General features: G+C 44.0%; 4 protein-coding genes across 4 annotated transcripts; 3 read left to right on the forward strand and 1 right to left on the reverse strand.

The window, feature by feature from the left end:
• The first annotated feature begins 8,713 nt into the window (after positions 1–8,713).
• Positions 8,714–9,793, forward strand: LOC123147231 (RING-H2 finger protein ATL8-like). Its single transcript, XM_044566478.1, has one exon. The coding sequence runs from the start codon at positions 9,079–9,081 to the stop codon at positions 9,559–9,561; it is 483 nt and encodes a 160-aa protein (XP_044422413.1). The 5' UTR covers positions 8,714–9,078; the 3' UTR covers positions 9,562–9,793.
• A 2,022-nt stretch (positions 9,794–11,815) lies between these two features.
• LOC123147232 (RING-H2 finger protein ATL8) lies at positions 11,816–12,816 on the forward strand. The gene has a single exon (XM_044566479.1). It carries the CDS (start codon positions 11,869–11,871, stop codon positions 12,463–12,465), a length of 597 nt encoding a protein of 198 aa, XP_044422414.1. The 5' UTR covers positions 11,816–11,868; the 3' UTR covers positions 12,466–12,816.
• Positions 12,817–14,890: 2,074 nt separating this feature from the next.
• On the forward strand, positions 14,891–25,505 carry LOC123147233 (probable E3 ubiquitin-protein ligase ATL44). The gene is made up of 2 exons (XM_044566480.1): positions 14,891–15,187; positions 25,191–25,505. Exons 1-2 carry the CDS (start codon positions 14,891–14,893, stop codon positions 25,503–25,505), a joined length of 612 nt encoding a protein of 203 aa, XP_044422415.1.
• A 29,287-nt stretch (positions 25,506–54,792) lies between these two features.
• On the reverse strand, positions 54,793–57,761 carry LOC123153929 (uncharacterized). The gene is made up of 6 exons (XM_044572802.1): positions 57,669–57,761; positions 57,310–57,594; positions 56,319–56,825; positions 55,991–56,213; positions 55,504–55,919; positions 54,793–54,909 (listed from the first exon to the last, which is right to left on the reverse strand). Exons 1-6 carry the CDS (start codon positions 57,759–57,761, stop codon positions 54,793–54,795), a joined length of 1,641 nt encoding a protein of 546 aa, XP_044428737.1.
• Between the last annotated feature and the right edge of the window lie 14,328 nt (positions 57,762–72,089).

Consider the following 72,089-nt stretch of genomic DNA (forward strand, 5'->3'; position numbering starts at 1 on the left):
GTGTCCTCCATAAGTTTCGGAGTGGCACTTGCGTAGGATCTGTTCCTGTTCATGCTCAGGTACACAACGTCTAATAACACCATCTACTCCTTCTTTATAAAAATGTCGGTCATCCCAAAAGTAATGTCTCAAATCATAGAAGAACTTTTTCTTTTGTTGGTATGTGAAGCTAGGTGGTATGAATTTAGCAACAATGTAATTAGCATAATCAGCATACCAAGGAGTACTACGAGAAGTACTTATGACATTTAATTGTTCATCAGGAAAGCTATCATCAATAGGTAGTGGGTCGTCAAGAACATTCTCTAACCTAGATAAGTTGTCTGCAACAGGGTTCTCAGCTCCTCTTCTATAAACAATATGCAAATCAAATTCTTGTAGCAAGAAAACCCATCTAATAAGTCTAGGTTTAGCATCTTTCTTCTCCATAAGATATTTAATAGCAGCATGATCAGTGTGGATAGTTACTTTAGAATCAACAATATAAGGTCTGAACTTATCACAAGCAAATACAACTGCTAAAAGTTCTTTTCCAGTAGTAGTATAATTTCTTTGAGCATTGTCTAGAGTCTTACTAGCATAATGGATAACATTTAATTTCTTATCAACTCTTTTCCCTAGAACAACACCTACAACATAATCGCTAGCATCACACATAATTTCAAAGGGTAAATTCCAATCAGGTGGCTGAACAATAGGTGCAGAGACTAATGCTTTCATAAGTATTTCAAATGCATCTACACAATCATCATCAAAGACAAATGGTATATCTTTTTGTAATAAATTAGTCAGAGGCCGAGAAATTTTGTAGAAGTCCTTAATGAACCTCCTATAAAATCCGGCGTGACCAAGGAAACTTCTTATACCTTTGATGTCCTTGGGACACGGCATCTTTTCAATAGCATCAACCTTGGCTTTATCAACTTCAATACCTCTTTCAGAAACTTTATGCCCCAAGATAATACCTTCATTACCCATAAAGTGGCACTTTTCCCAATTCAAGACAAGATTAGTTTCTTCACATCTCTGCAAAACTCGATCAAGATTGCTCAAGCAATCATCAAAAGAAGACCCATAGACGGAAAAGTCATCCATGAAAACCTCACAAATCTTTTCACAAAAGTCAGAGAATATAGCCATCATGCATCTTTGAAAGGTAGCAGGTGCATTACATAAACCAAAAGCCATACGTCTATAAGCAAAAGTACCAAAAGGGCATGTAAAAGTAGTCTTTGATTGATCTTTAGCCGACACAAGTATTTGAGAGAAACCAGAATAACCATCTAGAAAGCAGTAATGTGTATGTTTGCATAATCTTTCTAGCATTTGATCGATAAAACGTAAGGGGTAATGATCTTTCTTAGTAGCCTTATTTAATTTGCGGAAATCAATTACCATCCTATAACCTGTAATAATTCTCTGTGGAATCAATTCATCTTTATCATTAGGAGCAACAGTAATACCTCCCTTCTTAGGGACACAATGAACATGACTTACCCACTGACTATCAGCAACGGGATACATTATACCTGCCTCTAGAATCTTTAGTATTTCTTTTCTTACCACTTCTTTCATTTTAGGATTCAGACGTCGTTGAGGATCACAAACTGGTTTGGCATCTGCTTCCAAATTTATTTTATGTTGACATAGAGTGGGACTAATGCCCTTAAGATCATCAAGAGTATATCCAAAATAGCAGCACGATGCTTCTTCAGAGTTTTCAATAATCTTTCTTATTCATGCTCTGAAAGGTTAGCACTAATAATAACAGGATATATCTCTTTTTCATCAAGATAAGCATATTTAAGGTTATCTGGCAACGGTTTAAGCTCAAACACGGGATCACCCTTAGGTGGAGGGGGATCCCCTAGGATTTCAACAGGCAAATTGTGTTTCAGAATAGGTTCCTGTTTAAAGTATACTTCATCTATTTCCCTTCTTTCATTCATAAACATATCATTCTCATGGTCTAGCAAATATTGTTCTAAAGGATCACTAGGAGGTACGACAATAGAAGCAAGACCAATAATTTCATCCTTACTAGGCAATTCTTCTTCATGGTGCTGTTTACTAAATTTAGAGAAATTAAACTCATGAGTCATATCATCTAAGCCGACAATAACAACATCACTTGTGCAATCTATGGTAGCATTAACAATATTCAAGAAGGGTCTACCAACTATAATGGGACAAAAGCTATCTTGTGGGGAACCAAGAACAAGAAAATTAGCAGGATATTTAGTTTTCCCACACAAGACTTCAACATATTTAACAATTCCCATTGGTGAAATAGTATCTCTATTAGCAAGTTCAATATTGACATAAATTCCTTCTAACTCAACAGGTGCAATGTCATGCATAATTTCTTTGTATAAGTCAATAGGTATTGCAATAGCACTAGCACCCATATCACATAAGCCATGATAACAATGATCTCCTATTTTAACAGAAATAACAGGCATGCCTACCACAGGTCTAGGTTTATCTATATCACGGGGTTTAGCAATTCCAGCAGTTTCATTACAGAAGTAAATAACATGCCCATCTGTATTATTAGACAAGAGATCTTTAACAATAGCAATATTAGGTTCAACTTTAACTTGCTCAGGAGGTGTATATGTTTTAATATTGCTTTTACGAACCACAGTTGAAGCTTTAGCATGATCCTTTATCCTAACAGGGAAAGGTGGTTTCTCAACATAACAAGTAGGAACAATAGGATCATTATAAGTGACAGTCTTTTCTTCAACTTTAATAGGTGTAGCTACTTTTACTTCTATGGGAGGATGATATTTAAACCACTTCTCCTTAGGGAGATCAACATAAGTAGCAAAAGATTCACAGAAAGAAGCTACTACCTCAGAATCAAGTCCATATTTAGTGCTAAACTTACGGAAAATATCGGTATCCATAAGAGATTTAACACAATCAAACTTAGGTGTCATACCTCACTCCTTACCTTCATCAAGATCCCAATCCTCAGAGTTGCGTTTAATTCTATCCAATAAACCCCATCTAAATCCAATAGTCTTCATCATAAAAGAGCTAGCACAAGAAGTATCGAGCATGGTGCGATTATTTTCAGAGAGCCGAGCATAATTTTTTTGAAGAATTGTTTCTCTTGGACGCTCATGATTGGGTCATGAATATAACATTGATTTAAGCCTCCCCCAAGCTTGAGCGATGCTTTCGCCTTCGCGAGGCCAAAAATTATATATATAATTGCGGTCACGATGAACAAGATGCATAGGGTAATACTTTTGATGAAATTCCAATTTCAATCTTCTATAGTTCCATGATCTCGTATCATCACATAGCCTATACCATGTCAATGCTTCTCCCTTCAAAGATAAAGGGAAGACCTTCTTCTTAGCAACATCATCGGGTATACCTGCAAGCTTAAATAATCCGCAAACTTCATCAACATATATTAGGTGTTCATCAGGATGCTTTGTTCCATCTCGTATAAAAGGATTAGCTAGCAGTTTTTCTATCATACCCGAAGGATACTCATAAGGAGTTTCATTTTCAATAGGTTCAGTAGGTTGAGGAGCAACTCTTTGCTCTACTATTCGGGGTGAAGATACCCCGAACAAGCCCCTCAGAAGATTACTTTCCATAGTAACAAGTGACAGTAAATTTCAACACACTATATAAATTTTTCCTTACCAAATTCCACCTACCAAAGGCGCTTCACTCCCCGGCAACGGCGCCAGAAAAGAGTCTTGATGACCCACAAGTATAGGGGATCTATCGTAGTCCTTTGGATAAGTAAGAGTGTCGACCCCAACGAGGAGCAGAAGGAAATGATAAGCGGTTTTCAGCAAGGTATTCTCTGCAAGTACTGAAATAAGTGGTAACAGATAGTTTTGTGATAAGATCATTTGTAACGAGCAACAAGTAACAAAAGTAAATAAAGTGCAGCAAGGTGGCCCAATCCTTTTTGTAGCAAAGGACAAGCCTGGACAAACTCTTATATAAGGAAAAGCGCTCCTGAGGACAAATGGGAATATCGTCAAGCAAGTTTTCATCATGTTCATATGATTCGCATTCGGTACTTTGATAATTTGACATGTGGGTGGACCAGTGCTTGGGTGTTGTTCTTACTTGAACAAGCATCCCACTTATGATTAACCTCTATTGCAAGCATCCGCAACTACAACAAAAGTATTAAGGTAAACCTAACCATAGCATGAAACATATGGATCCAAATCAGCCCCTTACGAAGCAATGCATAAACTAGGGTTTAAGCTTCTGTCACTCTAGCAACCCATCATCTACTTATTACTTCCCAATGCCTTCCTCTAGGCCCAAATAATGGTGAAGTGTTATGTAGTCGATGTTCACATAACACCACTAGAGGCTAGACAACATACATCTCATCAAAATATCGAACGAATACCAAATTCACATGACTACTAATAGCAAGACTTCTCCCTTGTCCTCAGGAACAAACGTAACTACTCACAAAGCATATTCATGTTCATAATCAGAGGAATAATAATATTCATAAAGGATCTAAACATATGATCTTCCACCAATTAAACCAACTAGCATCAACTACAAGGAGTAATTAACACTACTAGCACCAATCCCGGACTTGGAGACAAGAATTGGATACAAGAGATGAACTAGGGTTTTGAGATGAGATGGTGCTGATGAAGATGTTGATGGAGATTGCCCTCTCCCGATGAGAGGAGCTTTGGTGATGACGATGGCGATGATTTCCCCCTCCAGGAGAGAAGTTTCCCCGGCAGAACAGCTCTGCCGGAGCCCTAGATTGGTTCCGCCAAGGTTCCGCCTCGTGGCAGCGGAGTTTCATCCCGAAAGGTTGCTTCTGGGTTTTTTCTCGATGAAAGACTTCATATAGCAGAAGATGGTCGTCGGAGATCCACCAGGGGGGCCACGAGGTAGGGGCGCACCCTAGGGGGGCGCCCCCCACCCTCGTGGACAGGGTGTGGGCCCCTTGGTCTTCATCTTTGGCGAGGATTTTTCATTATTTATTATAAGGTATTCCGTGGAGTTTTAGGACTTTTGGAGTTGTTCAGAATATGTCTCTAATATTTGCTCCTTTTCCAGCCCAGAATTCCAGCTGCCGGCATTCGCCCTCCTTATGTAAACCTTATAAAATAAGAGAGAATAGCCATAAGTATTGTGACATAATGTGAAATAACAGCCCATAATGCAATAAATATCGATATAAAAGCATGATGCAAAATGGAAGTATCACATGGCCAGATTAACAATCTTGTGATCATTCTGATTTTTGACACCAAATTGTGTCCATGGATTAGGTGTCTGCAGTCTGTTCGAACCAAAATAATCCCATGTGAGGTACGTGTATGTCTGATCACATGTAGCCACACTAGTGAAAGTTGGTGCATGAGAGGTACTCATAGTGAGAGTAGCATGCAGGCCGGCGGCTAGAGCAGAGGAATGGACTCAGTTTGTTGACTAACTAATCAAGCACGCATGGAGAGACAACCTAACCGATAATAGGGGATCAATCATATATAACACGACGAGATGCCGCACAATAGATAGATAGAGAGATAGAAGCTTTCTTTAAACTGCACTATATATACATTGTCAAGTTGATCGACTGATTAATTAAGACAAGCTACTAGTATCATCAATGGCCATTTGAGTCAAAAAGGTCTTTATTGCAACTTTCATATGTTCCTCTCCCTCCATCTTCTTCTCTTTCTCATCTAACGCCGAAAATGGTGACCAGCCAAAAAAATTTAACAATGAGGATTAGACAATGCTCTAGATAGGTAGATAGGCAATCCTTGATGTCGCACTAACTCTGGTTAGATCATGTATATCTGAGTGATAAATATTTAGATTACCTCAACACGCATAATAAGATCTATAGTAGGCTATACCTAAGTGGGTACATGCACTTTGTATCGTTTTACTCTTGGAGGTGGAGACATGCTTTAAATCTCACCTAGAAAATGAGATTTAAAGCATGTCTCCAATTTGGAAATATGTGTATCGATAGCTCTTTTGCATTTCACTTCCACTTTGGATAGAAGCACACCTAGAAAATGAGATTTAAAGCATTTCTCCAATTAGTCCCTACTAACGCGGTCACTTAGCCTTGATCCGGATGCGTTTTCATTCAAAGTCTTCCAACAAATGTAATCTTTTTTAGTACATTTCAATAATAATGAAATTGCCTGCGCTCATAATATTTCTTCGTGCAGTCAAAGAGCTAAAAAAATCTTTATCAAATTCGCATACCCAAGATTGGTGAAACATCCATCTTTGTCATGGTTATTTGCATTTACTTCCTTGACACAAATATCAAGGAAAATTTAAGGCCCATACTATCTCACTATGATTTCACTTCCCCCCTTTTTCAATCTATATAGCATAAACCAATTAATGAAAAAAAGAGAATTTTGTTCATATCATAAAAGCAAGCTCACTGCCAATACAAAAAAGACAAGAGCTAGTAGTATCATGCATAATCTAGCATGAGTGAAAAGAACTTGGAAACTCTCATATGCATGTTCCTCTACATTAGCTATTTATTGCCGTCTAGCGCTGGAAATAGGGAGCGGAAAAGTTCAAATTAAAAGCGGTCGGCCAATCAGGGGTAACTTTACTCACCAATCCAGGTGGTCAAACTATGCATATGTGTACCACAAAGGAATTATGCAAATTAGTTAACTTTTCTTCCTTGTGAGAGCTGGGAACAACTAATCAAGTTTTCTCTTTAGATATAAGATCACTCCCATCCTATGAAGCAAGGGGTTGGTGTTGAAAGATGGTACTTTCTAACACTTTATCTTTTCCCTTTTCTTTACCATGTAATCTAAGTCCACCATATATAGTACTTGACAGTGAGTCATTGCACTAACTATGAATGGATGGGTGGATCAGGAATGTATATCTTAATTAGTGATAAACTATTAAGATTACCTCAACGCGCATGATATATCTGGATCACCGGCCGGTAGGCGATAGCTAGATGTGTGCACACACTTTGTATCATTTTCCCTGTGCGTTGTCTTGCTCAAGTGGATGAAACCATCTAGCTTCACAGCTCTCTGTATCTCACTTTAACTTTTGACAAAAGCATGATTTAAAAGCGCGCCTCGCCCTCTAATCTTCTACATACATGCGCCTGGTCACTGGATACCTAGCACTATCTGCCACTTGGCTTCTTCCTCCTCCTGCAGTAGCGTCAGTTAAAGCGTGTCTCTTATCTTGAAACTCGTTTAGCTACAAGACCCATGCCACCCACTCCTCTCGTACAATTACTATCAATTGGTAGAGTATACCAAACCAACATAGGCCTTCTGACTTCTGGCTTCTTGTTGAAGCATAACCAACTTCGGTTTTGTCGGGAAGCTAGTGAGGTTAGGCCTCACTGGTTCTATCTAGACATATCTAGTATGGTTGTCCAACCCTCCCCACTTCGAGTAAATCCTTGGTTTGTTGTTGATAGCATCTTCTGGCTCCCACCGGCAACTTCTTGGAGCCTCCATCAACAGTGTTATCCTGGCTTCGAGGCTGTTCCCCAGCTTTTCTCATGATGCGCCGCCGGTGAGAGTGGAAAGATGACGACACCAATACAACCAAAGATATATGTTTTATTTTCTATTTTTGTAATGATGGTTTAATAAGAACTGGACAATTTTAATAATATATGCCCTTGCCTACTGAAAAAGGGGATTTGTAGAGCATTGTGCTAAGTTCCATGCCAACCCCCTCTCAATCCAACCATAATCCATACTAAATCAAACAAATCCTTGAAGTTTCATGCATGTAGGAGTGTACTAGTACCCTTCACCGCTGGAAAAAAGAAAAAGAGAATAATAGTTAATTAAAAATGATCAAAACATGATTTTTGTCAAAAGGGGCCTAGAATCTACCTATTTCCCCGCTTCACTTCCAAAAATAAAAGTACACAGAGCATCTCCAATCGGACTTGCCTAATCTGACCCCTTACATGTCTATAGAGACAACCAGACAGTGTTTGGCATGTACACATTGAACCTTTATTTGTCTGTTGATGCAGTTGTGTACCTCAAATTGTCCATTCACAAACATATAAATGGCGGGGATGGAGAAACCAGAAGGAGAGAGAAAAAAAGAGAAAAAAAGAAGAGATACTTGGTCTGAATTTAACATGGTGAGCTGTCCGAACACCCTCATTTTCTCCTTACATATGAGTGGACATCCCAAACATATGAAGACGATTTGGGAGATTGGTTGGATAGTATATTTCTTCTCTCGTAGCCCGACACTACCGTGGTTGTCCATCCGGACATATGGAAAATATTTAATGTCCCTAGTTGGAGATGCTCTTAGCACCACAATTTTGTTGTTTTTTTTAGCATAGCACGATCTAAAAGTGCTAAAGTGTGTGTCATCCTTTCACACATACTATGGTTCAGTGGCTGGTCTATAGTTAGACTTTTAGTTACTATTTTCACCACTGATCACTACCACTCAGTCCAACAGTGGTGTCCCTAGATACTTGATTGGCATGGACAAATATCCTTCCATGGACCAAACCCAACAGATAATAGTACAAACCAAGCTGCCACGGTTGCATGGACAAATATCCTCGAGTGGCATGCATGGACCCAGTTACCTGTCCAGGAGCCCATTGGTCCTTGCGCCACCACCCCACTGACCCTATAAAAAACCATGCGTTCGCAGTCCACGCTCAGAACTAAGACCAACACATCTGCTCCAGTCAAAAGTAGCTCTTAGCCACCAGAGCATTTCGGGAGACAACAAGACCATGCGCATTCCGGCAAGAGTCCTGCACCGCGTGGCCGCCCTCGCCCCCTCCAGCATCGGAGGGACGTCGTCCTCCACCCCACTGACCCTAAAAAACCATGCGTTCGCAGTCCACGCTCAGAACTAAGACCAACACATCTGCTCCAGTCAAAACTAGCTCTTAACCACCAGAGCATTCCGGGCGACAACAAGACCATGCGTGTTCCGGCAGGAGTCCTGCACCGCGCGACCGCCCTCGCCCCCTCCGGCACCGGAGGGACGTCATCGTCGTCGCCCGCTTGACCACAACAACCGCCGGAGCAGGCAGCGCTGATGACGGTGGACTCAGACATGGCGGTCATCCTGGCGTCAATGATGTGCGCGCTCGTTTGCGTCCTCAGACTCGCTCTTGCTTCCCGGTGCGCATGCCGACGCCGACGCTCCAGCTCCAGTTCGTCCTCCAACCCACCCCCGAAGGGCCTCAAGAAGAAGGCAATTTATGCGCTCCCCACCATCTCCTTCGCCACAACCGCTTCACCGCAACCGGCAGCAACGGAGTGTGCGATATGCCTAGCCGAGTTCGCGGAGGGGGAGAGCATGCACGTTCTCCCACGTTGCGGCCACGCCTTCCATGTTCTCTGCATCGACGCTTGGCTCCGGACCTACGCCAGCTTCCCCTCTTGCCGCGCCTCCATCGTTGCTGGTCCAGCCCCTGCACCTACGCTAGTGGTCGTAGTGGCAGGGAACAATAGGTGCGGGAGGTGCGGCGAGCTGGCCGCGCCGGCTGGTGGTGGAGATAGCACGTTCTTGCCTTAATCTGTTTATCTTATTCCTCTTTTGTTCTCTGTATGAGTGAAAAGAACTTGGAAACTCGCATATGCATGTTCCTCTACATTAGCTCTTTATTGCCGTCTAGCGCTGGAAATAGGGAGCGGAAAAGTTCAAATGAAAAGCGGCCGGCCAATCAGGGGTAACTTTACTCACCAATCCAGGTGGTCAAATTATGCATATGTGTACCACAAAGGAATTATGCAAATTAGTTAACTTTTCTTCCTTGTGGGAGTTGGGAACAACTAATCAAGTTTTCTCTTTAGATATAAGATCCCTCCCATCCTATGAAGCAAGGGGTTGGTGTTGAAAGACGGTACTTTCTAACGCTTTATCTTTTCCCTTTTATTTACCATGTAATCTAAGTCCACGACATATAGTCTTTGACAGTGAGTCATTGCACTAACTATGAATGGATGGGTGGATCAGGCATGTATATCTTAATTAGTGATAAACTATTAAGATTACCTCAACGCGCATGATATATCTGGATCTCCGGCCGGTAGGCGATAGCTAGATGTGTGCACACACTTTGTATCATTTTCCCCATGCGTTGTCTTGCTCAAGTGGATGAAACCATCGAGCTTCACAGCTCTCTGTATCTCACTTTAACTTTTGACAAAAGCATGATTTAAAAGCGGGCCTCACCCTCTAATCTTCTACATACATGCGCCTGGTCACTGGATACCTAGCACTATCTGCCACTTGGCTTCTTCCTCCTCCTGCAGTAGCGTCAGTTAAAGCGTGTCTCTTATCTTGAAACTCGTTTAGCTACAAGACCCATGCCACCCACTCCTCTCGTACAATTACTATCACTTGGTAGAGTATACCAAACCAACATATGCCTTCTGACTTTTGGCTTCTTGTTGAAGCACAACCAACTTCGGTTTTGCCGGGAAGCTAGTGAGGTTAGGCCTCACTGGTTCTATCTAGATATATCTAGTATGGTTGTCCAACCCTCCCCACTTCGAGCAAATCCTCGGTTTGTTGTTGATAGCATCTTCTGGCACCCACCGGCAACTTCTTGGAGCCTCCATCAACAGTGTTATCCTGGCTTCGAGGCTATTCCCCAGCTTTTCTCATGATGCGCCGCCGGTGAGAGTGGAAAGAAGACGACGCCAATACAACCAAAGATATATGTTTTATTTTCTATTTTTGTAAGGATGGTTTAATAAGAACTGGACAATTTTGATAATATATGCCCTTGCCTACGGAAAAAGGGGATTTGCAGAGCATTGTGCTAAGTTGCATGCCAACCCCCTCTCAATCCACACACAATCCATACTAAACCAAACAAATCCTTGAAGTTTCATGCATGTAGGCGTGTACTAGCACCCTTCACCGTTGGAAAAATGAAAAAGAGAATAATAGTTAATTGAAAATGATCAAAACATGACTTTTGTCAAAAAGGGGCCTCGAATCTACCTATTTTCCCGCTTCACTTCCAAATAAGAAAAGTACACAGAGCATCTCCAATCAGACTTGCCTAATCTGACCCCTTACATGTCTATAGAGACAACCAGACAGTGTTTGGCATGTACACATTGAACCTTTATTTGTCTATTGATGCAGTTGTGTACCTCAAATTGTCCATTCACAAACATATAAATGGTGGGGATGGAGAAACAAGAAGGAGAGAAAAAAAGAGAAAAAAAGAGAAACTTGGTCTTAATTTAACATGGTGAGCTGTCCGAACACCCTCATTTACTCCTTACATATGAGTGGACATCCCAAACATATGAAGACGATTTGGAAGATTGGTTGGATAGCATATTTCTTCTCTCGTATCCCGACACTACCGCGGTTGTCTGTCCGGACATATGGAAAGTATTTAATGTCTCTGGTTGGAGATGCTCTTAGCACCACAATTTTATTGTTTTTTAGCATAGCACCATCTAAAAGTGCTAAAGCGTGTGTCATCTTTTCACACATACTGTGGTTCAGTGGCTGGTCTATAATTAGACTTTTAGTTACTATTTTCACCACTGATCACTACCACTCAGTACAATAGTGGTGTTCCTAGATACTTGATTGGCATGGACAAATATCCTTCCATGGACCAAACCAAACGGATAATAGTACAGACCAAGCTGCCAGGGTTGCATGGACAAATATCCTCGAGTGACATGCATGGACCCGGTTACCTGTCCAGGAGCCTACTGGTCCTTGCGCCACCACCCCACTGACCCTATAAAAAAAACCACGCGTTCGCAGTCCACGGTCAGAACTCAGACCAACACATTCTAGTCAAAACTAGCTCTTAGCCACCAGAGCATTCCGGGCGACAACAAGACCATGCGTGTTCCGTCAAGAGTCCTGCAACACGCGGCCGACCTCGCCCCCTCCGGCACCGGAGGGACGTCGTCGTCGTTGCCTGCTTCACCACAGCAACCGCCGGAGCAGGCAGCGCCGATGACGGTGGACTCAGACATGGCGGTCATCCTGGCGTCAATGATGTGCGCGCTCGTTTGCGTCCTTAGACTCGCTCTTGCTTCCCGGTGCGCATGCCGACGCCGATGCTCCAGCTCTAGTTCGTCCTCCAACCCACACCCGGAGGGCCTCAAGAAGGCAATTGACGTGCTCCCCACCGTCTCCTTTGCCACAGCAGCTTCACCGCAACCGGCAGCAACGAAGTGTGCGATATGCCTAGCCGAGTTCACGGTGGGGGAGAGCATGCGCGTTCTCCCGCGTTGCGGCCACGCCTTCCACGTTCTCTGCATCGATACTTGGCTCCGGACCTGCACCAGCTGCCCCTTTTGCCGCGCCTCCATCGTTGCTGCTCCAGCCCCTGCACCTACGCTAGTGGTTGTAGTGGCAGGGAACAATAGGTGCGGGAGGTGCGGCGAGCTGACCGCGCCGGCTGGTGGTGGAGATAGCACGTTCTTGCCTTAATTAGTTTATCTTATTCCTCTTCTGTTTTCTGTATGAGTGAAAAGAACTTGGAAACTCGCATATGCATGTTCCTCTACATTAGCTCTTTATTGCCGTCTAGCGCTGGAAATAGTGAGCGGAAAAGTTCAAATTAAAAGCGGCCTGCCAATCAGGGGTAACTTTACTCACCAATCCAGGTGGTCAAACTATGCATATGTGTACCACAAAGGCATTATGCAAATTAGTTAACTTTTCTTCCTTGTGGGAGCTGGGAACAACTAATCAAGTTTTCTCTTTAGATATAAGATCCCTCCCATCCTATGAAGAAAGGGGTTGGTGTTGAAAGACGGTACTTTCTAACGCTTTATCTTTTCCCTTTTCTTTACCATGTAATCTAAGTCCACGACATATAGTCCTTGACAGTGAGTCATTGCACTAACTATGAATGGATGGGTGGATCAAGCATGTATATCTTAATTAGTGATAAACTATTAAGATTACCTCAATGCGCATGATATATCTGGATCTCCGGCCGGTAGGCGATAGCTAGATGTGTGCACACACTTTGTATCATTTTCCCCGTGCGTTGTCTTGCTCAAGTGGATGAAACCATCGAGCTTCACAGCTCTCTGTATCTCACTTTAACTTTTGACAAAAGCATGATTTAAAAGTACGCCTCGCCCTCTAATCTTCTACATACAAGCGCCTAGTCACTGGATACCTAGCACTATCTGCCACTTGGCTTCTTCCTCCTCCTGCAGTAGCGTCAGTTAAAGCGTGTCTCTTATCTTGAAACTCGTTTAGCTACAAGACCCATGCCACCCACTCCTCTCGTACAATTACTATCACTTAGTAGAGTATATCAAACCAACATAGGCCTTCTGACTTCTGGCTTCTTGTTGAAGCACAACCAACTTCGGTTTTGTCAGGAAGCTAGTGAGGTTAGGCCTCACTGGTTCTATCTAGACATATCTAGTATGGTTGTCCAACCCTCCCCACTTCGAGCAAATACTCGGTTTGTTGTTGATAGCATCTTCTGGCTCCCACCAGCAACATCTTGGAGTCTCCATCAACAGTGTTATCCTGGCTTCGAGGCTGTTCCCCAGCTTTTCTCATGATGCGCCGCCGGTGAGAGTGGAAAGAAGACGAGCCAATACAACCATATATATATATATATATATATATATATATATATATATATATATATGTGTGTGTGTGTGTGTGTGTGTGTGTGTGTGTGTGTGTGTGTGTGTGTGTGTGTGTGTGTGTGTGTGTGTGTGTCTGTGTTTTATTTTCTATTTTTGTAAGGATGGTCTAATAAGAACTGGACAATTTAATAATATATGCTCTTGCCTACTGAAAAAGGGCATTTGTAGAGCATTGTGCTAAGTTCCCTGCCAACCCCCTCTCAGTCGACACATAATCCATACTAAATCGAACAAATCCTTGAAGTTTCATGCATGTAGGCGTGTACTAGCACCCTTCACCGCTGGAAAAAAGAAAAAGAGAATAATAGTTAATTGAAAATGATCAAAACATGATTTTTGTCAAAAGGGGCCTCGAATCTACCTATTTTCCCGCTTCACTTCCAAATAAGAAAAGTACACAGAGCATCTCCATCGGACTTGCCTAATCTGACCCCTTACATGTCTATAGAGACAAACAGACAGTGTTTGGCATGTACACATTGAACCTTTATTTGTCTATTGATGCAGTTGTGTACCTCAAATTGTCCATTCACAAACATATAACTGGTGGGGATGGAGAAACCAGAAGGACCGAAAAAAAGAGGAAAAAAAGAAGAGAAACTTGGTCTGAATTTAACATGGTGAGCTGTCCGAACACCCTCATTTACTCCTTACATATGAGTGGACATCCCAAACATATGAAGACGATTTGGAAGATTGGTTGGATAGCATATTTCTTCTCTCGTATCCCGACACTACCGCGGTTGTCCGTCCGGACATATGGAAAGTATTTAATGTCCCTGGTTGGAGATGCTCTTAGCACCACAATTTTATTGTTTTTTTAGCATAGCACGATCTAAAAGTGCTAAAGCGTGTCTCATCTTTTCACACATACTGTGGTTCAGTGGCTGGTCTATAATTAGACTTTTAGTTACTATTTTCACCACTGATCACTACCACTCAGTACAACAGTGGTGTCCCTAGATACTTGATTGGCATGGACAAATATCCTTCCATGGAGCAAACCAAATGGATAATAGTACAAACCAAGCTGCCAGGGTTGCATGGACAAATATCCTCGAGTGGCATGCATGGACCCGGTTGCCTGTCCAGGAGCCCACTGGTCCTTGCGCCACCACCCCACTGACCCTATAAAAAAACCATGCGTTCGCAGTCCACGGTCAGAACTCAGACCAACACATATGCTCCAGTCAAAACTAGCTCTTAGCCACCAGAGCATTCCGGGCGACAACAAGACCATGCGCGTTCCGGCAAGAGTCCTGCAACGTGCGGCCACCCTCGCCACCTCCGGCACCGGAGGGACGTCGTCGTCGTCGCCTACTTCACCACAGCAACCGCCGGAGCAGGCAGCGCCGATGACGGTGGACTCAGACATGGCGGTCATCCTGGCGTCAATGATGTGCACGCTCGTTTGCGTCCTCGGACTCGCTCTTGCTTCCCGGTGCGCATGCCGACACCGATGCTCCAGCTCCAGTTCGTTCTCTAACCCAGCCCCGGAGGGCCTCAAGAAGAAGGCAACTGATGACAGCTTTCAGGTCGTGATCTACACACACGCGATCTGTGGATGCCTCGATCTGAGCCCAGGAGGAACTCGAGGACGAACAGAAAACACACACGAACACGGGAGACAGTTTTGCGACGCCTTAATTCCAGCGTCTTTTCTGTTTCTCTTCTTTTATTCAACAGGGAAAACAAACTGAGCGACTTCTACGCCACGACCCAACATGCTCGCACCATCCCACGGCTTCGGATCGTGGACTCGCTCGTGCTACGAAAACGCTAGACACGACTTGGCCGCAACGTGGACTAAGCACGCTTCTGGCCATACAGAAACATGTACGTACAAAACACGTACAAATAAACTCCTAGGTGTCTATAACTGAAACACAAAGAAGAAAGACGTACAGTCTTAGGAAGCTAGGAAAGAGGACAAGGTTAACAACAACAATCACCTCCTTAAACTTGTCACTTGCCTTTCATTGCCCTCATGCCAATCCTCTCCCTCATCTCCAGAAATTTTATTCTTCCAAACGGCTTTGTGAGTATGTCAGCCAACTGATCGCCACTACGGACATGCTCCACGGACACGGATCCTGACTCCACCATGTCGCGGATGAAATGATATTTAATATCAATATGCTTACTCCTGTCATGGTAGACCGGGTTTTTGCAGAGAGCTATAGCTGACTGGTTATCAATTTTCAGCAATACTTGATCAACCTCCTGCCCGAGCACATCAGCTAATAGCCTCGCCAACCATATTCCTTGACAAGCTGCATATGCGCCCGCCATATATTCAGCTTCACATGATGAGACAGCGACGACTTTCTGTTTCTGTGAGAACCAAGTGATCAGACAAGGGCCAAGATAGAACATAACTCCACTTGTGCTTTTTCGATCATCAACATCCCCAGCCATATCACTGTCACTATAGCCATACAGGCGCAATGCTGTTCCTTCCTTCCTCTCATAACAGCACCCATAATCCAGTGACCCCTTCACATATTTAAGGATGTGCTTGACAGCAGCCAAGTGTTCACTGGTTGGTTTCTCCATGAACCTACTGACAATACCGACAGGGAAAGCAATGTCCGGTCGTGTATGAACTAAGTACCTGAGACTTCCAACAATGCTACGGTATTCAGTAGCATCTACTGGTGGAGCTGTACTGGTTTTCCTCAATTTTAGTTTGGGTTCCATCGGCACATGTGCTGGGTTACAGTCCATCATTCCCGCCTTCTCAAGAATTTTTGTAGCATAGCCTGACTGACAGAGAAAGATGTTCCTTGGACTTTGTCGTACTTCTATTCCAAGATAATATGACAGCAACCCCAGATCACTCATACTGAATCTGTCTTTCATTTGCTTTTTGAAAGAAGCCACTTCTTCAGTGCTTGTTCCAGTAATGATTAAATCATCTACATATACTCCAACCAGCAACTTGGATGTGCCATGACACTTCTTGTATAGGGCGTGTTCCAGAGGACATTTTTCAAAACCTAGTTGCACTAGAGTTTGATCCAACTTTGTGTTCCATGCCCTTGGAGCTTGCTTCAGACCATACAAAGCTTTGCTCAATTTCAGAACTTTTTCTTCCTCTCCATTCACTTCAAACCCTGGTGGCTGTGACACAAACACTTCCTCAGCAAGTTCACCATTTAAAAATGCTGACTTTACATCCATATGATGTATTTCCCAACCCTCCTGAGCTGCAAGTGCAATGATAAGTCTGATGGTTTCCAAACGAGCAACAGGTGCATACACCTCCTCAAAGTCAATTCCATGCCTCTGAACATATCCCTTGGCTACTAACCTGGCCTTATGCTTCACTACGTTGCCATGTGAGTCCTTCTTCAATTTAAAAACCCACTTAAGACCAATTGGCTTTGTACCTGGTGGTAGATGCGTGAGCTTCCAAGTCTTATTTTCTTTAATGGAGCTCAACTCGTCCTGCATTGCACGCCTCCAGCATGCATCTTTGCTTGCCTTCAGGTACGAGGTTGGTTCAGCCATTCCCAACATACACAAGCTATATTCATCACCATCAATCTCCAAAGTTTCATCATAAATATCGTCGAGCAGCCGGTACCTTTGTGGTCCTTCTGACGTTGTTGGTTCTGAAACATTTGTTGGTGGTGATACAAAGTTTGGGGATGACTGCACCGCCGTCATCGGGGTCTCTGGTTCAGCTGTACTTTCAGAACTTCTCACCTCGTGATCAACCTGCAATTTCCCAGGTATTGGAGATGGCATGGGCACGCCAACGTCCAGATGTGCACCATACTGAACTGTGAAGGTAACACTACTCGGCTGTGTCGGTTCAGTCTTCTCTGAAACCCAATCCCACTGTCCATCTTCTTCAAATACTACTTCACGAGAGATGTGCAGTTTGTTTGTCCTTGGATCAAACATTCTGTATGCCTTTGAATTTGGCTCATACCCAATGAAGATCATGACCGAACTGCGATCAGCCAGCTTGGGAAGATGTGCACCAATTTTCTTAACATGTCCAAGACATCCAAATGTGCGCAGAAAATGCACATCCGGTTTCTTCTTGTACAGAGCCTCATATGGAGTCATATTTGGGACACTCTTAGTTGGTGCACGGTTGAGCAGAAAAACTGCAGTGGCTACAGCTTCACCCCAGAAAGTACCTGGCAATTGTTTGTTCTTCAACAGGCTCCGCGCCATCCCCACGACAGTTTGGTTTCGGCGTTCAACCACACCATTTTGTTGCGGCGAGTACGGAGCAGTGAGATGGTGCTTGATCCCCAAATCTTCACAGAACTGAACAAACTCCCTTGAGGTGAATTCGTCTCCTCTATCTGTCCGAAGTGCCCTGACAGTCAGTTTCAATTCAGTCTCAACTGATGCCTTGATCTTCTTCACTGCACCTAGTGCCTCATCCTTGCTTTTGATGAGCACAACCCACATATAGCGAGTGCAATCGTCCACTATCAACAAGAAGTACTTTTTCCCACCAAAAGTTGCTGGAGAAATTGGGCCACAGAGATCTCCGTGCAACAGCTGCAGAGCTTCGTCTGCGCGAAAGTTAGCTTCAGCAGGAAATGGTCTACGGCGCTGCTTAGCGACCAAACAGCCATCACAAAACCGATCACCTTGATCTATCAATGGTAAACCTCTCACCATCTCCTTCTGACCTAAAATTCTTAGCGCTGAGAAGCTCACATGACCATATCTTGCATGCCAAAGCCATGCGTCATCACCTGACTTGGACAGCAAACACTCTGGCAATGTGATGTCAATATGAAACACATACAGCCAGTTTTTGGTTCTTCTCACTTTAGCTAGCACCTTGCACTCTCGGTCTTGCACCACCATCACTCCATCCTCAACTGAGTATTTGCAGCCTATCTCGTCAAGCTGGCCGAGGCTAATGATATTGTTTTTCAGCCTCGGTATGTAGTACACCTCAGTCAAGATGCGGTGATCACCAGTGTATGCCTCAAACAAAACCGAGCCTCGTCCCTCGATCTCAACAGTGGAACCATCTCCAAATTTCACTGCACCGCGAATGGAATGATCGATCTCTGCAAATTTGTTTAAGCACCCAGTCATATGGTTGCTAGCCCCGGTGTCCAAATACCAGGCCTTATCCATGCTTCCCTGCAGCTTAGGTTGTACTTTGTCCTCGTGCAGCATCACAGTTTCACTCACTGTCTCTGTCACCTCAACCAGAGTGCACACCTCTGTCAACAACAGTGCTGGATCCTCATCAACTTGCTTTTGCACAAGATTGGCCTTCTCTCGCTTCGGTTCCGGGCAATCAGAGGCGAAATGACCATTGACATTGCAGTTAAAACACTTAACTTTTGAAATATCAAACTTACGATGCTTTTTCTGCTTGCCCTTCCCATTGTTCTGGCCATGGTCACCACGACCTTTGTCCTGGCTGCCGCCTTGTCCTCCGCCTCTCTTTGCACCGGAACCTGAGGCACCGCCACTGTCAGTCGATTTCTTTCCTTTCATCAGCGATTCGAGGGCACGTGTGACGAGCATCAGCTGCTCATCCTTGTCGCTGCGGTTCTGCCGGCGCCCGCGCTGGTTCTCCTCGAACGCCGTGAGGCGCCCAACTGCCTCCGGCAGAGTCATCGTCGACATGTCACCCCACTGCTCGATGGTGTTGACGATGTCAGCGAAGCGATCCGGGACGGCGCTGAATAGACGCTCCACCACGGCCTCTTCCCCAAGGGTGACGCCGAGGGAGCGGATCTCGCTCACCAGTGTGGTGAGTTTCCTGGCAAACTCCGGGATAGTTTCCCCGTCCGCCATGTCGAGGCGATCGAACTGCCTTTTCAGTTGCTGTGCGCGTGCCTTCTTCACGCGATCCTCTCCGACGCGGGCACATCGGATCATCTCCCACGCCTCCTGCGCGGTGTCACAGTCCGCAACCTGCAGCATAACATGATCCGGGACGGACTGGGAGAGCGCCGCGAAGGCCCCCTCGTCCGCCGCTTGGTCGTACTCACCGGAGCCTTCAATCGCCGACCAGACACGTAGCGCCTTCATCAACACTTTCATCTTGATAGCCCACAAAGAGTAGTTCGTGTCCGTCAGCATGGGGTACTGCACGGGCACATTGGTGGCTCTCGGCAGAGCAGCCAGCAGCACGGCGCCATCACCGTCGCCTGTGCTCGGCCTCCTGGCTGCCGGCGGCGTGTACTTTCCGCCACCGCTGCCGCCGCTCTTCCCGTCGCTCTTCTTAGGAGACGTATCCCCCATCGCCGCCAATCGCCTCTGATCACCTCCGCTGGACGCCGCAGGAACCTAGAAACCCGAAGCTCTGATGCCAATTGACAGCTTTCAGGTCGTGATCTACACACACGCGATCTGTGGATGCCTCGATCTGAGCCCAGGAGGAACTCGAGGACGAACAGAAAACACACACGAACACGGGAGACAGTTTTGCGACGCCTTAATTCCAGCGTCTTTTCTGTTTCTCTTCTTTTATTCAACAGGGAAAACAAACTGAGCGACTTCTACGCCACGACCCAACATGCTCGCGCCATCCCACGGCTTCAGATCGTGGACTCGCTCGTGCTACGAAAACGCTAGACACGACTTGGCCGCAACGTGGACTAAGCACGCTTCTGGCCATACAGAAACATGTACGTACAAAACACGTACAGATAAACTCCTAGGTGTCTATAACTGAAACACAAAGAAGAAAGACGTACAGTCTTAGGAAACTAGGAAAGAGGACAAGGTTAACAACAACAATCACCTCCTTAAACTTGTCACTTGCCTTTCATTGCCCTCATGCCAATCCTCTCCCTCATCTCCAGAAATTTTATTCTTCCAAGCGGCTTTGTGAGTATGTCAGCCAACTGATCGCCACTACGGACATGCTCCACGGACACGGATCCTGACTCCACCATGTCGCGGATGAAATGATATTTAATATCAATATGCTTACTCCTGTCATGGTAGACCGGGTTTTTGCAGAGAGCTATAGCTGACTGGTTATCAATTTTCAGCAATACTTGATCAACCTCCTGCCCGAGCACATCAGCTAATAGCCTCGCCAACCATATTCCTTGACAAGCTGCATATGCGCCCGCCATATATTCAGCTTCACATGATGAGACAGCGACGACTTTCTGTTTCTGTGAGAACCAAGTGATCAGACAAGGGCCAAGATAGAACATAACTCCACTTGTGCTTTTTCGATCATCAACATCCCCAGCCATATCACTGTCACTATAGCCATACAGGCGCAATGCTGTTCCTTCCTTCCTCTCATAACAGCACCCATAATCCAGTGACCCCTTCACATATTTAAGGATGTGCTTGACAGCAGCCAAGTGTTCACTGGTTGGTTTCTCCATGAACCTACTGACAATACCGACAGGGAAAGCAATGTCCGGTCGTGTATGAACTAAGTACCTGAGACTTCCAACAATGCTACGGTATTCAGTAGCATCTACTGGTGGAGCTGTACTGGTTTTCCTCAATTTCAGTTTGGGTTCCATCGGCACATGTGCTGGGTTACAGTCCATCATTCCCGCCTTCTCAAGAATTTTTGTAGCATAGCCTGACTGACAGAGAAAGATGTTCCTTGGACTTTGTCGTACTTCTATTCCAAGATAATATGACAGCAACCCCAGATCACTCATACTGAATCTGTCTTTCATTTGCTTTTTGAAAGAAGCCACTTCTTCAGTGCTTGTTCCAGTAATGATTAAATCATCTACATATACTCCAACCAGCAACTTGGATGTGCCATGACACTTCTTGTATAGGGCGTGTTCCAGAGGACATTTTTCAAAACCTAGTTGCACTAGAGTTTGATCCAACTTTGTGTTCCATGCCCTTGGAGCTTGCTTCAGACCATACAAAGCTTTGCTCAATTTCAGAACTTTTTCTTCCTCTCCATTCACTTCAAACCCTGGTGGCTGTGACACAAACACTTCCTCAGCAAGTTCACCATTTAAAAATGCTGACTTTACATCCATATGATGTATTTCCCAACCCTCCTGAGCTGCAAGTGCAATGATAAGTCTGATGGTTTCCAAACGAGCAACAGGTGCATACACCTCCTCAAAGTCAATTCCATGCCTCTGAACATATCCCTTGGCTACTAACCTGGCCTTATGCTTCACTACGTTGCCATGTGAGTCCTTCTTCAATTTAAAAACCCACTTAAGACCAATTGGCTTTGTACCTGGTGGTAGATGCGTGAGCTTCCAAGTCTTATTTTCTTTAATGGAGCTCAACTCGTCCTGCATTGCACGCCTCCAGCATGCATCTTTGCTTGCCTCCAGGTACGAGGTTGGTTCAGCCATTCCCAACATACACAAGCTATATTCATCACCATCAATCTCGAAAGTTTCATCATAAATATCGTCGAGCAGCCGGTACCTTTGTGGTCCTTCTGACGTTGTTGGTTCTGAAACATTTGTTGGTGGTGATACAGAGTTTGGGGATGACTGCACCGCCGTCATCGGGGTCTCTGGTTCAGCTGTACTTTCAGAACTTCTCACCTCGTGATCAACCTGCAATTTCCCAGGTATTGGAGATGGCATGGGCACGCCAACGTCCAGATGTGCACCATACTGAACTGTGAAGGTAACACTACTCGGCTGTGTCGGTTCAGTCTTCTCTGAAACCCAATCCCACTGTCCATCTTCTTCAAATACTACTTCACGAGAGATGTGCAGTTTGTTTGTCCTTGGATCAAACATTCTGTATGCCTTTGAATTTGGCTCATACCCAATGAAGATCATGACCGAACTGCGATCAGCCAGCTTGGGAAGATGTGCACCAATTTTCTTAACATGTCCAAGACATCCAAATGTGCGCAGAAAATGCACATCCGGTTTCTTCTTGTACAGAGCCTCATATGGAGTCATATTTGGGACACTCTTAGTTGGTGCACGGTTGAGCAGAAAAACTGCAGTGGCTACAGCTTCACCCCAGAAAGTACCTGGCAATTGTTTGTTCTTCAACAGGCTCCGCGCCATCCCCACGACAGTTTGGTTTCGGCGTTCAACCACACCATTTTGTTGCGGCGAGTACGGAGCAGTGAGATGGTGCTTGATCCCCAAATCTTCACAGAACTGAACAAACTCCCTTGAGGTGAATTCGCCTCCTCTATCTGTCCGAAGTGCCCTGACAGTCAGTTTCAATTCAGTCTCAACTGATGCCTTGATCTTCTTCACTGCACCTAGTGCCTCATCCTTGCTTTTGATGAGCACAACCCACATATAGCGAGTGCAATCGTCCACTATCAACAAGAAGTACTTTTTCCCACCAAAAGTTGCTGGAGAAATTGGGCCACAGAGATCTCCGTGCAACAGCTGCAGAGCTTCGTCTGCGCGAAAGTTAGCTTCAGCAGGAAATGGTCTACGGCGCTGCTTAGCGACCAAACAGCCATCACAAAACCGATCACCTTGATCTATCAATGGTAAACCTCTCACCATCTCCTTCTGACCTAAAATTCTTAGCGCTGAGAAGCTCACATGACCATATCTTGCATGCCAAAGCCATGCGTCATCACCTGACTTGGACAGCAAACACTCTGGCAATGTGATGTCAATATGAAACACATACAGCCGGTTTTTGGTTCTTCTCACTTTAGCTAGCACCTTGCACTCTCGGCTTGCACCACCATCACTCCATCCTCAACTGAATATTTGCAGCCTATCTCGTCAAGTTGGCCGAGGCTAATGATATTGTTTTTCAGCCTCGGTATGTAATACACCTCAGTCAAGATGCGGTGATCACCAGTGTATGCCTCAAACAAAACTGAGCCTCGTCCCTCGATCTCAACAGTGGAACCATCTCCAAATTTCACTGCACCGCGAATGGAATGATCGATCTCTGCAAATTTGTTTAAGCACCCAGTCATATGGTTGCTAGCCCCGGTGTCCAAATACCAGGCCTTATCCATGCTTCCCTGCAGCTTAGGTTGTACTTTGTCCTCGTGCAGCATCACAGTTTCACTCACTGTCTCTGTCACCTCAACCAGAGTGCACACCTCTGTCAACAACAGTGCTGGATCCTCATCAACTTGCTTTTGCACAAGATTGGCCTTCTCTCGCTTCGGTTCCGGGCAATCAGAGGTGAAATGACCATTGACATTGCAGTTAAAACACTTAACTTTTGAAATATCAAACTTACGATGCTTTTTCTGCTTGCCCTTCCCATTGTTCTGGCCATGGTCACCACGACCTTTGTCCTGGCTGCTGCCTTGTCCTCCGCCTCTCTTTGCACCGGAACCTGAGGCACCGCCACTGTCAGTCGATTGCTTTCCTTTCATCAGCGATTCGAGGGCACGTGTGACGAGCATCAGCTGCTCATCCTTGTCGCTGCGGTTCTGCCGGCGCCCGCGCTGGTTCTCCTAGAACGCCGTGAGGCGCCCAACTGCCTCCTGCAGAGTCATCGTCGACATGTCACCCCACTGCTCGATGGTGTTGACGATGTCAGCGAAGCGATCCGGGACGGCGCTGAATAGACGCTCCACCACGGCCTCTTCCCCAAGGGTGACGCCGAGGGAGCGGATCTCGCTCACCAGTGTGGTGAGTTTCCTGGCAAACTCCGGGATAGTTTCCCCGTCCGCCATGTCGAGGCGATCGAACTGCCTTTTCAGTTGCCGCGCGCGTGCCTTCTTCACGCGATCCTCTCCGACGCGGGCACATCAGATCATCTCCCACGCCTCCTGCGCGGTGTCACAGTCCGCAACCTGCAGCATAACATGATCCGGGACGGACTGGGAGAGCGCCGCGAAGGCCCCCTCGTCCGCCGCTTGGTCGTACTCACCGGAGCCTTCAATCGCCGACCAGACACGTAGCGCCTTCATCAACACTTTCATCTTGATAGCCCACAAAGAGTAGTTCGTGTCCGTCAGCATGGGGTACTGCACGGGCACATTGGTGGCTCTCGACGGAGCAGCCAGCAGCACGGCGCCATCACCGTCGCCTGTGCTCGGCCTCCTGGCTGCCGGCGGCGTGTACTTTCCGCCACCGCTGCCGCCGCTCTTCCCGTCGCTCTTCTTAGGAGACGTATCCCCCATCTCCACCAATCGCCTCCGATCACCTCCGCTGGACGCCGCAGGAACCTAGAAACCCGAAGCTCTGATGCCAATTGACAGCTTTCAGGTCGTGATCTACACACACGCGATCTGTGGATGCCTCGATCTGAGCCCAGGAGGAACTCGAGGACGAACAGAAAACACACACGAACACGGGAGACAGTTTTGCGACGCCTTAATTCCAGCGTCTTTTCTGTTTCTCTTCTTTTATTCAAGAGGGAAAACAAACTGAGCGACTTCTACGCCACGACCCAACATGCTCGCACCATCCCACGGCTTCAGATCGTGGACTCGCTCGTGCTACGAAAACGCTAGACACGACTTGGCCGCAACGTGGACTAAGCACGCTTCTGGCCATACAGAAACATGTACGTACAAAACACGTACAGATAAACTCCTAGGTGTCTATAACTGAAACACAAAGAAGAAAGACGTACAGTCTTAGGAAACTAGGAAAGAGGACCAGGTTAACAACAACAACTGAGGCGCTCCCCACCGTCTCCTTCGCCACAGTCGCTTCACCGCAACCGGCAGCAACGGAGTGTGCGATATGCCTAGCCGAGTTCGCGGAGGGGGAGAGCATGCGCGTTCTCCCGCATTGCGGCCACACCTTCCACGTTCTCTGCATCGATGCTTGGCTCCGGACCTGCGCCAGCTGCCCCTCTTGCCGCGCCTCCATCGTTGCTGTTCCAGCCCCTGCACCTACGCTAGTGGTCGTAGTGGCAGGGAACAACAGGTGCGGGAGGTGCGGCGAGCTGGCCGCGCCGGCTGGTGGTCGAGATAGCACGTTCTTGCCTTAATCAGTTTATCTTATTCCTCCTATGTTCTCTTTTCCTCCGGTTTGCTAGTTAGGCTATGTAATTAATTGAATTTTTCTTAGTTAGTCGAGTATTTACCATCAGCTAGTAATTAATTACATGAGTTGTACTTGTACTTAGTTAAGTAGTAGCACTATTGTTCTTGTGCTTCATTTTCTTCAACTTCGTCTACTTTGTTTGGTAAATGAGTCGCTGTATGTCGACCCAACTAGTTTAGTAGCTTTGTTGTAAAGTGCATAATATACGATACAACCACGTACGGTGAACTAAAGTGTGAACTACATATAGTTTTTCTTTCTGCGACAACAAATCTCTTCTTTGTAATTATGCTTCAACAAATTATTGGGCACAAATACAGTCCGACAATAGCTTTTAATATGTTCTGTGTGAGTGGCAGCAATCTATTGTCGTTATCAATTTGTTTTGTTTTAACCTAATCATTGCAACATGCAACAAATTAAGTTTTTAGTCTCCATCTGAATCAATTCCCCATTGATTGAAGCAAACGGGCTATGTACCGGCTCGACCGGTGGAGATTGAACGAAAAAGTGCAAGGACAAATCATAGGGAAGAACGATTTCTGCAGGACAACAATCCACTGGATCAGAAGTCATGAATCCGTAGGAGTGGAACATAACAAGCTCTGTATTGACCAGACGACCGCATACTAGGACTGCGATGGATCCGTAGGTCTTGTAATGTCTATGACATAGTCTCAACATCAAGACATACACACATAATGAGTATCAGAAAAAATAACTTAAACTCTGAACTACCCATTGTTGAAAAAAAAACTCTAAACTCTAAACAAGGACAAAACAAATTTTTATCCATAGTGTTCCACATCTCGATGTTAGGAGGGCTCATGGAGGCGGGGGGTGCCCAAGAAACACTCACGAAAGACTATATGTTGGTAGCTAGGATTTTGATTCTACTCTGTGTGAATATTTGTTTGGGCATAGAGTGAGTAATGTCTATATAACATGTGGGCCAGAAGAAGAAAAACCAGGTGCCTACATGACTGGTAAATCTACACAATACCATAGTAGATGACACTACGCAATGACGGGCATGTATGTGGAAAACCGTGGAAACATGTACTTTTTGCCAAAGGTGGGTGGCCAACTAAAGTTGGGGATAAGAAGATGCATATACATCTGCTTCTATCCAAATATTTCTCCACTTGGCCGGCCTTCATGAGGCCTTTATGTGCAGTGTACTGTGTTGTCTCCAAGATTCATCTTTTTCTCTTGCTAAAGATTAATCATCTGTTTTTTGAAATATCCATGGCTGGCTGGGTGTTGGGAACTAGAGTCTCCATGTATAGTGTGGTGCATGTGCAGCAAGTGAACAACTGACAGGGTCATTGTCAAACAATCAAATGGTATGAAAAGTTAAGTGTGACTTTGAGCGATGAATGTCTCACATTCGTTTCATTTATATATAGTGGATTTCTGGGGTAAATTAATTAGCAAATAGTTCTGTGATCATCAGGGTTATGAAACTAAATGAATCAATAAACTATGTTAATTAGGCCTCCCCGCTACAGTTATATAACTCATAAGGACATATCCAGTAATGTGGCACTATAATTAAAGATGAGAGTGGTGCTAACAATATCATACTACGATACAATATCTTAACAATATCAACCCCCAATGCAGTAAGATATATGTAATCCTGGCTAAATAGGAAGTGTGAGCCGCACTAACCCCGTATGGAATGAATCATATATAGTATCTTATTAAATATATTAGTGATATGAAGATTACCTTAGCTCAATGCGCATAACTGAGCGTTAGGTGGTAGGTACACACACTTTGAGCATTTCCACTCTTGACTGTGGTCTTCAATTTCATGGTGAAACGACGAGCTAGGTAGCTCTTGGCTAATCACTTTCACTTTTGAGAAAAGCACAAATTAAAGGGAGATTACAAGTGTGGCTGTCTCTAATCTTCCATACGTGCACTGGTTTTGGCTGCAACTTGACTTACTCCTCGAGTAGTATCGTCACTATAGTATGGTTTCCTTTTTTTGTGGTGACAAGCTTGATTATACCGTGTACTTTTCTAGGCAGAGGAACACTAATTAAAAAGCATAGTTAACTTGTCACGAGTGCAAGCAAAATATCCCCAAGTGGCATGAACTGCAGCAGCACATGCCACTGCTTCGACGCATCCTTTTCTTATCAAACTTTTGTCCATCCCTTATGTTCCTGATGATTTGTTTTGTGCATCGGTAACTTCTAAGAATAGTAAACAAATGTTGGGAAATTTCATCAAGATTACCCGCAAATTCAGCTAGCCGACGAAACACCTCTTTCATAGATTCACTTTACAGTAAGACAAATCAAAATCATGGATTAACTTTAGAGAGCCTCATCTTTCCAAACACACTATGGTTGTGGTTTGGTCTCCAATTAGAAGGTTAGTAACAACCTGTTGTAATACTCACTCCCTACAGCGTCACGACTCACCATATTGTACTATTGCCGTCCATGTAGAAAAACATGACACACCTGCATGTGGAAGCATCCTATAGTGGCATGCATGCATTGAGACCCCCGCCTCTACTGCATGGGCCTGGCGGAATTTAGAATACTAGCAGGTAGAGGTGCGGCAGCACGCTGCGCCTGAGCTTAAGCGTCGTTAGCCATATGTTGTTGCTCATATTTGTTATGGATAGTTTATCGGGTTTTGGTAAGTGACGCAAGAATAATATAGTAGATAATATGGATCATTTAGTCAATTTCATGAATTGGTGACATATATGATAAATAAAATAGTACAATGAAGTGTTGTTTAAGAGAGTAATATTGTGTAGCTAGATGGTGTACAAATGTAGATAAAGAAAAACTTGGTGAAAATACATCATGGCTTTTTAGCACTTCAGATTCTTTGTTCTTGATCTTCATGATTAATTTGGTCTTGATGAACATAAATTGGAGGGTATTTACATCCTTTCGAGATTTGATTAGGGTGCTCCTCTCGGGCCCATCCACTAAAGATTTTAGTCTATGGAAAAATTAATTCGCAAGCACAACATGATAGCGGCTCGATTAACATAGGTGTAGTTTATGCGAGAAGACAATTCATCAACACGGTAGCTTGGAGCCAATCAAATTAATTACCCCTTGTGTGGATGTGATGTCTGGCTAATAAGGTTCATTTAGCTGATCAGGAGCCAACAAGTACCATGATAATTACAAAAACTTCGGATCTTATCAACTATTAATAGCGATTACAAACATGGTATTTTTCTTCTTCTAGAAATGTGTGATGAGCACAAATGGAAGTATCAACTGGCTAAATCATATATCTTGTGTAGGCCAAAGGACCTAGGATGGATATGCATCGGAAACATCAAAAACATCAAAATTAAAAATAAGTGCTTGCATAGCAAATAGCTATTCAAGCTACAAAATGGGGAAGGGTGTCTCGCAAGAGCTCCTCCATAATAACACTTATATTGCAAGAATATATCTGTTTTGGAAGCCTTCCCGAAGTGGATGCCAAACCAACCGATTCTCTATTTTGAAAGGGCTTGATGAAGTTGCTGATGGCCAATCGATGAGTTTCTGGGAGATACCTAGCTAGGTGAAAATCCGCTTGCGACTATGTACCCTTCAATTTACAATATAGTGTTAGAGGAGATGGTACAATTCAATATGTTTTTGGATCGACACCTCTGGACATCCAATTCGGGAGGGCCATAATTGGTGAGAAATTGATGCATGGCTCCTTTAGTTTGTATGATGATGTTGGTCAACTTAGCTCACGTGCCGAATGTTTGGGTGGAGAGTTAAGACCAGCAACGTGTTTGCTGTTAAGTCTATGTATGCAAATCTTATAAATATGGGGCTGACGTTTCGCAGAAAGAATATTCGAAAAATAAAGTTCCTTTAGAGATAAAATTTGATGTGATTTGTACAGATGTCTATGTATGCCGATATTATAAATATGGGACCCATGTTCCAGAGAAATAATATTTGGAACATTAAAGTTCCTTTAGAGATAAAATTTTATGTGATTTGTACAGAGGAAGTGATCCTCACCAAAGATTATTTGGCTAAAAGAAACCATAAGAGATGTATAAAGTGTTGTTTTGTGTTCAAGATGAAATAATTTAACATTTCTCTATTTTCGCCCTTTCACAACTTTGATTTGGCGTGCGACTCTTGTTGCATGTAATATGTCACCCCCAACAAATGTCCCAAATTTATTCGGAATCTGGTTGGTTGGTATCAACAAAAACCTTAAGGGTCATATCCGTATAGGGGTTTGTGCCTTACTTTGGGGAAATTGGAATTACTGGAATGACTATGTTTTTAGTGGGTCTTTCTCTATTAACTTTGTGCAGCTTATCTGCAAGGCCATCACATCGATCGGTATGTGATCATCACTTCAAAACGGGGACACTGGGAGCTCATGACGTCTGGGTGCAACCGTATGGAGACGGTTTCACAATCGTTATTCAACCAGTTTGGCTGGCATGTCACTAATAGATTATGTGGTTAAGTCATGTGATCTTAATACGACATTTTGTGGTCATTTTTCCGTTTTCTCATTTTAATTGCTATTGCGTACTTGTTGAACTTTGTCCTTTTTTTTAACAAAGATGGTTGTGTGCATCATGATGATTTAGAGGTCAGAGTCTACCCCTTTTTCAACAACAAAATTGCATTTCTGTGGAGGGATAGAAAACATACAATATTTTTCTCTAGCTGATAACTAGTGGGTTCACCTATAATACTTGCACTACATTTCAGGCGACATTTTTGCTAAATCACGGTTGATTTTGCAGCCGTTGGAGGTTGGGAAGTCAATGCTGATTTATTTTTTGCGAGACCATCAAGATGTTGACACAATGAAACTTGCTGTCCTATGGTTTTCCACCTCTCGGTGTCAGAAAAGCCATCAAAGACGAGGAGAACCGACGAAACAAGGAATCATCTTTCTAAAACCAGGTGCGTCCATTAGGATTGGCATGTCCCTATAGGAACTGCCGAACTGTACAGTGGCTTGATGGGAGAGGCGTGATTCTGGACCATGGTTCAGCCGAACCTATGGTCGACGCCGTACGATTCAACATCCTGCTACATGTGGATCCGCGTCATGCATTGTTTAACATGCAAACAACTCCCATCATGCATTTTTTAATCAATCATACACGGATCCTTATGGAAAGTGTTCAGAGATCAATGGTGTCGAGCGTAGGTTCGGCTGAACCATGGTTCCGTATAACGTTTTCGGGCTTGATGGGCATATATGTGAGAGAATTATGAAAACGTGAACCTTTTGGCAAAGGTCGCTGACCAGCTAACGTTTGGGATAATTTCATAAGTAGAAGATAGTATATATGCGTTGCATCCCGTGTCTAAATATCTCTGCATTTCGGCGGGCTTTCATGATGGATGGATGGCCTTTATGTGTACCATCCAGTCTCAAAGATTCACCTTTTCTACGGCCAAAGATTCATCGGCTAGCTGGTGATTGGAATGCCCGTGGTTTTGGGTTTCTGGGACCTGGGCATGTACGTATGTTTGCTTGGTGCATGCAAGTGCAGCAGATCATGGTCAAGTGAATAATCTTATGATCATTGTAATGTTGAAATTAACTAAGGACATGTTCGGTTGGTAAGAATCTGCTGGGATTGGGGGTTTGGAACTACGAGCATGTCCGATTGAGCTAAATTCCCTGTCAATCTCGCTAACACCTGCGAAACTGAACAAACCCTAAATGACGTGTATGGACTGTGTAGGTGTTTCACACTTGTTTGACTCAAAATAATCCCATTTCTAGTACTGCACACGCACACACACGCACGCGCACACGCGCACACACACACGTGCGGCATACATGCATGCATGTCCAAATATGGAGCCGCACTAGCTAAAAAAAGTTGATGTATGAGAGGTAGATGCAGGCCGGCCGGCTAGAGCAGCGGAATGGACTCAATTAGTTGACTAATTAATCAATGAAGAACATACGTGGAGACAACCTAACAGATAACAGATGATCGATCACTTACAAACCCCACAGATAGATAGATGCTGCTTTCCGGGACCTGCACCATATACGTTGTTAAGTTACTATACTAAACAGATTAATTAAGAGTAGCTGCTAGTATCATCCATGCAAGCTAAAATGATGGCCAATTAGGTCAAAAGCGTCTTGCAACTTGCATGTTCTTGTCCATTTTCTTAGCTCCTTATTGTCGTTTAGCGCCGAAAATGGCGACCAGCGAGAGAAAGAAGTTTGAATTTAAAGCGGCAACTATGCATGCTCATATCCGGGGTCTAAACATAGGAAAAGACCCTGGCATATTTTTATAGGAGTGAGAAACACCGTTGAAATATCTGCTCCCTGTGGTGGGGATCGGCTGGCCTAGAACACAGGACTATATCCCTACCACTGAGCTACACCCAGTTATTCTTGGGGTCTACGATCGAATATATATACACAAACACACTCTCTGAGATGGAAATAAGCATTTCACCAATTTTATTTAGCGCGTTTTTCATGTGCAAAAGTCCAAAGTGTTTTACTTAAGATACTATACATCCTGTGTAAAATAAAGTAAAAGGGGATTAAACAACCCTACTTTTCTTCCCTTTTCCCCCCCTTTTTGCGAATATTCTTCCCTTTTTCCTTCCACAAGCTAACTCGCCTATACAATCCCTGATGGTGAGCTGTCGCACTAGCTATGAATGGATCATGTATATCTTAATCAGATTACCTCAACAAGCATAATAAGATCTTCAATATATAGGCGATAGGTAGGTAGTACCACTACCACACTTTGATCGTTTTCCCCATGGTCTTTGCTCCTGGGTGGTGAAACGAGCTGATTGCTCTTTCGCATTGCACTTTCACTTTTAACAAAAGCACATTTGAAAAGAGGATTTAAAGCATGTCTCTACTAAGTTACTCCCTCCATTTTTGTATACAAGGCCACAAATTCAAATTACAGGTACCAAGACAAAAATTAATGTGTGCTTTACAAGCCAATTTGTTTTTTCATTTACCGGGTTAATTAACAGAGTGCATGCACATTAGAGAAAACTGAGTGGCCGTGGGAGAGGATTTAAAGCATGTCTCTATTAAGTTACAACTAGAGTGCTGCCACTTATTCTTAGCACACCAGTGTCAAAAAGCACAAGTAAAAGCGTGCGTGTCTCTCGTCATGCATACATGCATGCACTTGGTTTAGTTACTACTGCAATGCCACATAGACCTGCATTCATAGATAGCTGTAGCTAGATTCTACCGCACTTTCTTCATAGCCAGTGGCCACACATCATTCTGAAAACACACGAGCCTTTTCTGATAATCCAGTACACAACTTAGGGCATCTCTAAATTGGACCCTCGAACTGCCCACAACCATCCAGATCGTGTGGTCCGGACTTGTTTTGCGATCTAACGCGGGCCTGTATTCGTCCACTGACCAATTTCGATGTCCTTCTTCCCGCAAACTGAAAGCAAACTAGGTGGCTTTATGGCGGTCCGGACAGCAGCCACGTAGGTCTCCGACACCACCGGCCCACCCAAAATCCCTTCCGGACCCCGTATCTCCATCCTTCCCTCTTTCTCTGCATCCATTTTCCCTCTCGTCGACGCCACCACAACACCTCCCAGGCCGTCTGCCAAACACTTCCCGAAGCTCCATGACCTCTACTGCTACACCTTGGTTGCCATGCCGCTTTTCCTTTGCCGCCAGTCCACACCTCTGCTCCGTCCGCTATGCAGGTACCATCCTCCCTACGGTACTCACCGCGCCCAACAAGTCTTTGGTGAAATTCCCGTGCTAATTACTTTTAGCCTTCTTCTTTGAAGAAATGAATTCGAATATGGAGTACACATATGAGCACTACATTGTGTCGTCTGACAAGGAGGACTACATGAATGAGACGGCGATGATGTAGGCGGTCCTGGCAAACGTGGAGCGTGCAGAACGTCATGTTCTCAATTTAAAGAGATCGATCATGGGTCATCGAGTGCTCAGTCAGAAGAGGGCATGCAACCATTTGACACTGATGGACGATTACTTTGCCTGCGATGCTCTATTCGCTGACAATTTTCACCAGCGCTTTCGGATGAGAAAAATGTCTTTGATCGTCTCTACTGTGGCGTCTGGTACTTTGATTACTACATCATCTTGAAGAAGGATGTCGTTTGAAGGATTAGATTATCTGGTTACGATAAGTTCATGGACGCATTGCACATGCTCTTTTGCATATGATAGGGCCGCTGATTGGTGCGACGAATACATACAGATGTCTGAGAGTACATGCGGAGACAACATGGTCAGATTTGCTACTGTCGTGGTCTCGGTGATAGGACCTCAGTACCCGAGGCAACAAATTGTCACAAACGCCGACATGATCTTGGTTGTGCCCGAAGCAAGAGGGTGGCCATGTTTGCTCGGATCTCTTGACTACATGCATTGGCGATGGAAGAACTACCCAAAAGCTCTACAAGGGCAATACCAGGGTCATGTTCAAATTCCCACCATCATTGTTGAAGCGGTTGCGTAACAGGATTTCTGGATTTGGCATGCTTTCTTTGGTATGCCCAAGTCTGACAATGACATCAATATGCTGCAGCTAACTTCATTGTTTGCCAGGCCGACTGAAGGGAAATCTCCTTCTTGCAACTATATTGTCACTGGCCATGAATACAACGTGGGTTACTATCTGGCTGACGGTATCGCCTCCTTGGGCTACTTTTGTCAAGACTATCTTTGAGCCACTTGGTCAGAAAAAAAGGTCTTAATTTTCCCAAAAATAAGAAGCGGCTAGAAAGAATGTTGGGAAGGCATTCGGAGTTCTCCAGCCCGTTTTGCAATTGTACATGGAACTGCTAAACAATGGGTCCGGAAACCTTGTGGGAGATGATGACATGTTGTGTGATCATGCACAACATGATCGTGGAGGATAAGGATGATGCCGCTGCCTCAGCTCTTGAATTTGAGAAATCCTATGAAACTTCGAGAGCAGAATCCATGTTTGATGAGATTGTTCAAATGCATCAACAAATTCGACATCGAACAACTCATGAGCAATTGAAGGAAGATCTGATTGAGCATTTCTGGGAGGTTAAAGAGGAAAACTAGTACATATGCGCTAGTTGAATTCAAATTTAAGCTACTTTAATTTGAAAACAATGTTTGATTGTAATATTTAAACTAGAACTACTACCGCATTTGAACATTTTGAGATAAACTACAACTTGATATGTAGTTATTTTGAGCTTGCGGGCTTTAAAACACAGAGAGACGGCTGTTTACGGCTAGATTTGGATGGTCGGCTCACGTATTAGTATCCGCGGACTGGTCCCTATCGGTCCACAGACGGATGCGGTGTCCGGTTTGAGTGCCAGCCTTGGAGATTCCTTTATGTCCCTAAAATTATAAACTTACTTACAATAGCAGTATGCATTATTTGTAGTCATGCTATGCATACGAATTTTAGTCAAAAGGGGTGTCTCAAATCTCTTTCGCCGATCCGCTTCACAATACGAAATGAGTTGGCACTACCAGTTTTCTTCTTCTTCTAGGGAGCAAAGCACTGGGTCAAAAGAAGTAAAGCGTGTCTCGTCTTTTCACACACACAAGCACGCATGGATGATCACCACAGTGTCACCACAAATGATTTGCTCAAATTTGTAGCTTGGCTGTAAAGTGTATACATTTTTGTTCATTGTTCAATACCAACGTGACAAACTAAAGGGTGTATTTATTCTAAATAAAAAAGGTGCTAGGCGGGCGGATCGCCCCGCGAGCCCTCGAATCTGATACATTGAGCGACCGAGCGACACTTTTACCATTGCAACACAGGTTGTATTGCAGAAAATTTCTGCAACACGCATCATGTTGCAGAAATTTTTGCAAGAATTTTTTAACAGAGGCCTTGTTAATTTTTTTTCTGCAATAGAGGTTTCATTGTATATTTATTTTTTCTACAGCAAAGATCTTGCTGCAGTTTTTGCAATAGAGACCTTGCCATATAAACTCACCAATGAGCAACGAGTAGGGGCCAAGTTGACCGAAAGAAAGAACAAAAAAATAACCGCTTCGTCAGGACACGCGTCGTATGAATGAGCCGGCGGATGCTCGCGTGCGATCAGCCAGTTGATGCCAAGCGTTTTTCAAATAAAAACCAAAGCGTGTAGGTGTAAATTTTTCCTTTATGCGACAGCCATCCCTCTCTTTGTAATACTGCCTCTATACCAATGTATAAGATGTTAATTAGGCTAATCTAACCTACGAAAATGTTTTATATTTTGATAGGGAGGGAGTATAGAACAAATCATTGGGCATAAATCGGGTGTGACAATTGCTTTACATTGGGTAGGAGCGGAAAGGAATCTATTGTTGCCGTCAATTCTTTTGTGTTAGTCCGGTCCCTGACCGCATGCAGCCAATTAAGCTTTTAGTCTCCATCAGAATCAATCCCCCCATTGATTGAAGCAAACATGCACAATACCAGCTCGACTGATGGAGATCAAGGTGCCAACTGTAAGAACAACTCCTCATATCCACCTTTTTTGTTGTTGTTCCGGAAAGAATAGTCTTTGTTGCTTGTCAAATTTCATGTCGTAGCCAGCAATGTGGATGCCATCTCTATCTATGTGGCAGCTTTGTTTTTTTTTTTTTGAAAGATCCAGTGATGCTGGCTTTTCATTGATCATTACCAGAAAGCAATGGAGAAAACCGAGGTGGTGAGGATCTGGAGGATCCGAGGGCTTGCCACAGACCGGCAATCCTCAAGTGACAAGATATCTTAGGGATTACATTTCATGGCGGATCCCCGAAGGGGCTCTTGATGAAGGTAGCGCCCGCGACTCGCCATAGCTCGATGCAGTCCTTGATCCTCGTGATGATATTGGAGGCATTTGGTATACTTCTCTTCAAAGTAGGGTTGTTTCGTTCTTGCCATAGCTCCCAGCAGGTGAGTAACAAGAGCGTGTTGTTTCCCCTACGTGGCAGCTTTGTGTATACGTTGGGAAGAAAAGAAATTCTACGCCCGATAATGATCCGCCAGACCAGGAGTCGGCAGTCCCCATGAGTTGAATAGCACAAGCTCGGTGTTGACCAGGTGACCACACACTAGAACGGTGATGTGTCTGTATGCCATTTATTCTCTACAACACACACACACACACACACACACACACACACACACACACACAAACACATAGGCACACACACACGCACGCGCCCCAAATTGATATCTAAAGAAGTTCAAACAAAACTTTAAACAGGGTCTTGCTGGAGAGAAAAAATGATTTTTAGTTTACCAAAAGTTCCTCCCAAGGATCCTATCCTATTGGGTATCTGTTCCCCACCTTTTCTCGATAGGATCTTCTTTTTTTCCTTTTTAAAGAGTGGCATTCTACGCCCAATATCTCGATCGAAGTACGGAGGTCAAGAAGGCTACTCGAGACGATGGGTGCCATGGAAATGCTTGCCAAAGACCATACAAGTTGGTGGCGGGTTACAATTTCGTTTCTCTTTGGTCTGAACATATATTTTTTGGCATAGAAGGAATATGTTCAAGCCAAGTGACGTTTATATATCCGTGAGCTAGAAGAAAAAACCAGGTGCCTAGATGACCGATACATCTACACAATAACATAGTAGATGAACAGTGCAATCATGGGCATATATGTGGAAAACCGGGGAAACATAAACCTTTGGGCAAAGGTGGTTGGCAACTAATGTTGGGGATAAGAAGATGCATATACATCAGCTGCTATCCAAATATCTTTCCACCTGGCCAACTTTCATGAGGCCTTTTTGTGTGGTTTACTACCGTGCCTCAAAGATTCCCCCTTTCTCCTGCCAAAGATTAATCATGTGGTGATTGAAATGACCATTGTTGGTTGGGTGTTGGGGACTAAAGCGTGCATGTACACTGTGGTGCATGTGCAGCAGGCCCGTCGATGGAAAAAAAAATTCCATGCATACCGGTTGCAAACCTTCTCCTTTGCAACCCGGACGCCATCTGCTGCCACGTGTTCATGCTGAACATCGCACGGCCTCCTCACTTTTGCCCCAGGCGATACGCAGCTCGGCTCCAATTGCTGCACGCATGCGTATGGCTCGGCTCCAAATCTGAACCTGTACGTGCGATATTGGCTCCCATAGTTACGCGATTGCTTCCGATCAGATCACAGCCCCGATCAGATGTGCAGCTGCAGCCTTGTCCGCCTCCAATCCTCCATCAATCCAATCGAGAATTTCTGATGGCTGAGCAACCGGAACGTCCTCCAGGCAATGCGAGTAGCCGCTAGTTCCCTAGCCCGACGCTCACTGCAGCAGGAGGAACGATAGCCATGTCCGCCGGCCGTCGAGACACGCCCTCTCACTCGCATGACGGGATCGGGCTGGAAGGACAGCCACGTCCGCCACTGGCCGTGCTGCCGCAATCTGAAGCAGAGCTATCGTGGAGAAGGTCGGGAGTGGCCATTCCGGAATCTCACACCGTCGCCTTGAACGACGACCATGGTGGTTCTACCTCTGGCTTGCACCATGTAAACCTCGTTGATGAGAGCAGTCGCTGCTCCAACTTGTACCGTCCGTCGTATACGATGTCAGAAGCCACGACATGCACCATGGACTTGCCGCCGCCACAAGTCATGTCAGGAGGAGGCCAACAAGATGACGCGGTTACGGATGGTCGTGGAGAAAATGGAGAGCAAACAATTCAGGTACGGCGGTCTCTCGGCTCAAATTCGAGCGAAATTTATCTTTTCACATTGCGTTATGGTAACAGAAATTTAACTTTGAACTATGTGTACTGCAGGTTCCTGAAGTTAGGAAAACATTTGAGTCAGAGAAAGACGCCTATGACATGTACAACACATATGCCGGCAAAGTTGGATTTAGTATTAGAAAGAACCAGACAAAGCGTCGAGATGATGGTACTATATATCAAAAAAGAATTGTTTGCAGTAACCAAGGCCATCGAGAAACCGAGTCGTCAAAGGACACTACAAGGACGGATTGCAATGCCCGTATTCAGTTTAGTGTTAGCAAAAAGGGGATTTGGACGGTTCAAAAGGTTGTAACCGATCATAATCATTATCTTGCTAGTCCCAATAAGGTGCACAAACTGAGATCCCAACGACGTGTTATAGAAGCGGACAGACATCTAATTGGCCAAATTCGGGAAGCCGGGATGAAACCATCCCGGGTGTATGACTTCATGGTAGCGTTTTATGGAGGACCGGACAAAGTGCCATTCTCAAAGATGGACTGCAACAACGAGATTGGTCGTGAGGGCAAAAAGTACTTAGAATCAAATGATTTGCAAACACTTCTCGAATACTTGAAAAATAAGCAGAGAGAGGATCCAACATTTTTTTATGCCATTCAAGTCGATGAGAAAGATGGTCGGATTGCTAATTTCTTTTGGGCAGATGGCCAATCTATCATGGATTATGCATGTTTTGGAGATGCTGTATCATTTGACACTACGTTTCAAACTAATAAGTTTGAAATGCCTTTTGCTCCAATCCTAGGAACCAACCATCACAAGCAGACTATAATTTTTGGGGCAGCGTTGTTATTTAATGAGACCATTGAGTCATTTGTTTGGTTGTTTGAAACCTTTCTGACATCAATGTTAGGTAAGCATCCAAGCACAATTTTCACTGATCAAGATGCGGCCATGGCAGGAGCAGTTGCATATGTGTTTCGAAATACAAGTCATCGACTTTTTCTATGGCACATTTATCTTAATGCCGCTAAACATCTCGGACATGTAATTCATAAGCATCCTGAGAAGTTTCTACTTGATTTTAAGAGATGTGCCTATGAAGATAGATCAGAGTATAAGTTCAACAAGAAGTGGCATGAATTGTTGGATCAGTACAACCTCTAGGACAACGAATGGATGGCAAAGCTATACGAGTTGAGGGAAAAGTGGGCTGTTGTGTATCGTGACTCATTTACAGCTGATATGAACTCGACTCAAAGGAGTGAAGGTATGAATAATGTCTTCAAGCAAGATTTCATAGGAGACTTGGTCTCTCGGAACTCCTTGTAGAATGTGAGCAGGTTTCTCGTAGTCTTCGGGAAAATGAGTTGGATGCAGATTTTAGTTCGCGTCGAAAGAACCCGATTACTTACTCATCTAAGTTACCTTTGCTGAAGACCGCATCTGAATCATATACAAGGAGGATGTATTCAGAGTTTGAGGAAGAATTTACAGGACAATTTTCGATGTCTTGTAAATTGTTACAAACTGAGGGGTCAGTCTTGACATACATGGTTACACATATGAAGTGTGAGTATGGAACAAAAGTTATATTCAATACTGCGGATACTACCATTACATGTTGTTGCAGAAAGTATGAGTCCATAGGTATGAATGCTTTATTTAATTTGCAACATACTAGTTTCATACTACAAATTAATGAAATATGGTATCCGTATTTTACAGGTATATTGTGCAAGCATGCTTTCAAAGTTTTCAATGTGAATGATGTTTTCATTTTGCCATCACAATATATACTTAAAAGATGGACAAAATATGCAAAGAGAGGATATTATGTTGAAAAACTAGGAACCGAGGAGGAAAGTTTGAAAACGCATGCTGCACATGTCTCAAGGAAGGCCACGTCCGTTGCATTGAAGTGTACACGATCAAAGGAACTTCTTATTGATTTTGAGAAAGTTATAGATAAGTTTGACATACAAGCAGATAACTCTCTCAGCAAGATCGAGAAAAAAAATCAAATGAGGTTCCGCTAGTTTCAAATGACTTTTCTACCGACACACTAAAAGGTCTAATATCAATTAGAGTTCCTCCGGTGGTAAAAGGTGCAAAGAGTAAACGGTCAAAAATCTCCTTCGAGAAGAAGAAAGGGAAGAAAAAGAATAGTACTAAAAATAAAGGTACTGATCCTACATATTCTAGCAAGCCTTTTCTATTATATACCTCTATAGTTAGTATTTAATTTATCTTTCAATTCTTGTCTGAAAATAGGAGAAGATCCAAAAAATGCAGTAGGAAATAGGGATGATGGCATTCATCCACATGAATTGATGGTAAAACATATATGACTTTGACTCAGTATTCACTTTTCATATTTTTCTTACATATTTTATGAACAATTTTATATTATATGACACAGGATGTTAGGACTGGTAGCATTGACGTTTCTAGTACAGTGCCAAACTTTCCAAATGATGTGTATGGGCAGTCTTCGTCCATGGATGCTCCGTTGATCCAAGACGGAGTTACTAATGCCGCAATTCCAACCTTTGCAAATGATGTGTACGGGCAACCTTCAGTGATGTATGCTCCTTTCATCCAAGGCGAATTTACAAGTCTTTTGCTTGGAGTTCATCAGGATGCTACACTGTCCTCGACTGCTAAAAAGTTACATTTTGATGAATAGTATTTGGCGCAACCTATAAGGAGTATGATCTTTTGGATGTAATTTGGTGTACCCATGAATTGTAATTGATGTACTGTAGCACACTGAATTTTATCTTCATTTACAATGTTTGAGTATTGTGCCAGTTGCAAGGTTTTGATGAGTTTGTATGCCAAGCTGCTAAAGAAGTTGTAGAATTTATGAACTGGTGTATTAGAGCAAGTATTTTCGAAATTGCCACTATAAATGGTTGTCAGATTATAGTAAAAATTGAGCCTCACACTTAAGGACAGTACAAAAAATAGCAGCTTCGCTACAGTGTATAGCAAATCAGAGAAACTGGAGAAACATTCAGATTTTTTTAACACATCCAGCAAAATGAAGATTTTATATTATCCATATGTATTTGATATGAAAAGATACATTATATACTAATCAGTACATTGTCAGGGAGAGCAATCAGATATAGGTTTGTACTATATTTGTCATGAATTCAACATCAAATTTGCAAGATTTGACATTCCTAGTCAAAGTCTACTCCATCAGCAACCATTGCGTCTTCTTCAGCGGTTCTCTCAGCAACTGTATTGTTCCAGCAGTATACTTAAGGGTCTTCGGATAGAAGAACGACGGCGGAGTGTAGCTGTTGCGTGAGTACGTGGCCTCCAGTTCTCTCTATGTTCCCTCATGTTGATGCCTACCACAACTTTCTATTTTGGTTAAGATTCTAGACATCTTGCACCTGTACAAAGCATCATCCTTGTTTGAAGAACCAATTTTGTGCAGCGCCATCTTGACTGAAGCTCTTCAAGCATGCAGGGGCGGAGAAGCTTATGCTTTTTTAATGTTCTACTGTAACACTCTTCCATCAGCAATCCAATTGACTCTAGTCTTGTACAGACAGTAAATAAGCTTTGATTTCCTAGTCCTCCATTTCTTCAGATTGTAGCAAAGATATACATCTACCTGGATTAACCACAAGTCCAAGACCCTGCATTAGCAATTATCCATACAAGGTTGAAAACAAGTCGGTACATGTAAATCATCATGTCACAAAGGAGACTTGAAGAGATTTATTGATCATTAATCAGGATTAGAACAAACCACAAAGCATCAGCTAATTTTTTTGGAACAAAGTTCATCCAAGGGCATCTACGTCTAGTACTACTAGGTTGCTTGGCACAAAGATGAACCACTCCATTTGCTTCTCTCCCAGTGTAGAAGCACTTATCTCTTTTACCTCTCTGCATACAGCCATCGCTGATGATGTGTGATAGTTATATTCATTCGACCATCTGGCCTAATTACTGAGTAGATTAAGACCAAGAATTAGCAAAGCACTGCACGGAAGGAGGAGAGCTGGCCGGGGAAATTACCTCTTGCCGGCCTTGCCGATGCGACTCCAGGGACCGGCGGGGGCGACTCCCAGCGGGGGCGCGGAGGCAACTCCGGCGGCGGCGATGCGGTCGGTGGCGGCGCGGAAGCGAATCCCGGCGGTTGCGAGGCGATTCCCGGCGGCGGCGGCGGCACGACATTGTGCAAAGGGTCTGGGAGTCGGGATAGATGCTCTGTTCTCTGTGCGAACTGAGCCGATGTAGAGGCAAGGAGCCGAGCCGCGCTTAGCCTATGAGTCCAATAGCGCGTGAAAAACAGCGGAGCCATACGCATGCGTGCAGCGATTGGAGCCGAGCTGCGTATCGCCTGGGGCAAAAGTGAGGAGGCCGTGCGATGTCCAGCCTGAACACGTGGCAGCAGATGACGTCCGGTTTGCAAAGGAGATGGTTTGCAACCGGAATGCATGGAATTTTTTGTCCCGTCAATGAGGGGGAGCCAAGTGAGCGACCGCACAGGGCCTCCAAAATCGGGGGGCCTCCGTCGATAAAAAAAAACCTGGAGATGAAAGCTTGGTTCATTGACTCGTCTTGTTAAAAGTCGCCAAAAAACGATTACAGGAAAGGCCCAAACAACAGATCAAGGCCCGATGCCCTGATCAGAGGCGCTCGAGGCCTGAATCCAGGACAGGAGGCATATCGATCGATTCTACCATCAGGCATTGCAGCCGAACCGGCGTCTCGTACGGCGAGGCCCTAAGCAGTCGTGCTCGTGCCGGCGCAGTTGCCTACGATGATCCGATCCCATCCCATCGGCTGGTCGTCTTGCTGCCATAAAAACGCAACAGCCGCGGACTGTGGTGCCGTTCCTTGCTTCCATCAGGAAGACCACCAACAAAATCATTCAGGAACACGTCCATGTCCGGACTACTGACTGTATTTTAATCTTCAAGGGGCAGGTTCTTTTTTCAGTTTATTTTCATGTATTTGAAGATCTGGTCATCACCAGATCATTACCATATGAAGCTAATTTTATTTAGTTTGATCATTTATAATCTGTTAGGTTTTCTTCATGAATATTCATCATGTCTACTAGAATTACCAAGATGATTTTGGTGCTGCAAAGCTACCGGAAGTTGAGGCTCAATCTCAAACGGATGCCCTTGATGGATATATTGTGAGAGACACTCAACTTGATTTTGAAAATCAAACTGCAGATGTGAATGTTGATAATGGTCGTGATGATAATGCAGCACAGGTCGACTCCTCCTGATGGAAAAGTTTGATGATGGTAATTTTGTCGATGAAGGAGTTGCAGATAATACTCAACGGATTGGCGACAACAGCACTTGAAAACAATATCTCGGAAAAGATTAAGTATAAAGATGTCATTGAAGATTTTCTTTCATGAAGACTAGAGGGATGCTCCTCTTTGGTACAACATGACAAGGTATGATCGGCTTCAAGAGACGAACATGCGGCATTCGTCTTATTTATAGCACCTGGTTTTGTAATCATCTGGAATTTGACACTTAATGAACGAATATACCAATGTAGTGTCATAAGCACATATCAAGTATCAAGAAGATGTGGCACTATAATTAAAGATGAGAGAGATGCCAGTGATATCATACTACGATACAATATATCAATGACAGAAGGAGGAAATTTAGTGTCAAATAAATCATGTATACAATTTTATATTTAGATAAATAAGATACTCCCTCCGTTCTTAAATATAAGTCCTTTTGAAGACTTCAATACGGAATACATACGGAGAAAAATGAGTGAATCTACACTCTAAAATATGTCTATATACATCCATATGTAGTCCATAGTGGAATCTCTAAAAGAAGTTATATTTAGAAACGGAGGGAGTAGCTCCATAATACTAGACTATAATTTTAGCACTAACTGAAGTGATATCATCCATATATTAGTCCATCACATTACCAACTATTAGAGGCCTTAGAGCATCTCTAACCCTTCTCCTAAAACTTAATGCTCCAAAACTTTCTCTCAAACCATAAGTCCTCAAATTTGAAGAGTTAAAAACTAGGCGCACCTAGTCCTTTTTGTCCCTATTTTTTGGTTTTGCTATTTTAGCTATCCTCCGGCATACGAATTCCATTTCAACTTATAATTTCTCAACATATTAACTCGACACTTGTGAATTTCAATGCACACCTCCCAACAATATTTCAAATTAAACTTCTAAGTGACGTCAAGTTTGAGTAGTTGTTCTGGTGCACACCATACATATGTGTGACATGCATGCATGTCTGATCACATGCAACCGCACTAGCTAAATGAAAATGAATGCACAATAGATAAAAGTATAGAGTGTGGGTAGCCGGCCGGTGAGAGCGGCATGATTGACTCGGTTAGTTGACTAAATAATCAACCATGTACAGAAAGACAACCTACCCGATAACACAGGATGGATAATAAGCATTATATCCATCACCCACCATAGACATATAATCACTGCTTTCCACGACACGGTATGCTTTGTTAAGTTTTTGTTTTGACGGGATATGCTTTGTTAAGCTAATCACACACCAATCATGTATCCCATAATCCATCAAGGAAACGCTCAGTAAATACTCTTGAGCTTAAATTACATGATACACATATTAAAAGGATGACCAGTTGAGTCAAAAGCTCTTGCTTGTGTCTCCATATGCTTCGATCTTAGGGACCGATGCCGGAAAAGATGAATGAAAAGATGCCGATTGATTGGCAGAGACCATTGAGATTAAATTAAGTATGTATATATTTACTTAAGAAGCTCTATATACTAACTTTGTCGATCACTTTAGGGAGCTGGCTGTATACAATGACGTGCCATACCGCCTGCCTCAAACTACTATCGCTCCACCTTTGACCCAATAGCAACATGCTAAACATGCCCTCTCGATAATGCACATCACTATAAGCCTTGCAAGCAATGTGACTAATGAGTTAGTTGCGGGATGATGCATTACGGAATGAGTAAGGAGACTTGCCGGTAACGAGATTGAACTAGGTATGATGATACCGACGATCGAATCTCGGGAAAGTAACATACCGATGACAAAGGGAACAACATATGTTGTTATGCGGTTTGACCGATAAAGATCTTCGTAGAATATGTAAGAACCAATATGAGCATTCAGGTTCCTCTATTGGTTATTAACCGGAAGTGAGTCTCGGTCATGTCTACATAGTTCTCGAACCCGTAGAGTCCGCACGCTTAACGTTCGATGACGATCGATATTATGAGTTTATGTGTTTTGATGTTCCAAAGGTAGTTCGGGGTCCCTGATGTGATCACGGACATGACGAGGAGTCTCGAAATGGTCAAGACATAAAGATTAATATATTGGAAGGCTATGTTTGGACATCGGAATGGTTCCAGATGAGTTTGGGCATTTACCGGAGTACCGGGAGGTCAACGAAACCCCCCCCCCCCCCCGGGGGGGGGCTTAATGAGCCTTCATGGGCTTTAGTGGAAGAGAGAGGAGAAGGGCAAGAGGAGCCCCCCCCCCCCAAGCCCAATTCGAATTGGGAGGGGGGCTGCCCCCCCTTTCCTTCCTCCCCTCTCTCCCTTCCTTCCCCCTCCTAGTAGGACTAGGAAAGGGGGGAATCCTACTCCTAAGAGTAGGATTCCCCCCTTGGGGGCGCACCCAAGGTGGCCGGCCGGCCCCCTCCTCCATCCCTCTATATACGGGGAGGGGGGCACCCCATAGAGACACAAGTTGATTGTTTAGCCGTGTGCGGTGCCCCCCTCCATAGAATTCCACCTCAGTCATATCGTTGTACTGCTTAGGCGAAGCCCAGCGTCGGTAACTTCATCATCACCGTCATCACGCCGTCATGCTGATGAAACTCTCCCTCGGCATCAGCTGGATCAAGAGTACGAGAGACGTCACCGAGCTGAACGTGTGCAGATCGCGGAGGTGCCATGCGTCCGGTACTTTATCGGTTGGATCGCGAAGACGTTCGACTACATCAACCGTGTTTTATAACGCTTCCGCTTTTGGTCTACGAGGGTACGTACACATACTCTGCCCCTCTCATTGCTATGCATCTCCTAGATAGATCTTGCGTGATCGTGGGAATTTTTTTCAAATACTGCGTTCCCCAACACATGACGATGCTTCTACTTTGCAAAATAAGTCTGTGCCACTTGCTGAATTACTTGATGCTCATATTGCTAAAGCTAAAGAATCTGAAATTGATGAAAATTATGAATCACATACTACACCTAGTACTCCTATTGGAACTAAAATGTTTGATGTACCTTAGGGTTACACTATTTATGAGGAGATTGCTAGGGAATTGCTTGCCTGTGAAAATAGGGAGAGTCTTACTAATCTAATTGCTTAGCTTAAAGAAGAAGTTATGAAATCATGAAATATGATTCTAAGTTTGTAACCTCTCCTATTTTTATTAATAAGGATTACAAATTATCTGTTAATCCCGAACCTATTACTTTGGTAGAATCCGATCCTTTTCATGCTGATGAATCTGAAACTATTGTTGCACATCTTACTAAGTTAAATGATATTGCGACCCTGTTTGCTCAAGAGGAAAAGATCCATCACTATTACATTCTTTAGTTGTTTCCTCTCTCATTAAAGGGTGATGCTAAAACTTGGTTTAATAATCTTGCTCCTGGTTGTATGCGTAGTCCACATGATATGATTTACTGCTTCTTTGGAAAATATTTTCTGCTCATAAGAAACAAGCTACTTTACAGGAAGTATTTAGTTGTCTGTAACTTGAGGAAGAGCATCTCCCTTAAGCTCGGGGATTGGCGGGGGGGGGGGGGGGGGTGGGGGCTTCTGCAATTATTTTATGCTTTTCCCGATCATCCTCTTAAGAACATTATACTTGATATCTTTTATAATGGACTAACAGATGTTCTAGGGACAATCTAGATACTTGTGTGTTGCAAAAAGTAGTAGAATAGTAGGAACTTGTTAGGGTGCTTAAGGTGCCGAAACAGGAGCACCTTCTCATGTGAGCATCTTCATTTTTTTCTAGTGCAGTATGACAGAGCCGCGCTCAAGCGCAGAATAGAGAAGTCCATTCTTAACGCTGAAACAAAACGAATCCACGATGGACGGTCAGATCGGGCTTAGGAACACCACGAGAGCCATACACTTGCTTCGCTTATACCAACTATATAGCTCTCGTGCCACCTAAAGGGTCTGCAACTATGAGCCGACCCATTTAAGGCGTTCTCGTTGGTTCGCTCGCTTCACTAGTAGAAAAGCGACTTTTAGTACCGATTCGTAAGGACCTTTAGTACCGTTTCTGGAACCGGTACTAAAGAGTGGGGACTAATGGTCTCCCCCTTTAGTCCCGGTTCAACACGAATCGGGACCAAAGGCTCACCACGTGGCACGAGGCGCACCGTGGTCTGGGGGACCTTTTGTACCGGTTTTTTCTGATTTTTTTAAATAAAGCAAAAACAGCCTGCCTATTGGGCCTGCACGACCTGCATACGACTAGAAATCTAACCTCTAGTTGGGCCAGGATGCAGACCCGTACGGCCCAGTAGGCCCCACAGGGCAGAAGACTTGCAATAGGCCCATAAAGGCCTGCTTAGAGAGGAGCTCGACACGGTAGCCGCGGCGGGGCTTATAAACCGATGTGAGCTCCTCTCAACTAGCGAGGTGGGACTAAACATTATGCACTGCGGGTGGCAGCGCACCACCTTTAATACCAGTTGGTGGCTCCAACCGGTACTAAGGGGGGGTCTTTAGTACCGGTTGGAGCCATCAACCCATACTAAAGGCCACAACCTTTAGTACCGGTTGGTGGCTCCAACCGGTACTAAAGAGGGGGGGTCTTTAGTACCGGTTGGAGCCACCAACCCATACTAAAGGCCACCACCTTTTTAGTATCGGTCCGTGGCACGAACCGGCACTAAAGGTTCGCCACGAACTGGTACTAATGAGCGCCGCCCGCCTAGCCGTTGGAACCGGCACTATTGGTCACATTAGTGCCGGCTCAAATATAAACCGGGATTAATGAGCTAAACATTTGACCCTTTTTCTACTAGTGCTTGCATGTTTTTTTTCAATTGTTTTTAGTTTTTTCTTTCATTTTTATTTATTTTTTGACGAACTTTCTTCATTTTTCTATTTTCTTTGCTTTTTTTTATCGATATTCTTCGTTTCTTTTCTATCCTTTCAATGGGTTTTTTCTTTCTCTTTTTCCATGATTTCTTTTTTGTTTTCTCAGTTTTCATTTTTGTATCTTCTTTCTTTCTTTCTGTTTGTTTTATTTTCTTGGGTTTTCTTTGTTTCCTCACTGGTTTCACATTTTTGGGGGGTTTTCAGTTTTCTTCATTTCCGAGGTGTTTATTTTGTTTCTTTATTATGTTCCTTAGGTTTTCGCCACTTTTTATTTGTTTTTTTTATCTTTTTCTTCAACATATATTTATTTTTCCCATACACATTTGTACATTTTACGTATGCATCAAGAACATTTTTTTGTACTTTTGTTTAACATTGTTCAAATACATGGTTAATATTTATTTTTTTAATGTTTGATCGCTAGATTTTGCATTCACATTGTATATTTTCAGAATATACCTGGAAGATATTTTGAACTATGATTTTTTTTAAAGGAACAACTTTGAAAAACACAAACAATTAATGAAATCCTCTCTTTGTTTTCAAAAACACGATTTTTTTAATTTGTGAATAAGTGTTGAAAATAGGAAGTTTTTTGAAATTCTAGAACATTTTTTAAAATTTTGTTTTTTTAAGACAGGAACATCTTTTGAATTTGTAAATACTTTTTGAAAATTCTAAAATATATTAAAAACATGATCATTTACTTAAAACACCATCATTATTTAAATTCAGAATTTTTGTTTGAAAACATGAACACCATTTGAAATTATGGAATTTTTTTTATAGAATCACTCAACTTTTTCGAAATTTATGAATTTTCAAAAACGAACCAAACAAAAAATAGAAAACAGGAAAATAAAATAAAAAGGAAACTATAAAATAAAAATAAACAGTCACATATACTATTCCCCTCCCGTGCGGTGCTTTCTTAAGTTTCGCTGGGAAATCAAGGGAAGCGTGTTAAGAACACAAATGATTTGAAATCAAACGTTCATCCATGGTCCCCTCACCTCTCGGTACCAGAAAGGTTGTCCGCCATGAAGGGAGAACCATTGAAACACCCGCGAAAACTCTCTCGGCAACCAGGTAAGGTTTCAATTTGACCGGGATGAATCAGAATGACGCGACGGGAAAACTGTTATGATCCGAGCAAGAAAACCATGTGCTTCCACCACTGATTCGCTCATACATATTCGAGAGAAACTGTGTAGTGATGGGCATATATGTGGAGGAGCATGGGCACGGGGAGCTCTTTTTTTGCAAAGGTAGTTGGCTAGCTAATTGTGGAGATAAGATCATGAAAAAGATGTGTATATATACTCTGAATCTTCTATCTGAATATGTGTGCACTTTTCCATGATGGATGTGCTTTATTTGTAGCGCCTTGTCTCAAAGATTCACCTTTTTTTTCTTCTTCCAAGATTCATCATCTCATCTTTTTCATAGTTGAATTTGACTTATTTGAATCTCTAACTGTAGATCAAGGTTTGAGCTAATTTTTTTGAAGCTGTAGACACACTCTGCTGGTATGTTGTTAAAATATTAAGAATTTTTCGGATTGTCTGAATATAAAAATTTGGGTTTAATTCTATGATCTCACCTAAAGGGCAGATCCTACACTAGTCTTCCCCGGCTGAAGCAGGTAGGCAGAGACTGCCTAACTGATAGCACGGGCTCGATCGATTCAGATAGTATAAACGATCACTCGCTGTGCATGGATAGATAGCTCCCGATTTGCACGATATGTACGTTGTTAAGTTGAAGGGCTGATTAATTATGCCTAGTAGCTAGTATTATATGTGTATGTAGTAGCAATGAGACGAATCGAGTCAAAAGGTCTTGCAACTTGCATTCATGACCCTCTCTATCTTGTTTAGCTCTTTATCGCCGTCTAGCTTGCGCCGGAAATGGCGACCGGCCTGCCGGGAAAAAAATGTTTGAATCAAAAGCGGCCGATCGATCGATCTGCTATCGTAGCTTTGTGCACCAAGTTTTGGGTGGGCACTTCTATATACACATATACACATATATGTACCACAAAGCAATCTGTTCGGCAAATTAATAAACCATGTTTTCATTGTGCGAGCTGGAAATTAATCGTGGAAAGTCAAAGTGTTCTCGTTAGGATAACACAAGTAGAAGCTAGAGGAAGTTGTTAAAAATCACACTTATATATACCTTTTCTTTAACTTTTCTTCACCACCTAAGCTGAGTCCGATGATATACAATCCATGATAAGATCATGCATGTATATCTTAATTAGTGGTATACTATATAGATTATCTCATCATGCACGCACGATATATATGGATCTCCGGTATAGGTGATAGCTAGGTTTTTAGGCGATAGCTAGGTGGTACACACACTTAATTTGTATCATTTCCCCCCTGTGTTGTCTTGCTCATGTGGGTGAACCATCAAGCTCCATAGTTCTTCCGTATCACATATCGCTTTGGACAAAAGCAGGTCTAAAAGGGAATTAAAATCGTGCGCCTCTTTTTCTCTAATCTTCCACACACTAAATACAATATGTCTCTCGCCTTGGCCTCCTCCTCCTCCTCCTCCTCATGAAGCAGCGTCAAAAGCACGATTAAGGCCCTGTTCGGTACGTGGGATTTCTGCGGGAATTTCATGGGAAACCTGATCCTTTGGAATACTTTCCTTTGCTAGCGTTCTGAACGTAGGAAACAAGAACGGTATACTAGAGGAAAACAACCTGTCCTGTGCCGATTCCACAGGGACGAAAAAAAATCCACCATATCCTCATTTTTTTGGCGGAGTCCCGAGGTAAAGCTCTGGCTGCCATCCTGGATGCAGGGTAATCGTGAATAGAAAAAGTCCAGACAAGGGTGTTGTTACTATTAGCCAAATAAAATATTGTCCATGCCTATAACTCTAGATGTTTTCCACTCATGTCCCGAACACTTCCTCATATACCTTTCCTCTATTTTCCCAATCCTATGTTTTGCATCAGCTCTCTTTCTCCATTCCTTTATTTATCCCAGTTCCTTTGTCTTACACACCTGTGTTCCGAACAGGCCCTAAAAGTATGTGTCTCTCGTCTTGCATACATGTGTACACATGTTTCAGTTACTGCAGCCATACCACTCACTCACCTACAATGGTACCATCACTAGCTAGATTCTATCGTACCTTGTACCTTAAAAAAAGGTACCTTTACACCTAATAAAGTATACCAATCCGATTTATGACATGTACGGTTTACGATGGATCAACAGGGATTGAAGGGGATCAGCAGGGAATTGTTCTAAGTTCCCTACAAATCCCCTATCCATAGTAAGCTGAACACGCCCTTAAGCATGCAGGCGTGCTAGTGTCTTTCAATCTCACTAGATGACCCGTTGCGCCAATGGCGCAAAGGGCAAGAGCAAGCCGAGCTTTGAAGCTATGCGAGTTAGAATATTTAGACACCGATATTCTTCAAACATAAGAAAAAAGTTCATAACAAGCGCTATATATTGCATTTATAGGTACGTTGTTTTTCGAGCAATGATGTCGCTGGATTTGGCTCTGATTTTTGTAGAGATGTCGCTTCCATGTTTCATTTGTTGTGGAGGGCGCCATGTGCATTGTAGAGATAGAGAATGACAAATTATTGTGGATTGACGCTTCTCTTCAAGTTTAACATACCGCTTCATTTACCAACTTTGACAGGAGAAAATTGGATCAGTGCACCCACCGCATAGAGCTCCAGGAAATCGAACAATACATGGCATAAGCAGTGTGTGATTGCTGCTTAGAAAGTTAGCAACACATAAATAAACACAGGCCACAATATTGCAGCTCCTGACGAAATGAAATGCCTAGTGGAAAGTCAGAGAGGTGTATTTATTCTTGTCATTAAGCACACACTCAATATTGTTTCAGATGGAATGCATTCAGTATACATGGTGGAAGAGAGCTGCCCCTAGGGCCCCACTACTGAACCACCACGACCACATCACCATCTCGCGGTGACACGCGCCGGCAAACCCCTGCTCCCTCACCTTTTCTCCTACTCTGCCCCGCTACTTCCCTCCTCACTTCATTTCCTTCCTAGATCCCCTTTCTTTTCCAGCTCGCCGGGGGCACCAGTCGCTGTTGCAACGCTAGCCGCATGAACCGGCGGGGTACACAAGCCCTCGGTCCAGATCGACGTCCACGCCTCCGGCGCCAACATGCACGCACGCTGGACGCCGCCGTGAACTACCTCGTTTTTCGGGTGCGTTCTTGCTCCTAGGTAGTTCCCCTAGCTCCATTGGTGCTCCTGTTGTCTCTTTAATGGTGATTCCGGGTGCCAGCACGCAGGACCGAGGCCGCCTTCTTCGGTTTCGTCGGCTGCCGCTGTGGTCATCCTCCTCGCCGAACAGCTCCACGGACCGTGACGGGCTCCGTGTCTCCCCTGGACCACGGGTCCCTCCTACTTCCTCCTCGATGTTGACCGCCACTGCCGCTGTAAGGAGCTCATTGCTCTGCTTTGTCCGACCTTGGCACTAATAGAAGGGTGAGAAATCGTCTCTGCATGTTGCTGGCTGCGTGTTGCTGATGTCGTTTTCTACTTGCTGCCGTTGGCTGCTTTGCTGCATTCTGCTGGCTGGTTGTTGCTTGATGTTGATGCCTGATTATGTTAGCCGTGAACTGCGTGTAGATGAAAAAAAGAGATTGATTTGCTATGAAGAAAGATGGCGATATTCAATATTGTTTAATTTACTTGCTCGTCACACTGTCAGACTAAGGCTAGACTTCCCTGTGTATAAAAGTTTTCACTCTAACATTTGATTTATGAGGAAAATCACAGAAAAGTTCTCAACCTGCTGAAGTTGTAAAATCCATAACAAAATCAAGCTTAGTGAGTGTAAAAGATGATGTACTTTAACAAAATGTCTTGAAATCTCTAAAAATTCATAACTTGCATTCTAAGACTCCAAGAAAATTTTATTGCCAATTGCAGTAGCTTCATTTTCAACTTTTTGCATGACATCTCATACAAATCATGCACTCTACACATTTTGGAAATTCATTAATAGTGATTTTCCTCCGGCTGGTTCTTTTCCAAGGTTTCTTCGTCGTTTCAATAGAGTACGGCTACAAGGGGTATTAAGAGTTCGATCCGCTGCTCCATCGGGACATTGACCAGCAAGGCAAGCATCTGCTTATTGACCCTATCTTATGTTTTACTCATGTTGAAGGATTATACTATCTTGTTGTTGTCTGTGCTGGTTACCATGTCATACCTTTCTTTGCAATATCCATGTTTAGCTTTGTTTGACATGTCTAGGAGTTTCTTGCTGTTCATGATCCGCAGGTCATGATATATATTAACTCCGACAATTTGTATTCATCTTAAAATACGACAATTATGATAGCTTCAAACCATATTAAAAAATTCAAACTAAAAGATAAGCACCTCAACAGCTATGTTTCAAAAGAGCAGCTCAAGCACATGAAACATTGAGAAGGATCTTTTGCTACTAATGTCAACAAAATTTTTGTTCTTCACACAAATGTAAAATAGATTTAGATCTTCAAGAATAGAGGATGTCGATACATCTCTGGATCCAATAATGGAAATCATTCAAGAAGTTAGACCTTAATGAGTGACCGGTACGTGGCGGAAATAGATGCACATATCTCATTTCTATTCTACAACAGAGAAGAATAAAAACAACCAACCAAAGTGACATATTAGTCTTTGTGTGGTGGTTGCAGGCTATACTCTGAATTTCTGATGAGGGAGAACCCATTAACGCAAACGAAATTTAATATTATCATTGCTATAAATGTAGATGAAATGAAGCTCCACATTCAGTATGATTTTCTTATCTCTTTTTAGACATTTAGGCGTTGTTTGGATAGTGAAGATTAGCGATAGGATTATAGAAAATGAGTTTTTAGCCGATTTCTAGGAAAACCCATTTTACGTCAGTTTTTACAGATAACCAGTTTATAAATAACTACGTTTGGTATGGAAATTTGGAAAACTGGTCGGCCCAGTTCCTTGTTTGGATGCCCACGACTACTAGCTGCTTCTATTCCTATTCTCCTCCAGTGAGTGACTCACTTCCCCCAAATCGCACACCATGGCCTCATCCATCCAAGCTCGTTGAGCTGCTGCTGCCCTCCGATTCCTCCTCCGCTCACTCACACCGCTGCTCCCTCGTCTCGCCCGTGGAAGAATCCGCCCGCGGACACCGGGTACAGCGCGCCTCCGCCGTCCTGGACACCGGTTGCTGATGGACTCCCAGGTCGCCAGGTACACGCCGCCGCGCGCGGACGCCTACTACTGTGCGTCTCCGCCCCTTGGATGTTGGTTGCTGCTCGCCTCCCCTCCCCTGGATGGCTAGGTCCCCAGGCGTACTCCGTTTCGTCGGCCGTCTACCCCGCACAAGCTGTACCTAGCTAGCGGTCCTGCTTCAGGTCAACGCACAGGCCTGCCTCCCCTCAACGCCGGCCATGCAGGCTGCACCGACATCAGCCTGTATCGGCGGCGCCGGGGGCAGCAGGCAGCTGTAGCGGATGGGGATTCCAAGCTAGCGGATGGGGATTCAGAGGAGCAGGTATGTTTGATTATTATTTTCAAGTTTTGTACTAGTAAATTAACATGAACTACATCATGCACTTGACGAGAGAAGCTACAGTTATATCCCTTTTTGGTTTCTTAGCATGTTTTCATGGTCTACATCACGCACTTGCGGAGAGTATACTACTTCATAACTGAAAGGACTTAGCAATTAGCTACATATCTACTTGGTCCATTGAAGAATCTGCTGCGTAGGTACAAGGGGAACACTTGAATGTCACATAAAAATGCACCAATTTGAAGTAGTTTATTTGTTGCTTTACTTGTTGAAAAGATTGGTAGACAATAACATTTCATCTTGTAGCTCCAGATAGAGAGAGGGAGAGGCAGAGGGTGAGAGAGAGAGAGAGAGATAGAGCATATAAGCCTATAAAAGAATGGGAAGTTCATGTCCATATAAAGAATTAAAAGCTGCAACAATAATTATGCAGATATATCTGCAATTGAAGATGGAAAACAAATATTACAGTATTTAATCATCTTCTGGTTGAGCACTACATTGTTGATGTTTAGTCCACAACTCTCGGGCGATGGCAGCACGAACTCTCTCACCAGCAACTCTATCATCTTCTCTTGCTTGCCCATTAACTTGTTGATCACCATGGTCAGTATTTTGTTCTGTTTCCCCATGCTCATAAACCTCGAATAACTCATCAGGATGATTAACCTTCCTTATGAAGTTGTGGATAATGCAACAAGCCATAACAATTTTCACTTGAGTTCTGTATGGATAAGGAATTCCTCCTTTCCTACTTAGAATTGGAAAACGAGCTTTTAGAACACCAAAAGTTCGTTCAACAACATTCCGCAACTGTGCATGTAGATGGTTGAACAAGTCCTTCTCACTAGTATATCGCCGATTACTTCCACGAAAAGAAGCAATATGATAGCGATCTCCACGATACGGGGCAATAAATCTTGGAGTATTTGCGTAGCCTGAATCAACAAGGTAAAATTTACCTGCACATTAATTTCATATCAAACTCATCATCTTTATATATATTGTAGATACATAAATAATTGTACTTTACCTTCAGGAACAACTAAACCCCCACTAGTCACAGCCCATCTTAGAACAGCTTGATCCGATGCAGAACCCTCCCATCCAGCAGCGACATAAGAGAATGTCATGTCAAATGACACTACTGCCATTACATTTTGAGACGGATAACCATGTCTGTTTCTATAAGGAGTTTGCTTATCAAGCCTGACTTTTGCCTCAATATGTGTCCCATCAATTTCTCTTAGGCAGTTCTGTTGGGATTTTTTGTTAGTCAAAAAATAAAGTTTAAATGGTGTCGACCTTCTATTTATGAAAATCATATGTAAAAGAGTATCTGCTTCTAATAGCAAACATACCTTGAAATATGGGTAGAATCTTGCGTCACCCAATATTTTTGATGGGACTTGATTGCTTGAATCTGTTATGCAAACATCACGCAAACCATTTATGGCGTCTAAAACTTTGTTGAAGTGTCGGCTGATTGGTTCACCAGAATGCTGATATCTATCTTGGATGACACGGTTTCTAACATTGTGACCAATTGTATGTAGAAACATGAGTAGTTGTTCGTCCACTGTCATTTGATTTGTATCCTTAAGTAACTTCCTCTCGCACAAAGCATCCTGCAACAAGTAGAATCTGTGCTTCTCAAGACGAAATTGTTCATAAAATCTAACTGGACATCCCTCTAAAAACTCTATCGTTTTCTGAGCACCAGTTAATATAGAAGTGTTACGGGGCGTTCTGAATAACCTTGTGAACAACACATCGCGAAACAAGGACACTGCAGAAATGTTATTAATAAGCACTTGTTCGGAATCAGAAAGTTCATCATCTGGCACATCCGAAATGTTCATAGATCCCTACACGATTTGCACAGTTGACCATATCATCTCTGGATAATTGTTTTAAAATGTAATAGTGCTGAACCGGACAATGAACAATACCAAACTGAAAACAATATTTATTACTTCACACAAACTGACAAAATATAAGTGAAATTGTTTTCTGAATCTTGTAAAGTGCGACAACGACTGAAATAAAATACTATGCTCAAAGGTGTATTACAAAAATTCTAAGGATCAAGAATCCAGAGCTTCCGCGTCTCTTCATCCATCTCAATGAAAATGGCCCGTTTATCACCATCTGTAAATGCCTTTACCGCTTTTAGTTTCACTTTGGGATCTAGATTACTCATACTATTTAGTATTGCCATAAAATATTTAACTGAGTAAGCTTCAGTTTGTTGTGCTACTGTTTTCTTTGCTTCAGCAATGCTAAGTGATGCATCTGCAAGGCGATCAGTTGCTATTTGGCATCATTGGCTGTCCGTTTTTGTCCTCTTGCAGTTCCCTTGGATCCACTTCCAGGGGACCTCTTTTTTTCTGGCTCAATGGTAGTTGACTTCTTGGTGAAGACACCAGGGGAAGCATTGATTTCATCAGAATCGATGTCATGTACTTCAACTTCCGTATTGAGATCAATTTGTGAAGATTTGGTCGTACATGTACCATCTTTTCCTTTGCTAGATACAGCACCAGCTCCAGATGCTGTTGAACTAGCACATATGGCTTGAAGATCTATCCAACTAAGCCACACCTTATCTCGATATTCTTGGATAGCCTTATCCTTCTGCAAGTTGTTTAATGTTTTTGTTAATAATAGGATATGAAAACTTTATATGAATTCTACTTGAACAAACTTACCTTAATTAGTTCTTCCCAAATATCTTCTGGAGCTTTTATCATTTTGTCATCGTCATCCCAACCAAATCCTGTGAGTTTTAGAAGTCTGTCCATGGTGCTGTAGCAATTTCTGTAGTACTTATAACGATTTTTCAGTTGTTGTAATTCAAGTTTTTCTACCCTTGAATCATTGAATTGTTCTAAGATATCACGCCATGCTTTCTTTGTGTAACATGTTCCTTCTTTTCCTCCATGTAGGCTTTGATCTTTTAATATATTCAGCAGTATTTTGTCCTCTGAAGATTTCCATACATGGCGCTTAGCTTTATCTGTGTTTTCCTTCTTAAATTTCTTTTCCTTCTCATCATCCATATTTTTCTACAGAGGGGATACAAGAAGCAATAATGGAAGATGAGTCATTTGGTTCAAAAGGAATAAATCTACGAAGTGGAAGAAAATGAGCATGCCACTAATCTTTTGTTCATGCTATGACTGGACACTTGAATTTTTGTCGCTTGTCTGTCTAACGGGATGTTCACATCCCTTATCAGTTATTTTCCTATGTTGCTGCCAAGATCTTTAATTTGCTATTAAATCTGGTCTCGCTTGCCCCAAGTACTGCTATCAACATCAGATGACATCACAAGGTATTCTAATCTTCATCTGCTTACTGCTTAGCTCTTGTAAGTGCATCTAGTGCCACCCCTAGCTGGTTTTGGAGTATTGACGACAAACCTAGTTGAGGGACTAATGTGTTTGTGAGAATTGCAGGATAACACAGGTAGAAGTCCCTCATTGATTCGGTTTTCCTACCAGAGATGACCCCTAAAAATGTATGAAGACATTGATGTCAAAGGTGGTATATGAAGATATTCACATTGAAGACTATGACAAGAGAAGACATCGCATGAAGTCTATGGAGATCGAAGACTTAGGTCTTTTGTAGTTCTTTTTCTTCTTTGTTGAGTCATAGGAACCACCGTACTGTTAAGTGGGGTCCAAGAGAACCAGTCAGAATGACTGAAGTGATGCTTAACCAAAACCTATGTCTTCGAGTGAAGACTATGAGAGCGAATCTTGTCCAGAGTCGGACAAGTCAGCTTTGCTTGTAGCCCAAGTAAAGTTGCCGTGTGTGTTTGAAATATGACCGTTGGAACACGTGTCAGTTCCTTAGTGACCCAGGGTCATTTCGGACAAATCAGGTTGGGTTGCCTAGTGGCTATAAATAGCCCACCCCCTACAACCATAAATGGTTGGCTGCTCAGAGTTAGAGTACGGCTTTTGTCGTTTGAGAGCAACCCACCTCGAAGCCTTTGAGAGAGAATTCTTTGCGAGGATAAAGCCCTAACCACCCAGAGCCAAAGAGTGTTAGGCATCACTTAAGTCTTCTTGTCTGTGTGATCTGAAGAATTATTACACTTGAGGACTGTGAATCCTCCAGTCGGTTAGGCGTCGCATTCTGAGCATCCAAGAGACATTGTGGATCGCCGGTGAACGAAGTTTGTGAAGGTTTGGGAGTCTACCTTGAAGACTTACCAGAGTGATTGGGCGAGGTCTGTGTGACCTTAGCTCAAGGGGAATACGGTGAGGACTGGGTGTCCTGAGCTGCGTGTTCAGGACTGGGTGTCCGGGACTGTGTGTCCTCAGGTTTAAATACCTAGCCGCCCTAACCAGACGTACAATTGTCATAGCAACTGGAACTGGTCCAACAAATCATTGTCTTTAACGAGTCGCTGGTTTCATCCTTCCCTTCCCTTTACTTACTGTTGGTCCTGGTGAAGTCACTGTATGATTGCACTATCTTCTGTCTTTACTGAGTGACTACTTGTTTTGATCAGCTTCATAATATCTTCCTACCTGATCCTTACTACCTAGCTGCTATTAGCCATTGTGCTTTCACTTCATTGAATACTTGACTATGGTTTGCCTAGTGTAGTCTACCTTTCGCTGCATGGTAATAGGTTTATCTCTATCGTTTGTCTTCGTAACTTCCACGTTTTGAAGACTTTCATAAAAATCGCCTATTCACCCCCTCTAGTTGATATAACACACTTTCAATTGGTATCAGAGCAAGGTACTCCCTTGTTCTGTGTGATTCGGTTTAACCACCTGGAGTTCTAGCTATGTCGACTGCAGGGATAATTAAAGTCTCCGCTGCGTGCCCCGTCTTCGATGGAACTGAATATCCCTACTGGAAGAATAAGATGCACATGCATCTTGAAGCCATTGACGTCGACCTATGATATGTCGTCAAGAACGACGTTCCCAAGGCTGGAGAAGGTGTCACTGCTGCTGATGTCAAGAAGTTCATTCAACTGGACTCTACTGCCAAGAATATCATCTGTGCTCATCTGAGGAGGCGGAGGTGGAGTCTGAGGAGGAGTCCGCTTCTGAGGAGGCGGAGGTGGAGTCTGAGGAGGAGTCCGATTCTGGCATTGCGAGTCTGGCTATAACATACGTTGCCAAGTCCATCTTCAACACTGAAGACAATGACTCCATCACCGACACCGATGCAAATGACAAGGACTACTCCACTCCTACCTACTGCTTCATGGCACGCGGTGCCAAGGTAAACACACGCACTACTCACTATCAAACATCTAGTGACGATGACTCTGACTGTGGTTCCAAACCCAGCTACAAAACACTCGCTAAAATTGCAACTGAACAACAAAAAACCATGGAACACATTCAAAAACTGTTAGACAAAAGCGATGATCTGTTAGATGCTGAAATGACTCGATCTCAGTCCTTAATTGAAGACATAAAAAATCTTCACGTTAAGTATGAGGAACTTAAAAGTCGTCATGAAATGCTCTCAACATCTCATGAAAGGCTTTCCTATGATTATCTTAAAAGGAAGCAAGATCTTGAGAAATTGAGAGTGGCTCATGAAGATCTTCAGAAAGAAAACGAGTCGCTTCGCGCCAAACAGATCAGTTCATCTGAGGAAGGATTTGAACCACCATGTCTTAAATGCATTGAGCGTGATAATGCTACTTCTGTTGCTGAATGTTCTACTGATGCTACTGTTGCAATATCTTCAACTGTTGATGTGGGAACTAACCCCTCTGCTGAGGATACCACTGCTATTGCTGATGAGAATGCTAGGTTGAAGACATTGCTTGAAACAGGGATGTACAAAAGTCTTAAAGGGCATCAGACACTATGTGATGTCCTTAAAAGGCAGACCCTGAACCGAAACCCGAGGAAAGAGGGTGTTGGGTTCGTAAGGAAAATGAATGATGATGGCTCTTACTGGAAACTTGAGCAGTACCCCAAAACCACATGGGTTGCTGCAAAGGAACCTTCAGCAGATCCATCCACTCTATCTGGCTTCACCTGTGCTAACCCCATTGTCATTGATGAATCCTTTGATGCAAACTATCAACTGTTTAAGAATCAGAATGGTGAAGTGTTTGCCAGGTACATTGGTACTAACTGCAGGAATGGACCGCCTATGAAGAAGATCTAGGTGCCGAAAAAGTGTTTGGAGAATCTTCCTGTGAATGTCATCATGACACCACAGGTGAAGAAGACAAACCCCAGACCACAGGCTTCATACGGTCCAAAGGCTTCATACAGACAGAGGACTCACCTGAGTCGCACTAACGCAAATGTTTTGCAGGGAAACCATACTCAGGCTTATGAATATGAGCGCAGTTCATCAAACCGCCATGTTCATAAGACCAAGACTATTCTGCTTATTCTTATGAGTACTATTGTCCGCCTGCAAGACTTTTTGCTAGGGCTCCAAAGCCAAAGTTCTCAGACGCTGCACTTAGACTTATTGCTTCTAAGCCACCCTTGAAGATGTGGGTGGCTAAGAAAGCTTAACTCTCTTTTGCAGGGAAGTGTCTCCAGCAGAAAACCAAAATCATTTAACGCTATTGCTGGGGACCTTAAACATCTTCTAGGGCGCAAGATCAAATGCCCGAATGGTCTTATTATGTACTTCGTTCCTGAATCGCTTGATACTCTCCCTATCAGTCCTAATCTGGATCTAAGCTTTCATAACCCACTGGTTCGTCAAATGTTTTTTCTTCACAATTCTCTTTATGAAGCCTATCCCCCTAACTACACTGTAGGGTACGACACCAGCGTTTTCAGAATGGATTATTGATAGTGGGTGTACCAATCACATGACTGGCAAAAGAAGCCTTCTTATGGACTCAACCTTACGTCCATCCGACAAGAGTCACATCACATTTGCTGACACTGGTAAAAGTAAGGTATTGGGTCTAGGTAGAGTTGCAATCTCAAAGGATCAACACATGGATAAAGTCATGCTTGTTGAATCCCTTGGCTTCAACTTAATGTCTGTCTCAATGCTTTGCGATTTGAACATGATCGTAATGTTTGGAAAATATCGCTGCCTAGTTCTAATGGAATCTGACAAGTCTCTAGTGTTTGAAGGGTATCGGAAAGATGATTTGTACGTGGTAGATTTCTCAGCAGGACCACAGCTTGCCGTATGGCTTCTAGCTAAAGCTTCAGAATGCTGGCTCTGGCATCGGAGGCTAGGGCATGCTTGCATGAGGAACCTCCACACCCTTGCAAAGAAGAAGCATGTCATAGGCATCGAGGGCGTCAAGTTCAAGAAAGATCACTTATGCGGTGCCTGTGAAGCAGGAAAGATGACGAGGGCCAAACATCCCTCGAAGACAATCATGACAACAACTCGACCCTTCGAACTGCTCCACATGGATCTTTTCGGTCCCACTCATTACTCAACTCTTACTACTACTGCTTGTCTCTATGGCTTTGTCATTGTTGATGGTTATTCTAGATATACTTGGGTGCACATATGTAACGCCCTCGATGCGGCTATAGCTCGCACGTGTCGAGGCATGACTTAGAGACATAACCGCATTGAAAGCAATGTCGCAAGTTAGGAAATCATCACAACATCCCATGTAATATATATAATAAAAGGGGAGATACATAGTTGGCTTACACTCGCCACGTCACATCAGAGTACATAAATAACATCCATCATACAAACACTCATGGCCCGACTACAGCGCCAAAATAGAAGAAAACCCAACATGCGACAAGGCCCCGAATCAAACCCCAACTAGGCACTACTACTGATCATCAGGAAAAGACACGTAGTAACGCTGAGAGTCCTCATCGAACTCCCACTTGAGCTCGTACTCGTCACCTGGAGCGGAATCACCTGGACCTGCATCTGGTGTAATAGTAATCCGTGAGCCACAGGGACTCAGCAATCTCGCACCCTCGCGATCAAGACTATTTAAGCTTATAGGAATGGATAAGGCAAATATAAGTGGAGCTGCAGCAAGCGACTAGCATGTATGGTGGCTACCTTATACGCAAAAGAGCGAGAAGAGGAGGCAAAGCGCGAGCGAGAATCTAGAAGAACAGCCTGCGCAAGCATTACTCCAACACCGTGTCCACTTCCCGGACTCCGCCGAGAAGAGGTCATCACGGTAACACACTCAGTTGATTCATTTTAATTAATTAAGGTTCAAGTTATCTACAACCGGACATTAACAAATTCCCATCTGCCCATAACCGCGGGCACGGCTTTCGAAAGTTCAATCCCTGCAGGGGAGTCCCAACTTAGCCCATGACAAGCTCTCACGGTCAACGAAGGAATAGACCTCCTCCCAAGACGTTCCGATCAGACTTGGTATCTCGGTAACTCAAGACACTTCGACAGGTTAAATCAAGACCAGCAACACCGCCCGAATGTGCCGACAAATCTCGATAGGAGCTGCACATATCTCTTTCTCAGGGCACACTCAGATTATCTTAGGTACGGGTAGGCCAGCCCATAGTTGCCCCTGGTGGCCACCGGTAGCTGACAGGTGGACCAACACTCAGAGGAGCACTGGCCCGGGGGGGGGGGGTAAAATAAGATGACCCTTGAGTCTGCAGAACCCAAGGGAAAGAAAAGGCTAGGTGGCAAATGGTAAAACCAAGGTTGGGCATTGCTGGAAAAGCTTTAATCAAGGCGAAATATCAAGGGGTTCCCATTATAACCCAACCGCGTAAGGAACGCAAAATCCGGGAACATAACACCGATATGACGGAAACTAGGGCGGCAAGAGTGGAACAAAACACTAGGCGGGAGGCCGAGCCTTCCACCCTTTACCAAGTATATAGATGCATTAAGATAACATAGCAATATAATGATATCCCAACAAGTAAATCAATGTTCCAACAAGGAACGGCCTCCAATCTTCACCTGCAACTAATAACGTTATAAGAGGGGCTGAGCAAAGCGATAACATAGCCAATCAACGGTTTGCTAGGACATGGTGGGTTAGAGGTTTGACATGGCAATTGGGAGGCTGACAAGCAAAAGGTAGGCATCGTAGCATTGGCATAGCAAAAGAGCGAGCAAACTAGCATAGCAAAGATAGTAGTGATTTCGAGGGTATGATCATCTTGCCTGCACAGTTGTCAGAGTTGACTGGATCCTCACAAGAAAACTCAACGGGCTCCTCGGTAGCGAACTCGTCTCCCGGCTCTACCCAAACAAGACAAACAAGCAACAAGGATACAATCAACCACGTGCAAGACCAAGCAATAAGATGAAATGATGATATGCTATGCGGGATGCGATGCGGGATGCAAAATGCAAGATATGACAGGAAATGCATGAACCTGGCCCCAACATGGAAAACCAAGTGTGCCACTGGATAGAGGGGATGAAATCGCTTGAAAACGATATAAAGATCACTGGAATCGGAGTTACGGTTTGGAAATGGCAAGCGTTTTAAGAATGACACCGGTCTGGGATTTACAGCAAGTAGGCATCTAAATGCAATGCAACGAGCATGCTACAGCCACCAAACATGACAACAAAATACATGCCAGGGATGCACACAAGATGCTTAACAAAAGACTAGCACTGAGCTACGGCCAATTCATCCATTATGAGGTTCAAACAAGCATGGCAAAAACGCAAATGCAAAACAGATTCCAGACTTAGTGAGACTAACACTTGTCTGAAATTTCAGATCACGAAGCCCTCTTCGGAGCAGCAAAACAACATGATACATGACCTGATTAAGACAAAGAAGAATATGGCATGGAGCTACTCAACAAGCTTAACAAAAGACCCAAAGTGACCTGGGGCCAAAAGGGTTCACAAAATATACTAACGGGCACACGAACATAGCAAAAACGTAATCAGTTTTCAGACTTAGTGAAAACTGAGACATGCTGAAATATGACTCACGAAGGCATGTAAACGAGCTCGATGCACTCACCATGGTGCAAGTCATGGCAAGGCAAGCATACATCCATTAAGAAGGCACAAAATACTATCTAGACATGGCAAGAACAGTGGCATGGCATGCACGGATCAACTACAATAGCATCGGCAAAATCGCAAACGAGTTGACGATCTGCCCAGATTCACAACGAAGCAAAAGTAGAGCTCGATTGACTCAAGCTAGGGTGCTCCATAATTGAACAAAGACATGGATGGATAGAGCATAACATGGTTAACAAAACTCCTTTATTGATCATCCTCAAAATAGGCACGGATTACTAGGAAACAAGCTGAACATATGGCATCATGAACTAAATAATCCCAGACTTAGTGAAAACAACTAAGTCTCTGAAAACAGATTTCCCGGGTGCCTCACTTTGCAAGCTTGCACAAGTCACCACACACACCCTAAAAATGCATGGGTTGCACCTCTGGAAAGAAGACAAAATCTTTAACAAAACATATGAAGGACTCACAGGCATAGCATGCACACAATAATCATGGGAAAAATGACGAAAGTCTAAGATGAACTAGCAGATCTGACAATTAACTCACGAGCCTCCTTCTAGCAGCATTTTGGGCATCCAGATGAGCTCAAATGAAAATAATGCAATGGAATAAAATGATGTACTCGTCAAGGCGAACATTTTCATATACTATATGTCCAAATCGGAGCTACGGATGCAAAGTTACGGGGTCTCGAACAGGAGCATATGGAGTAAAAATTCTGACGACTTGGTAAAAAAAAAGAGGGGTCAACCCTAGGGTATTTTGGATCTCAGATCTGGACCGGTTGCACTGTAGCAGCATTGTTCATGGCGCGGGAACCGAGGTCGCCGGCGAGGTGGTGCTCCGGCAAGGCGGAGAGGGGACCGAGCGGCGGCGGGCGGCGCCAGCCGGCGAGGCGAAGGCGGCGGGGCGGCGGAGTGAGGCGGAGAGATCCGGCGAGGTGGTGGCCGGCGAGCTTCGGCTCGGGCGTCGTCGGTGGCGTCCGCCGGCGACGAGGAAGATGGGCGGCGCCGGGCGCCGGAGGTGGGGACGAAGGCGGGGTGGAGAGGATCCTGGCGGCGGGGCGAAGTGACCCGGTCGGCGGCGTCGCGGGCCGGCTACGGGCCGGCCGGGTCCGCGGGCGGCGGCGAGGTGGCGGTGCCACGTGACGCTTGGGGAGTGGGCGAGGGGCACGGCGGACGTTGTCCGGCCTAGCGCGGACACGTCCGTCGGCGGCGAGATCCCTTTTTTTAGACTAGGGTTTCGAGGGAGGAGAGATCCGAAAATGGAGGGGGGTATTTATAGGCATAAGTGGAGTTAGGAGAGTCCAAATGAGGTGCGGTTTTCGGCCACACGATCGTGATCGAACGCTCTAGGACACGGAGCAGAGTTTGGTGGGTTTTTGGGCCAAATTGGAGGGGTGTTGGGCTGCAACCCACACGAGGCCTTTTTGGTCCCTCGGTTAACCGTTGGAGTATCAAACGAAGTCCAAATGGTAAGAAACTTGACAGGCGGTCTACAGTAGTAAACCAAGGCTGCATGACAAGTCTCGGTCCAATCCGGAAATGTTTAATCCCTACACACGAAAGAAAGCTAGAAATGGCCACCGGAGAAGAACGAAGCGCTGGAATGCAAAACGGACAACGGGGAAAAAGCTTGAATGTATGAGATGAACACGTATGCAAATGCAATGCACATGATGACATGATATGAGATGCATGAAAACGAAAACAACACATGGAGACAAAGACCCAAACCCGAGAAATAAATATAACTTAACGCCGGAAACGACAAGAGTTGGAGTACAAAAAGGGAAAGTTACATCTGGGGCGTTACAACACTCCACCACTATGAAAAGATCTCGTCCCGAGATCTAGGACTGAAAGAACTCCGGGTACTCAGAACGGAGGTCATCCTCGCATTCCCAGGTAGCTTCACTGTCGGAATGATGTGACCACTTGACTTTGAGAAATTTGATTGACTTGTTGCGAGTCTTGCGTTCAGTCTCTTCGAGAATAGCAACTGGGTGCTCACAATAAGAGAGATCTTCTTGGAGCTCAATGTCCTCAAAGTTGACGGTGCGGTCAGGAGTCTTGAAGCACTTTCGAAGCTGAGAGACATGGAACACGTCATGAACATTTGCAAAGTTTGAAGGAAGCTCGAGTTGATAGGCGAGGTCGCCTCTCTTGCTGACAATCTTGAAAGGTCCCACGTATCTAGGGGCAAGCTTCCCTTTGATACCGTAGCGACGAGTACCTTTCATAGGAGAGACATGGAGGTAAACATGATCTCCGATCTCGAAAGCCAAATCACGGTGCTTACTATCATAGTAGCTCTTCTGGCAGGATTGGGCTGCTTTGAGGTTATCATGAATGACTTTGCACATTTCTTCTGCTTCTGTGATTAAGTCATTACCCAAAAGCTGACGTTCACCGGTTTCAGACCAGTTGAGAGGGGTACGGCACTTCCTGCCATACAGAATTTCAAAAGGGGCCTTGCCCGAACTTGCTTGAAAACTGTTGTTGTATGAGAATTCAGCATAAGGAAGACAATCCTCCCACTTCATGCCAAAGGAGATCACACAAGCCCTGAGCATATCTTCAAGAATCTGGTTGACACGCTCGACTTGACCGCTTGTTTGAGGATGGAAAGCAGTGCTGAAGCGGATGTTGGTGCCCATGGCCTTCTGAAAAGAATCCCAAAACTTGGAGGTAAAGATGCTGCCACGGTCTGAAGATATCACTTGAGGAATACCGTGCAGAGAGACAATGCGAGAGGCATAGAGTTCCGCCAATTGAGCTGCAGTGATCGACTCTTTGATAGGCAGAAAGTGAGCCACTTTGGTAAGCTTGTCGATGACGACAAATATAGCATCATTGCCATGCTTGGACTTTGGAAACCCAGTCACGAAGTCCATCTCAATGTGGTCAAACTTCAATTCTGGAATGGCAAGAGGTTGGAGGAGACCTGCTGGCTTTTGGTGTTCTGCCTTCACTCTTCTGCAGACATCACATTCGTTCACGAATTAAGCGATCTCGCGCTTCATTCGAGTCCACCAATAAGCTTGCTTAAGGTCCTGATACATCTTCGTGCTCCCAGGGTGGATGGAGAGGAGAGAATTGTGAGCCTCGTTCATGATCACTTCACGAAGTTCACCTTTGGGCACAACAATACGATCCTCGAAGAAGAGAGTGTCCTTGTCATCAAGGCAGTAGCACTTATACTTGGACTGACTCTTGGCAATCCCAATCTTCACCTTTTTCACCATAGCATCAAGAAGCTGGGCTTGGCGAATCTGGTCTTCTAAGGTAGGAGATACTTGAAGGTTGGCGAGGAAACCTTGAGGAACAACTTGCAGATTAAGTTTGTGGAAAGCTTCACAAAGCTCGGGTTGGTAAGGCTTGAGAATCAGACTGTTGCAGTAGGCCTTTCTGCTCAAAGCGTCAACAATCACATTGGCCTTGCCTGGAGTATACTCAATACTCGGATTATACTCTTGAATCATTTCGACCCATCGAGTTTTCCTGAGGTTGAGATTAGGCTGAGTGAAGATGTACTTGAGACTCTTGTGATCAGTGAAAATGTCCACTTTTCTTCCCAATAGAAGATGTCTCCAAGTCAAAAGAGCATGCACAACTGCCGCCAACTCTAGATCATGAGTGGAGTAGTTCTTCTCATTAGGCTTCAACTGGCGAGATGTATAAGCAACCACTTTCTTCTCTTGCATCAATACTGCGCCAAGACCTTGGAGAGAGGCATCACAAAAGACCTCGTACGGCTTGGATTCATCAGGCGGAGTCAGAACTGGAGCAGTGATCAATTTCTCTTTCAAAGTGTTGAAAGCAATGTCACACTCCGGAGACCAAACGTACTTGACGTGCTTCTGAAGAAGATTAGAGAGAGGCTTCGCGATCTTGGAAAAGTTTTCAACGAATCTTCGGCAGTAGCTTGCGAGACCGAGAAAACTACGGAGTTGCTTCATGTTCTGAGGAGGTTCCCAATTCACAATTGCAGACACCTTCTCAGGATTCACGGAAATGCCCTTGGCAGAGATGATATGACCAAGATAAAGAACCTCATCGAGCCAAAATTCACACTTGGAGAACTTGGCGTAGAACTGATGTTCCCTGAGCTTATCAAGAACCAAACACAAGTGCTTGGCATGATCTCCCTTGTTCTTCGAGAAAACCAGAATGTCGTCGAGATAGACCAAAACGAAGTCATTGGTGTAGGCGTTGAAGATGAAGTTCATCATGCGAGAGAACGTCGGAGGAGCGTTGGCGAGGCCAAAAGACATGACAGTGTATTCATATGAACCAAAGCTTGTTCTGAATGCTGTCTTGGGAATATCTTCTTCACGAATGCGAATCTGGTGATAACCGATACGGAGATCAAGCTTGAAGAATACTTGGGCACCTTTGAGTTGTTCGAACAGCTCATTGATGTTGGGAAGTGGGTATTTGTTCTTTATGGTCTTCTTGTTCACTGGACGGTAATCAACACAAAGTCGGTCCGTTCCATCCTTCTTCTTCACAAAAAGAACACCACAACCCCACGGAGAAGTACTAGGCCGGATGAGACCCATTCTTTCTTGCTCATCAAGTTGCTTCTTCAGCTTCTTCAACTCTTCAGGTCCGAGCTTGTAAGGACGTTTGCACACAGGTTCCGTGCCAGGTTCAAGTTCAATAACGAATTCAACTGGCCGGTGGAGAGGCATTCCTGGGAGCTCTTCTGGAAAGACGTCTTGATATTCACAAACGACTGGAATTTGCGAGATGGCATCCAATTCACCCTTCTCATTGAGAGAAAACAGACGGATAGTATTACCCCGAGCGGCAAAGACAATTACATCCTCAGACGAATGAGTCAATTGAATCTGTCTGGCAGCACAATCAAGCTTAGCCTTGTGCTTAGAAAGCCAATCCATTCCGAGAATAATATCAATGTCCGAGTCACCAAGAACCGTTGGAGAAGATAGAAACTTGTAGTCACCCAAAGTGATAGTAACATCCGGAGCAATGGAGTTAGCATGCATGCGCTTATCGGGAGAGACAACTGCTAAAGGACTAGGCAAAATTTGCAAAGGCAAACCATGCTTAGATGAAAACGGTCTCGAGATGAAACAATGCGATGCACCCGTGTCAAAAAGAACTTTTGCAGGAATATCATTAACAGGAAGGTTACCCATGATCACATCTGACGAGTCCTCTGCCTGAGCTGCATTCATCAAATTCACCTTGGCATGCTTGGGGTTATGCTTGACCACAACTGTACTTGCCGATCTCACAGGAGGAGGAGGAGGAAGACGCCTCTGGTTGAAACACTTGTTGGCATAGTGACCCTTCTGTTGGCACTTGTTGCACGTGACCTCTGAAAGCGGACGGTGATACGGAGCACTCGATCTTGGAGGTTGAGATGAAGTCTTGTTCTGAAAGCCAGGGTTGGGTGGGTGGGAAGAACCACTGCCACCTTTGCTCTTCTGCTGATACGGCTGACGAAACAGAGGAGGAGGAACCCAAAACTTCTGCTGCTTGGCCACTTGAGTAGAGGAAGAAGGAGTAACATCTCTGACACGCTTCCTGGAAGCATCACACCTCAACTGAGCAGCCTCTTGCTTTAGTGCCATGTTGTAGAACTCATCGTGCCTCAAGGGCTCAAAGAGGACAAGAGCGAGCTGAATATCTTCTCTGAGACCACCCCTGAACTGATATATCATGCTCTTCTCATCAGGAACATCCTGCTTGGCAAAGCGGGCGAGCTTCTGGAACAACTTGTTGTAGTCATAGACAGACAAAGAGCCTTGCTTCAGATTGCGGAATTCCTCACGCTTGCTTTCAACCACGCTCTGCGGAATATGATGAGCTCGGAAATCTCGATGGAAATCATCCCAAGTGATAACACGTCCACCTCTGGAATCCTTGTACTGCTGGAACCATTCTGCAGCTTGATCTTTGAGTTGGAAGGAAGCGAACTTGACAAAGTCCTCAGGCCTGACGTTACTGCACTCGAAATGCTTACACAGATCCACGAGCCAATCGTCAGCATCGGTTGCCTCAACACAATTGCTGAAAGTCTTTGGCCCATTAGCAAGGAACTGGTTGAGTGTAGCAAAGTGACTCTGATTGCTGCCTTGATTCCCTTGACTGCCTTGATGGCGTTCTTGGAGAATTTGCATGATCAGCTAAGTGTTTGCATTGGTTGCGGCCATCACAGCTTGCCATGCCTCTGGAGGAGGTGGAGGCGGTGAAGGATCTTGATTCTGGTTCTGACTGGTGCTCTTAGCGGGAGCCATCCTGAAGAGGTTGACCACCGTTAGCACATTGACAGATAAATATTGAAGCTGAATCCAACGTAATGAAAATTGCAACATATAGTCTTCACATCCGAACCAAAATGAATGAATGCATTCCTCTTCAAATGGTCACATATCCATAAATTGAGAAGCCATGTAGAATTAAGGTACAGAAATAAATCAACAAGGTACGGATCAAGAACGAATATTCGGTAAGAAATCCCAATCTCAAACCAATATCCATGGAAGCAGAACTAGAGCTACGAGAATTCCCACCTACGAAACTCCCGAACTTTTCCGGTTATGCAATCAAGTGTTGGGGATACAGGGGAAGCATAATATCTCACCCAAACTAGCAAATCCTACATCCAGTTGTATCCATCCTTTAACACATAACCAAGAAAACTTCGGAAACCATCTACCTCAACCTTCAAAAAGCATCCGTTATACAAGTTATGGCGATACTCCCGAACTCCCGCCCAAGTACTGGGTGGCGTCGAGGTTATCTCACCAACGAACTGCATAAAAGAGATTTTCGATGTCGGCGAACATATCTCAAGTATTCCAGAATTGCAACGATAAAATTATGATGACAATACCTCAAAGCTCAACTCCCCGGGACACTTCCACTAAACCCCTGACAGGAGGCACCAAGACTATGTTCTCATCATAAGCCATCGGAACGATTCCAAGATACTCGCGTGATCCTAAATTTTTTTAGTGAAATTTGAGAAGAGAAGAGTCATAACTCTACGTCAGTATGCCTTACCAGAGCGATGAGGAGACTGGGAAGTAAAAAGAATTCCTAAGCTCTCCGATATATAATTCCTAAAGACTCAAAAACATTTTTCTAGACACAACTCGGCTGCTAAAAACGATCAAGCAATGGGGATCCTAAGGTCGGGGAAGGCTC

This window comes from Triticum aestivum, chromosome 7A (genome assembly GCF_018294505.1).
Source record: "Triticum aestivum cultivar Chinese Spring chromosome 7A, IWGSC CS RefSeq v2.1, whole genome shotgun sequence".
Taxonomy (NCBI): domain Eukaryota; kingdom Viridiplantae; phylum Streptophyta; class Magnoliopsida; order Poales; family Poaceae; genus Triticum; species Triticum aestivum.

What these genes read in the sequence shown, in the direction of transcription:
- LOC123153929 (XM_044572802.1), bottom strand. Translation starts at nt 57,761, where the DNA reads ATGGACAGACTTCTAAAACTCACAGGATTTGGTTGGGATGACGATGAC. An exon ending in GATTCTACCCATATTTCAAG is followed by an intron (nt 56,214 to 56,318) that starts GTATGTTTGCTA and finishes AAATCCCAACAG; the next exon opens with AACTGCCTAAGAGAAATTGA. An exon ending in ATAGAGTTGCTGGTGAGAGA is followed by an intron (nt 54,910 to 55,503) that starts GTTCGTGCTGCC and finishes CCCATCCGCTAG; the next exon opens with CTTGGAATCCCCATCCGCTA.
- LOC123147231 (XM_044566478.1), top strand. Translation starts at nt 9,079, where the DNA reads ATGACGGTGGACTCAGACATGGCGGTCATCCTGGCGTCAATGATGTGC.
- LOC123147233 (XM_044566480.1), top strand. Translation starts at nt 14,891, where the DNA reads ATGCGCGTTCCGGCAAGAGTCCTGCAACGTGCGGCCACCCTCGCCACC. An exon ending in CAACTGATGACAGCTTTCAG is followed by an intron (nt 15,188 to 25,190) that starts GTCGTGATCTAC and finishes ACAACAACTGAG; the next exon opens with GCGCTCCCCACCGTCTCCTT.
- LOC123147232 (XM_044566479.1), top strand. Translation starts at nt 11,869, where the DNA reads ATGCGTGTTCCGTCAAGAGTCCTGCAACACGCGGCCGACCTCGCCCCC.